This window comes from Antechinus flavipes, chromosome 2, assembly GCF_016432865.1.
Source record: "Antechinus flavipes isolate AdamAnt ecotype Samford, QLD, Australia chromosome 2, AdamAnt_v2, whole genome shotgun sequence".
NCBI lineage: Eukaryota > Metazoa > Chordata > Mammalia > Dasyuromorphia > Dasyuridae > Antechinus > Antechinus flavipes.
In genome coordinates this window covers 274068233-274121720 of record NC_067399.1, presented here as the reverse complement: position 1 = coordinate 274121720, position 53488 = coordinate 274068233, and the positions used below count along the sequence as shown (strand labels likewise).

Below are 53488 nucleotides of genomic sequence, written 5' to 3'. Positions count from 1 at the left end.
TTTTACCGTGTTTAACATATATTGAATTGCTTGCCATCTAGGGAGAAGGGGTAAGAGGAAAGGGAGAAAAATTGGGCACAAGGTTTTTTCAAGGGTCAATGTTGAAAAAATTATCCTTGTATATTGTGATGACCACGTTTAGCACCCAGGGTATTTTAAAATCAGCCAGAGTCAGGATAAGGGAAAATCCTTGATCTTTATTCTTTGTGGAGGTGAAGAGGAATGGTGACACGAAGTAAGAACAATTGCAACATGAATCGGGCCAGCTAGTGCCTCTGGCTCTCACACTCTATCCACCAAATCTTCTATTCAATCTTTTATAGAACACATCAAACTTGCACAGAGAGTGGGCGGGGCCATTCTTTCTCCAAGCATATATTAATAGAGTATTGTCCAATTGCTAACTAGCCTCAAGTGCTCGGACCTCAGTGCATTGGCTCAGCTTCAGCCCATTACATCTCCCTCTTGTTTTAGAACACAGGTGGTCATGCCATCCTTGACCTCTCAGGGGTGTATATCTACAGATGGAGAAGGAATCAGATGGGTGCCAGTGAGCTGCATTTGCCTTGTCCATTGGAGAGAGATGGAGAAAAGTTAAGTGAAGGTGAAAAGAAAGTGATCACGTCCCTCCCTCCTCTCACCCCCTCCTCCCTCCCCCTTCTCCCCCCTGGACTTCTCAGGAAGAGAAATGAAAGCACTAAAAAGGAGATAATCATGCCCTCCCTGACATCTCAGGAAGGGAGATGAAAAGCACCAAAGGGAAGTGGGGGTTGCTAGCGGGTTTCTAGGCTGAAGGGTCTTATTAGAAACAGGTATGCACAAACTCATCAGCATGGGAGGTAGTACACAAGCACATAGCAATAACGCAGAGGCTATTAGTAATGACTCTCCCCACAGTCAGTGCAGGCTCAGTGTGGTGTAACAAACATGAATTGTACATGCAAGTAGTGCTATAACAAACAATATGAATCAACATGGTGGTGTAAAAGATTTCCAGAAATCCTAGAAGGAGGGTATGTAAACAACAGTCACACATACACCTTCTTCAGCAACCAGAAGATAGTCCAAAACCAATCTATTGTCCATTGCTTCATGTGTCAGGGAATCCAATGATCCCTGCAAGTATTTGAAGCCCTGCAACAGTCTTTTTATGTGTTAGGGAATCCAATGATTCCAGCAGATTTTTGAAGTCCTGCAACTGTCTTATCATTTCTCAGAAAATTCAGTGATTGCTGAGGGCTTTCAAGTCCTACAAACAGTCTTATGTCTCAGAGAATCCAATGATTCCTCAGGGTTCTGAAGTCCAACAATTTTTGATGTCCATGAGTCAAATGCCATAATTGCTACACTCTTTCAGTGGTGGGGACAGTCAGCGATGGAACCACCCAATGTTTCTTGGGTCTTCTCCTTCGTTTCAAGGGTCTGCTCCATCTCTCTCCAATGAACAAGGCAAATGCGGCTCATTGGCATCCATCTGATTCCTTCTCCATCTGTAGAGATACAAGCAAACCCTCTCCCTGACACAGTTAACTTCTCTGGTCCCTTCCATTTACCACTTTCTGGATCTCTCCACATCACCTGGTGATTATCTAAAGATAGTGGAGCCGCTCCCACTGGACACTGCCCTTCCAGTGGGTTATAAAACCTGTCTGCCGGAGCCAGTGCATCTTTGTCAAAAATCAAGAAGTTAATAGTATAAAGTGCTAGATTTAGTAGTTCTCTAGGGTTACCTGTGGCTCCCCCTTTCTTTTGTTTTTTGGAGCAGCGTCTTAATGTCTCTGTTTCTCCTCTCTACTATTGCCTGTCCTTGAGGATTAAAGGATATGCCAGTGGTGTGTAAAATCTTATAGTATGCACAAAAGTGTGCAAAATGTTTGGAGGTGTATGCAGGACCATTGTCTGTTTTTATTGCTTGTGGCACACCCATAATGGCAAATGCTTGTGTGAGGAATTCAGTGACTACTCAGGCTGTCTCTCTTGCTGTTGGTATTGCAAAAGTGAATCCCGAAAAGATGTCTACCACAACATGGATAAAAGACAGACGACCAAAAGATTTATAATGGATCACATCCATTTGCCAGATTTCATTGGGTCTCAAATCACGAGGGTTCTTCCCTGGAGGCAGTGTAGGAGCCTGGAAAGGAAGGCAAGTCATACAGGCTTTTACTATGCTCCTAGCTTCCTCTCTTGTTATTCCAAATTGTAAACGTAAAGCTCGAGCAGCCTGATGATATTTATAATGAGATTCTTGGGCTTCTTGGAATAAAGGAGTATTGACCAACATAGTTAGAAGGCTATCTGTCTTTGAATTACCATCAAAAATGGGACCTGGAAGTCCACTATGAGAGTTGACATGCAAAATATAAATCTTACCTGGATGTTTTCTCACTTGCTCTTGAAGTTCCTTAAAGAGCTGATATATATTAGAAGATGCAAATTTTAATTGGGCTGTGGCAATTCTTTGTACCACATCTACTGAATAAGCCAAATCAGATACTATATTTATATCTCCTGGATAATAAGTAAGAGCTAGAATGATTGTATACAATTCATTCTGCTGAGTGGACTAAAAAGGAGTTCTGACTACTCTCTTTATAGCTAAGTCATGAGAGTATACAGCACAAATATGTTTGGATGCATCTGTAAATGGATGTAAAAGGATGGTCCTTTAAGAGGAACTTTAGAAACTTTTTCTTCAAGAATCCATTGCCAATTATGTAAAAGTCTGGTTATCTTTAATGGAGACCCATGTGTAAAATTTGGAGCCATGGCCAATAAAATTTGCCACTCTGGAATGGTCTCACAGCACACATTAATTTGGGTATTGGTGTAAAAGGTGTGTATCTTTGTCAGGTCTTGTCCCAGATAATTGTACTGCTCGCTTAATGGCCTTTAATAAAATTCTAGCCACAAGCACTGAGTAAGGAGTAAGGCTTTGTTCTGGTTGTGCCGGGAGGTTCACCCACTCTATCACACTGTCTCCTTGATGAAGGACTGCTGTGGGTGCCTCTTGTGTGGCAAAAACTGATATTTCCAAGGGTTTTTGAGTGACTCTTTCAACCACATTGGATAAAGCCAGTTCAACTTCTCTCAAAGCCTCTTGAGCTTCTTTTGTAAGCTGGCGTGGTGAGTTTAAAGCACTATCTCCCTTTAAAATGTCATATAATGGTTATAATTGATAGGTAGTCAAGCCCAACACTGATCTCATCCATTGGATATCTCCTATCAATTTCTGAAAGTCATTTAAGGTGTTTAGCTTCTCTGTTCTTAAGGACAGTTTTTGTATTGTAAACACCTTAGGGTACACTTCATATCCTAAATACTGAAAAGGAGCATATCTTTGAATTTTTTCTGGAGCTTTGTACAATTTGTAATTCCTTAGTGTTTCTATGGTCTTTTGTAGACATGCTTATAACATTTGTTCCTCAGGTGCACATCCCAATATATCATCCATATAATGTAATAACATTACTTTTGGAAATGCTTTTCTTACTGGAGTAAGAGCAGCAGCAACATACATTTGACACATAATAGGGCTGATTTTCATTCCCTGTGGCAAAACTGTCCATTCATATCTTTTATAGAGTTCAGCTAAGTTAACCCTGGGCACTGAAAAGGCAAATCTTTTCATATCCTCCTTATCTAGAGGGATAGAATAGAAACAATCCTTAATGTCTATAACCCAAAGAGGCCATTCTCTAGGCAATTGAATAGGAGATGGAAGTCCAGGCTGAAGAGTTCCCATAGTTTCCATCTGTTCATTTACCTTTCTTAAATTAGTCAATGTCCTCCATTTTCCAGATTTCTTTTTTACAACAAATACTGGGGAATTCCAAGGACTTAGAGAAGGTTGTAAGTGTCTTTGGTCAAGTTGCTGCTGTTTTATATATAATAAAACCTGAATTTTATCGTTACCTAAGGGCCACTGTTCTATCCACACTGGTGTATTAGTTTTCCATTGGATAGGAACAGGTGAAAGTGTTGGCAGGCCTTCAACAGCAGCCCTGCCTAAAAAACTAATCCTGATTGTTGTAAAACGTCTCTTCCCCACAAATTGATGAGGATTTTTTTCAACTATAAAAGGAATAAAAACTCCTGTTTTGCCTTCAAAAGTCCATCTCAAAGGGGCAGCACTAACTTCAGCTGCTATTGATCCTCCTATACCAGACATGTAGGTGTCTGCCTTAATCTTTGGCCGGTGACTGGGCCAGCTGGCACCTCTAATGACTGTGTGATCTGCACCTGTGTCTACCAATTCTTCTAATGGTAGGCCATTTATATAGATTGTGAGCATAGTTTGGTCAGCTATTACAGCTGCTGTCCAGTATATTCCTGGATTTTGTGGTCTGGAGTCAGAATCTGAGTGACTACCACCAGATTGCTTATTAGGAGTCTCTATCAGTAAACCTGATGCTACTACTTCTCCTGGGTGAGTCACACATTGTCTACCTGTATTAGTGACTGGGATATTATCTACACATTCCCCAGTTTCCTACATCAGTGTATGGATGGACACTGTTTTGTAAGTACTCTCAGGAGGTGAAATGGTCAAGCCTACTGTGCCAAGAGATCCATAGGCTGGAGAGGAACAGATTTCACCTCTCCAAGGGGTATCTCAATTGTCCCAGCTGCATACAACTCTATTCTCCCCAATTGTAATAATCCCTTTCTCCCATCAGATTGCTTCCTGGCTGATTGTTGTCTGGATATTGGACTTCTAGGCACTCTCTGGGTGTACCATTGGCTGCCATCATGCCCCAAGTGGGGGGCCTTGGACCTGGGCCCTCATCCCATTTCCCTGAATCAGTCTACATTCTGAGGCCCAATGGAAGTCTCTGTTGTATTTTGGACATGGGGTATTAGGTCTTGTTCTCCCACCCTGTTTTCTCACTCTATCTCTATGTCAACATTGAGCTTTCAGATGCCCTACTTTTCCACACTGAAAGCATTGACAAGTCTCTCTGAAAGTCCCTTGCCAAAAGGAACCCTGTCTTCCCATGTTGGGATTTTGGGAAGTCTGCATCATAGCCTGGCTGAGTGAGATGAGCAGAACCAGGAGATCATTGTACACTTCAACAACGATATTGTATGAGGACATATTTTGATGGAAGTGGATTTCTTTGACAAAGAGACCTGAGTTTCAATTGATAAATGACGGACGGAAGCAGCTGCACCCAGGGAAAGGGCACTGGGAGACGAGTGTGAACTATCTGCATTTTTGTTTTTCTTCCCGGGTTGTTTATACCTTCTGAGTCCAGTTCTCCCTGTGCGGCGGGAGAACTGTTCGGTTCTGCAAGCATGTGTTGTGTCTGGGATGTGCTGCAACGTATCCAACATGTAGGGGACTGCTTGTCATCTGGGGGTGGAGGGAGGGAGGGGAAAAAAATCGGAGCGGGGACGAGTGCAAGGGATAATGTTGTGAGGAAGATTGCCCTGGCATGGATTCTGTCAATGTAAAGTGATTATTGAATAAAAATTTAAAAAAAAAAAAAGGCATTTGTGCCCACTGTGGCACAGCATCTTATGATCTCCTCTAAAGGAGCATCCTTGCACACTCCTAGTATAATTCTTCTGCAAACCTCATTAGCATTTTCTTTATCAAGTTGCCTTATCAAAATGTCTGTTATTGCATTTTCACCATTAGTTCTTATGATAGCTGTCTGCAAACGTCCCACAAAGTCAGCAAAGGGTTCATTTGGCCCTTGTGTTATTTTTGTGAAGGCCCCACCCTTGTCCTCTTTATTGTGGAGGGAAGCCCACGCTTTGATAGCATTAGCAGCAATTTGCTCATATTCTGCTATAGAATAATTAATCTGTACTGCAATGTCTGCATAGGAACCTACACCTGTTAGTAGATCACAGGTGATTGCAGCATGAACTCCACTTTGACTATTTTGTTGGGCTTGTATCCTACAGAGCTCACTATATTCAGAAAGCTATGAGAAGTTTTGTCCAGGTTCTAAGCATGTCCTTGCTATAGATTTCCAGTCCCTAGGACTTAAGACTTCATAAGCCAAATTTGGTAATATATCTTGACATAAGCCGATGTAGCCCCATAAAGAGTGCAAGCCTTTTTCAGGTCTCTGAGGATTTCTATATCAAAAGGAGCATATTTTCTACTTTCTTGACCTGAAAAGTTAAATTGTTGAATCACTGGATAAATTTGTATTCTTAACTCATTTACATCTTTCCCTTCCTCAATGGCTTTCAGTAATACCTTTTGCAATCTACTCATAGGCAGGGTTGTTTGCTTGGGGGGAAGTGCTGGTAGTGTCATTGCCTCTCCCACTATTCCTCTTCCCTCCATCCCAGAAGGTGGAGTTGATGGAGGAGAGTCAATTATCTGCTCCTTAGGCTGGGTTGAAGTTTCCTGGTGGGATGGAAAGTCACCACACCCTTGAACCTCACTTAAATCTCCATGCCCTGTGGGGATATGGTTATTAATCTGTTCTTTATCTTTGTTCTCTTTGTCCTTACATTTTCTCATCTGGCTATTCTGAAAACTTTTCTTTTTTCTATAACTTGCAGTATTTTTTAAGGCCAATTGTATTATGTTGTGTGTGTGTGTGTGTGTGTGTATAAGGCCAATTGTATTATGTTGTGTGTGTGTGTGTGTGTGTGTGTGTGTGTGTGTGTGTGTGTATATATATATATACATATATATATAATTTCTTTTGAAATTGACTTGGAACCATTATCATTATAATATTCACATAATTGATCTCCTACAAGCTTCCAAGTATCTAAACATCTCTTCTTCATTGAAGAACCAAGGGGATGTATGTTCTAATGTATCGAGGAATTCATCAATCTGCTCCCAAGTCATAAATAAGCCCTGTCTCTTTATCAGTCTGAGTATACTTCCTGCAGATTTCCTTTGGGGTGGGGTTGGGGTTGGAGGAGAATCTTTTCCCAGTATCTGCCCCATTTCGCCAAGAAAAGGTTACTATTTTAGTCCTTAACAAAGTGAGTTCCTTGTTACATTATTACATACTTTCAGCATAATTTTATCTATTCATTTAATATTCCCTCCATTACATTCAAAACAATTTTTTTTGCATTTCTTTTTAAAATTTTTGAGTTGTAGATTCCGATCCTTATCCTCACCTACAATTAGGAAACCACATGTAAAATTATGCAAAATATTTCCAAAAAAGTCAAGTTGTGAAAGAAAACATAGAATTCCCACTCTAATGAAATTAAAAACATTCAAGAAAAATTAAGTTTAAAAAAGAGAGAGAGAGAGAATGCTTCAATCTGTATTCAGACACAATCAGTTCCTTCCCTGAGTATGGATAGGCATTTTCATCATAAGCCCTTCAGAGTAGACATGGATACTGTTGAGAATACCAAAGTCATTTACAACTCTTATTCCAGAACATTTCTATTACTTTGTATACACTACATTTCATTTTACTTAAGTTCATGGAAGACTTTCCAAGTTTTTTTTTTTTTGAGAGCATCCTGCTGATTACTTCCCATAGAACAATAATATTTCATCACAACCATATTTTATTGCATCATTCTCCATTTGATGGGCATCCCCTCAATTTCTAATTTTTTTTGTCCCAAGAAATTCTGTTTATATTTTTAAATCTTCTCGTGGCCTAGTAAGTCAGAGCATATGTATCATCCATTCTACTTTTAATCATTTCCCTTGATTTTGTTTTTTCCAAATGAATTTTGTTACTATTTTGATGCAGAGTAATTTTTCCTATCCCTTCAGTTTTATTTCATTTATGTCTTTTGTTTTTTTTTTAATGTTGTTTCTTGTTAGCAACAGATTGTAGGGTTTGTTTCAGCCTATCATTCATTTTTGTATTATTACATTTTCCTCCATCTATCTCTAATATTGGATTTTTTTTCCAAGTTAGGATTACCCAACCCCCCACTCCTTTTCCTCTAAGCAAGGTACTATATTCCTTCAGTTACTTTGCCTTAAGGTGTCTTGGTTCCTACTAGCTTTCTTCCTCTGATCATCTACCCTTATTTGTTACTCTTTTCCCTTTGGGATACCAAGTTTTATTATTATCAAAAGTATAAAACTGACCATAGCTGAGGAAAACTTGAATTTGCAGTTTTTATTTTATTTATAAAAATTTTACAAAGCAATAGAAAACATTGAGCAGATTAGCTTAAGAACAGTATTTTAATCTGACAGAGACTGTGCCAAATATAAAATTCTGAAAGTCAATAGATATGGCTATAATTCTATGCATCTGCAGTCTTTTATATCCTTTGAATAAGAGATTAGAGCACAGACACAACAATCTTGGAAAACTAACTTAAAGAAATAATATGAGAATTGGAGACTCTTGTAAGCATGATCCTTTTGCTTTAATCTTGAAAGCATTTAGGGCATAAATGTGAACTATGGCATCTACTAACAAATTACAACAAATATATATATTTATAGAGAACAGTTAACTAAGGAAAAATTTAAGAAAATATGGAAGCTTGACTTTTTTATATTGATGCTTACTCAGGTAGAGAACAATATTTTTAGTTAGTAAGCTAGAGGTTTATAGAGGAGTCTTCTATTCTACCTTCTCCTTTTCTCCCATTTTTTAAACTATGAAAAAGGTTATGTCTAGGGGGCTGGGGATCCAAGGACTGGAAGAGGAGACTGACAAAAAATTGGGTTTAAGAATTAAGAGGCTATACTTTATTAAACAAAAAGGAGCCAAAGAAAAGCCATTTTAGACAGTCTGCCAGAGTTTGTAAACGAGACCTTTGTGAGCTGATAGTATCAGTATCTCCATGATGGCGATGAGCAGCCTCTGTGAGGAGTAGGGAAAGGACAGCATAAGGACAGACTGGTGGAAGTGTACAAGGACAAAACAAATAGAGAAATATTTACAGAAGCATAAGGACTCGTGATCAAGGCTGTCTGCAGAGCACTGGGCAGATTCAGTCTCCAAGCATGGCGAGTCCCCTTCGCGTTCCAAGGACACCGTCTTTCTTCTCTTTCCTTTTCTGCTCAAGTTTCCTCCGTTGCTCTTCTCTGGGGATAAAGACAATCACTTATTTGAAATTAGAAAGCAACAAGGTATCTTGCAGTATTAATACCACCCCTTTTATATTAGAATAGTGTCTGTGCCCAAATGATGAATAAACCAAATAAGAATGAAATGACAACATTTCATCTAATGAAAGCATACAACTATTGAGATTTTCTTAATTTGGGCTCCACGGACAGATTTCCTATAGGGAAAGAGATGCTCTGTGAACTTTAATGGGAAAAAAATTACATCATCTTCATTTTTACTAGCCTCTAATTGAGTTAACATCTCCATCACTTAAAAACACTATTCTGAGAAGGGGCTCATGGGCTGCAAGAGAAGGCCAAAGGGGTCCAGATGGTTAAGAGTCCCTATGTCATCCCTAGGCAGTTAAAAAGCAATGCTTGAGTAAAATGTTTAATGCAGGAATACTATTGGGAATGTCTTCACAGAAAAGTTAAAAACTAAACAGTCATAATAGTTATATACTGACCTGATTTGGAGACGTGGCTGTTTGTAACTTTTCTTGTGGAAGTCAATTCTATTTGTCTCATTCAGAGCAATGTTTTCTTTAGATTGCCCCCATGGCTTTAGTCTCCCTACAAAAGAGAAAAAAGAGATTTAAAGCCTCTCGCATGTGGTCATCTTCATGTTGTTATTTGTGCCACCGAATTTTCAGTATATTTCTTAGGAGATTTTTGAAAGTCAAAGGTAGAAAAAAACTTAGGTCTTATGGTTTTCATGTTCACAATCACAAATTTTATAAAGAATTTCATTTTAAGTGCTCATTATTTTTGCAAAGTACAAAGAAGCCATTTTAACACCTCAGTTATAGCAACATAAAAATGCTAACAAGTACTTCTCTTTCCTAGTATGTAGATTTCCCATTGATATTATCTACAGGTATTTAAATGGTATTTTTCTTTCTATCTTTTCCTGCTAGGTTTTTTTGATTATATATAGAAATGCCTTTTATATCCTGCACTTTGCTAAGATGGTTAATTATTTCAACTAGTTTTATAATTAATCCTCTAGGGTTCTCTAAGTATCTAGAGTCAGTCTACAACCTTAAGAGCAAAATCCAAATTACTCTATTTTAGCAGATATTCTCTAAAAATATAGACTTGATAGTAGTACCTCTGAAGAGGGGACCTTGAAACTCTAAAAAATCCTAGGAGAAAATCTTCAACCCTGACTCAGTGAGAGACTGTCCCAGGGAATCAGATAGAGTGGTTTACCTAGGTGGGGCTGATTGAGTCTAGAGCTAGAGAATTTCAACCCTATTGAAATATAGATCTTCCATTCAATTCAACTTAAGCTGTCCTCAGCTCCATCAAGAGCAATCCCCAGCTCGGAGCCATCTTGAGCAGTCCCAGCCCTGACTAAGATGCTCAATATAAAAGAGCCAAAGTAAAATCCTCTCTTTGCAGAGGTTCCAAACATGTCAGCTCCATGCTTGGGATGCTAAAGGCCTCTGTCCACTGGAATATTCTTTTCCAGTGCCATCCTCTCTTTATCCTCACCTACTTCCCTAACCAGACTTTATGCCTCTCTGTCAGGATTTCTAACCTTACTTCCAATCCCCATAATAAACTCTTTTAGAAATCTAGGTTTTTGGGTCTGTAAATTCTTTTACAGAGAACCTCTGCACCACCAGAAGGGAGTCCCCAAAACTCCCTACCCTTGTGCCGAACCCTAAGGGGTTGCAGGGAAGCCAAACCTCTCCATTTGGTTCCCTGAACCCAAAACTTGCCACTAGACCTTATCATTTAACTTCCTGACCACCAGAAACCTAATCTCATTTTGGTTCCCTAAATCTAAACCTTATCACCTTTAACTACTTAAAATTGCAAGTAATGGCATTTCTGTCAGTTTGACAGAAAAGAAATTTGGATCTATATGTACAACCCTGTGAATTCTAAATAAGTGAAGTACAAACATACACAACTCTGAAAAGATGGGAGAAAAGAGAATAAAATTTATCTCAAAACTGTGGAGGATCAATTTTTTGATTTAACAAATAGAATTCAGGGGACGACATGAATATTGAAATTAAAAAAAAAAAAAGAAAACCCAAACCCCAAACCTTGAAAGCTATTTTAAAAACAAACAGATTAGAAAAAAATATTTATGGTCATATATCAATGACTTTTGGTTATAAATACTATCATAAATTAAGACTTCTAAAATATGTGTCAGTGACAACACTAAATAGTCAAAATAGTCAAAAAACAGGAAGAGAAATTTCAAAAGATGCAATACGTTGATTAATAACCACTTGGTTGTAAATCCAAAACAATTTTGAATTACCAACCTTACACCTACCAAATTGGTGATAATAATTAAAATGCAACGAAACTTAGTATTAGTATGGTTGTGGCAAAACAAGTATATTCATAATTCAAAATATTAAATTACTGGGAAGCAATGTGGTAGTAACAACAAAAAATATTCTTAACCTTTTGACCCAGTAATTCCTTTGATTATGAATATAATGGGCAGTAAGGTTTTTTTTTAAGTGTTAAAATAGCCTAAGGCCAAGCACAGATCTCCATTGCTCCTTGACCTCCTGGAGCCCAGACATTCAAACTCATCCTTCTGTTGTAGTTTTTCTGTAGTCCACAGCTTTTCCACAAGAATAGCATGAGATGCTTTGATAAACACTAGATAAAATAGAGGTAAACTATATCTACTTGTTCTGATCTACCAATTTAGCAACCATTAGCTTAAAAAAAAAAAAAGTAAATCAGTCCTATTCCTGTTCATTTTCTTTCCAGGCAATTCTTCAACAATTGGAAAAAATAGGTAGTAGTTTTAAATTTAAATTCTAAATTAAATTTAAATTAGACAAATATGTAGTGATGCTTCTTTTTTTTTTTTAATTATTAAAGCTTTTGAATTTTCAAAATATATGCATGGATAATTTTTTAACATTAACCCTTGCAAAACTTTGTGTTCCAATTCCCTCCCACCCCATAGCAAGTAATCCAATATATATTAAACATGGCAAAAATGTTAAATCCAATATATGTATACATACTTATATAATTATGCATAATTGCTACACAAGATTGCTGCACATTTGATGAGGTTTGTATCCCCTGGATTACCAGTAGTGATGAAGTTAGTGGCAATAAGAGAGTTGTTAATATTCCCCTCTGGTTAGCTGCAGGTTTAAAGTGAAAGAATTCACTTATCCCGAATTATTGAATGGCAAAATGATAGTTTATTGTTGGATAGAAACCATTTTGCTAAGAGACTGACTTCTATAGGGGCAGAGTCTTATTGGGGAAATGGATTCTTGTGCTGAGAAGAGAATGCCTTCTCAGTGGGCAGAATCCTGGCAAATTGCTTGGCCCTCTGCAAGGAGTTGAATCCAGTTGCCCCTTTTTAATGACTCAGGTTCCCAGGTTTAGATGCTTATCAGTTTCCAGCCCAGATCTTCTATTGGAATGAACATTTTAAAGGAATGCCTTTTGACCAGGATTTCTAATTGAATCAAAGGCTCTGGCATCCCCAAAAGATAACTTATCTGGGGGGGATATGCCTTCCCCACGAAGGACTGAGACTCTGAAAGGGATCACAGATCAAAAGGAAATACAGTTTCTTAAAGAGAATACAACTTCAGTAAAAAGAACAGTTTCCCTCTTCCTTCAAAATCAAAAAGGAAAAAAAAAATGAGGTGACATTTCTTAGGATAGCTGTAGTTAGTCAACCATTAATCAAATGACTACCAGACTAAACTGGCTGATAGCTTGCTCATTTTTAGATAAAATTTTTGAATCTTCAGGATGGTAGAACTGTTTAAGGGGTGTATTCTTTGGATGCCCTATACAAAAACATTACATACCTTTGTGTGGTTCATAGCGAAGTGGACGAGAAAGACTTGCTTTGAGATCAAATATTGGTTTCTTATTACTGACTGGAGTCTGTGTTGCTTCAGCTGTAAACTTGAATGGGGTAACAACTAAAAAGCACAATAATAGAAAATTGTTATAAATAGTACATAAATCACTCCAGAGCCTTACATGTTTCAAAGTAATAGTATCTTGTCTTGAGAAGGCATTTAAGTAGTCTAAACTTGATAAAAAAGTGGAATTAAGGAAAGGTTATGTGATAGAAAGTAATTAGCCAGTGGGCCATAATTTTTTGTTGTACCTCTTAAAACATTTTGTAATCTTCTTTGATAAGATTATTATTTGGTCAAAAATTTGTCTCTATCCATTGTTTTTATATGAACTTCCTTCTGTATGCCTATTTATTATGTAACTTTTAAAAAAAAATTTAATAGCTTTTTATTTACAAGTTATATGCATGGGTAATTTTACAGCATTGACAATTGCCAACCTTTTGTTCCAATTTTTCCCCTCCTTCCCCCCACCCCCTTCCCTAGATGGCAGGATCACCAATACATGTTAAATATATTAAAGTATAAATTAAATACACAATAAGTATACATGTCCAAACCGTTATTTTGCTGTACAAAAAGAATTAGACTCTGAAATATTGTACAATTAGCCTGTGAAGGAAATCAAAAAATGCAGGCAGGCAAAAATATAGGGATTGGGAATTCAATGTAATGGTTATGATGTAACTTTTTATATCTAAATAAAGTATACTTTTATAGTTTACTTTGTTATTTGATATGAGATATTAGTCTAAGCTTAATTTTTACCTAGCTATTTTCTAGTTTTCTTAAGTTTTTGCTGTGAAGTGAGTCCTTACTGCAATAGTTGTGGTCTTTGGGTTTATTGAATATGATGTAGCTATTTGTTTGCTCTAGTGTACCATATACTTATCCAGGTTTTCATGTTTTTTTTAATATATCATGCCAAATAGTTCTCATAATTATTATTTGTAGTATAATTAGAACTCTGGTACTGTTCAGCCCCCTTCCTTCCACTTTTTCCCTTCATTTCCCTTGAGGGTTTTTCAACTTTTGTTCCTCTGGATGAATTTTGTTATTTTTTCCCTAGTTCTATAAAGTAACCCTTTGGTAGTTTGGTATGGCGCCAAATAAATAAATTGAGTTAAGTGGTGATTTTTGTTATATTGTTCTCATCTGGCCTTAGGTCACTTTGCCCTGTCCATGCTTCCCTTTAAGCCTTCTCAGTTTGCTCTCTGTGAGTTAACATGCAGTATGCTGACAGTAGAATTTTTTTTTTAAATAACTTTTTATTGATAGAACTCATGCCAGCGTAATTTTTTACAGCATTATCCCTTGCATTCACTTCTGTTCCGTTTTTCCCCTTCCTCCCTCCACCCCCTCCCCGAGATGGCAAGCAATCCTTTACATGTTGAATAAGTTACAGTATATCCTGGATACAATATATGTGTGCAAAACTGAACAGTTTTCTTGTTGCACAGGGAGAATTGAATTCAGAAGGTATAAATAATCTGGGAGGAAAAACAAAAATGCAAGCAGTTTATATTCATTTCCCAGTGTTCTTTCTTTGGGTGTAGCTGCTTCTGCCCATCTTTGATCAATTAAAACTGCATTAGCTCTCTTTATCGAAGAGATCCACTTCCATCAGAATACATCCTCAAACAGTATCGTTGTTGAGGTATATAATGATCTCCTGGTTCTGCTCATTTCACTTAGCATCAGTTCATGTAAGTCTCGCCAGTCCTCTCTGTATTCATCCTGCTGGTCATTCCTTACAGAACAATAATATTCCATAACGTTCATATACCACAATTTACTCAACCATTCTCCAATTGATGGGCATGCATTCATTTTCCAGCTTCTAGCCACTATAAACAGGGCTGCCACAAACATTTTGGCACATACAGGTCCCTTTCCCTTCTTTAGTATCTCTTTGGGGTATAAGCCTAGTAGAGACACTGCTGCATCAAAGGGTATGCACAGTTTGATAACTTTTTGAGCATAGTTCCAAATTGCTCTCCAGAATGGCTGGATGTGTTCACAATTCCACCAACAATGTATCAGTGTCCCTGTTTTCCCACATCCCCTCCAACATTCCACATTAGCTTTCCCTGTCACTCTAGCCAATCTGACAGGTGTGTAGTGGTATCTCAGAGTTGTCTTGATTTGTATTTCTCTGATTAATAATGATTTGGAGCATATTTTCATATGTCTATAAATAATTTCAATTTCTTCGTCTGAGGATTGTCTGTTCATATCCTTTGACCATTTATCAATTGGAGAATGGTTTGATTTCTTATAAATTAGAGTCAATTCTCTATATATTTTGGAAATGAGGCCTTTATCAGAACCTTTGATTGTAAAAGTGTTTTCCCAGTTTATTGTTTCCCTTCTAATCTTGTCTTCATTTGTTTTGTTTGTACAAAAACTTTTCAATTTGATATAATCAAAATTTTCTACTTTGTGGTCAATAGTGATCTCTAGTTCTTCTTTGGTCATAAATTCCTCCCTAATGAATATTGATGCTAAAATCTTAAATAAGATATTAGCAAAAAGACTACAAAAAATCATCCCCAGAATAATACATCACAATCAAGTAGGATTTATACCAGGAATGCAGGGTTGGTTCAATATTAGGAAAACTATCAGTATAATTGGCCATATTAATAATCAAATTAACAAAAACCATATGATCATCTCAATAGATGCAGAAAAAGCATTTGATAAAATCCAACATCCATTCCTATTAAAAACTCTTGAGAGTATAGGAATAAATGGACTTTTCCTTAAAATAATCAGTAGCATCTATTTAAAACCAACAGTAAGCGTCATATGTAACGGGGACAAACTACAACCATTCCCAATAAGATCAGGAGTGAAGCAATCACTATCACCATTACTATTTAATATTGTATTAGAAATGCTAGCTTTGGCAATAAGAGTTGAGAAAGAGATTAAAGGAATAAGAATAGGCAATGAGGAAACCAAATTATCACTCTTTGCTGATGATATGATGGTATACTTAGAGAACCCCAGAGACTCTATTAAAAAGTTATTAGAAACAATCCACACCTTCAGCAAACTTGCAGGGTATAAAATAAACCCACATAAGTCATCAGCATTCTTATATATCACTAACAAAACCCAACAGTTAGAGTTACAAAAAGAAATTCCATTTAAAGTAACTACTGATTGTATAAAATATTTAGGAATCTATCTGCCAAGGGAAAATCAGAAACTTTATGAGCAAAACTACAAAAACTTTCCACACAAATTAAGTCTGATCTAACCAACTGGAAAAATATTAAATGCTCTTGGATTGGGCGAGCAAATATAATAAAGATGACAATACTACCTAAATTAATCTATTTATTTAGCACTATACCAATCAGACTTTCAAAAAACTACTTTGTTGAACCAGTAGAAATCATTCTTTCAATTTCCTTGATGGTCTTGAAGCTTGAGCACACCTGGCTTGTTTCTTTTTTGAGCCAGACTTGTGATTTCAGGTTTATGGGGAACCACTTGTGAGGAAACACTTTCAACTGGACAGCCACCTGCCATGGTCTTACAGACTCATACTGGGCATGAAAGGTTAAGGAACTTGCCTGTGTGTTACAAACTGGAGTCTTCCTGATTGGCCACACTACCTCAAACCAAGGCATTTTGGTCCATTAAAACAAAATATAATTTGTCTACTGGTCTAAGATAAGGAAAAGGGAAGATATTTATGAGACAGAAGTCTGAATTTATACTTTTAACACTTTGCACTCTTTTGAAATTGACACTGAACCACGTGTCATGACTATCTAGGCTCTCAAGGCCTGAGTTGTAAAGAAAGCCTCTGCTGAATTACCCTTTGTTCTATTGTTTTTTTCTGTGTGGAGACTTTGCAGCCAGAAGTTGTTATTAAAGAGGACCATAGTTACTGTCTTGCAGGAGGGGATTTTGGATGCAGTTAGCTCAAGCTAAACTCTACTTTGTACAGTCTACTTCTGAATACAAGGCCTAGATCTTATTCTATGAGCAGCTGCCATTATGGGATACTATGTACATCTTGCCATTCAAGAGCTGCCTATTTGGATCAGCAGTGGTATTTCTTCTAAGATGTGAATATGTATTATATAAACTCTTATCAAATTGCTTAACTTCTTAATGGGAGGAATGGAAGGAAAAAATTTAGAATTCAAAATTTGAAAAAACAAATGTTAAAACTTTTTTTTTTACATGTAATTGGGAGGAAAAAAAGAATGTGAATGTTTAATATAGCCCCAGGTGGGTGCTACTCAATATTTTGGCTATACTTCTAGAATCTAGAAAGCTAGGTTGATTCAATGACTGGGAGCATCTGGCATTTTCCCATTCTGGTTATTTTCCAAATAACCTGGGAATAGCTTAATTTTGGCGAAATATTTGCATTGTAAATGTAACTATTGATTATGCCTGCTGTGAGAAACTTTAGGGTCACAAATATATGTAAAAAATCCAGGAAACCAATTGGCTTAAAGATGAAGATTTGCAATATTTTGTTAGAGGAGAAAGACAAGATAACATGAAGCAAACATTACCTGGAGTATGTTCACCCTTAACTAGAGTGGCTTCCTTTTCCTTATTCTTCACTAGGACAGCTTCGCATTGTGGCTGGGTGTCAAGCATGGACATATATGGAGATTTTCTGGCAGGGGTCTTGGTCAGTGAGCGTTTATGCTCGTTATCTTTAGTAGTCTCTGAGAACCTTAACAGAATGATACAGTGGAATACAATATTATTGAGAGGCTCAGTTTCACCAAGCAGTGAGGGAGAGAAGACTATATTAGACTATTTCAAAAGAACTTTCTTATCCATTCAAACTCTACTCTCAATTCTCTAATTTTTCTTCTTTGGGGAGAAGGTGGAAAATTTGTTACAAGTCTGAAAACAGACATTTATTTTACTATAATCTCTTGAATTTTGGTAAAAATTGAAGTGGTATAAAAATACCAGGAGTGGTAATGAAGAAATAGATTTGGGAGAGCATAATTATAAAAGAATATTATGTAATAATAATATAGTAGAAATTCAGTTCCAATTCAGTAGACCTGAAGAAATCAAGTTAGACATCCATCACAGGTAATAGATTTTAGAGATTTTACTATTTTACTATGTGTATCAAACATGGGCTCAAGCAAATATAAGACTCATAAATGAGTGAACAATTTGCATTTGAGCAAACAGACATTTTATAGGTCAGGGGAGGCAGAGGAGTGAGGGAGCAAGATCTAGGGAGTAATAAGGATGTAAATGAGATGTAGGGACTGTCCCAAAAATAGTCTGCAAAAGCTAAGTTTCCATCAAGTTTGTCTTAAAGATTGTTGAGACTGTCTTTAAAGATGTTAACTTTACCCACATGTGCAAAAATGTTTGTAACAGCCCTTTTTGTAGTTTTCAAGAAAGGCTCAAGATGAATAAAAAAAAGATCTCCTTTAATAATGTGTTTATATATCATTAGTTTGGGAGGGAGAGGGAAAAACCCTACAAAACCTTAAATCAATAGGAGTCAATATAATTTATGAGTAATCAGATTGTATATGTGTTGTGTGTGTGTGTGTGTGTCGGGGGGGATATATATATATATATGTATAATCTATATCAGATTGCTTGCTGTCTTGGGGAAAGGGGAGATAAGGAAGAAAAAAAATGTGGACAAAATCTTACAAAAATGAAATGTTGAAAAACCAATGCAGTCAAGATTAGAAGGGAAACAGAAAACTGGAGAAAGATTTTTATTTCTATTATTTGATAAAGGCCTCATTTCTAAAATATAAAGAAAATTGACACAAATTTATAATAATACATGCCATTCCCCAATTGGTAAATAGTCAAAGGATATGAACAGACAATTTTCAGATGAATAAATTAAAGCCATTTCTAGTCATATGAAAAAATACTCTAAATTATTATTGATCATAGAAATTCAAATTAAGACAGCTCTGAGATATCACTTCACACCACTCAGATCGGTTAAGGATGACAAAAAAAGATAATAAATGTTGGAGGGGATGTGGGAAAATTGGGACACTAATACATTGTTGATAGAGTTATGGAATGATCCAACCATTCTGGAAATGAACTGATACTAAGTAAAGAGTAGAAACAATAGGACATTGTATACAGCAGCAACAAGATTATGTGATGATCAACTATGATGACTTTGGCTCTTTTCAACAATGAGGTGATTCAGACCAATCCCAATAGATTTGTGATGAAGAGAGCCATCTGCATCCAGAGAGAACTGTGGGGACTGAGTATGGATCACAACATAACATTTTCACCTTTTTTGTTGTTTGCTTGCTTTTTTTTCCTTTCTCATTTTTTTTCTTTTTGATCTAATTTTTCTTGTGCAGCATGATAATTGTGGAAACATATTTAGAAGAATTGTACATGTTTAACCTATATTGGATTACTTAATGTCTAGGGGAGAGAGATGGGGGAAGGGACAGAGAAAAATCTGGAACACAATGTTTTGGAAGGATGAATGTTAAAAATTATGTTTGCATCTAATTTTGAAAATAAAAAGCTATTATCAGTCAAAAAAAATAAAGATGTTAACAGGCTCAGAGAAGATGATCTGATGATTTTGATGGTAGCATCATTGAGACAATGGAAGCTGAATTAGAGCTGATAAAGAATTTCAGCCTCTCATCATTCTATGCAAACAGGATAGTCTGGGAAATTGACTTGATCAAAGTTAATAAAGGAGCAGGATGGACTTTTTTTTTTAAAGCAATTCCTGGAAATAAGTTAGTTTAGTGTTCACATCAAAATAGTAGAAGGTATTGGAGAAGATAATTCAATACAAATACACTAATAGAATTTGACAGTTGAAAATCATCTAGTTCAATCCTTTTATGTTATATGTATTTTTTCTTCTTAATACCTTCACATTTTTTTGGCCAGATAACACAATGCAAAAAAGTGCTGGATCTGGAATCAGAAAGATGTGAGTTCAAATATGGCCTTGGGCACTAGATGTGTGACCTTGGCCAAGTTACTTAAGTCTCTGCCTTCCTCAGTTTCCTTATCTGTTAAATGGGAATAACAGTAGCACCCCATTCCTTCCAAGATATTTGTAAAGTGTTTCACAAATTTTAAAGTACAATATAAATGCAACTTATAAGTATTATTGACTCCAGACTGGGTTTTAGAGAAAAGTAATTTAAAAATTTTTTATCTCTGCACAAACCAGATGTTTCTAGGACAGTTCAGATCCCTGAGGCTAGTTTAGTACAAGCCAGAGAATAATTGACCCTTCTGACCCAATTCTATGTAGTATTTGAGATTTACAAAAGACTTTTTCCTCAAGGGTCCTATGAGATAGAGAGTTCAAAGATTATTATTCCCATTTTACAAATGACAAAACTGAATTTCAGGAAAGTTGAGTGACTTGCCCAAATATACAAGGCTGGTAAGTGGCAGAGTAAGAATCTGAACTCAGAATTCTTGACTTTCTAATCTAATACAATGTGCTATAAGGGGAAGGAACCATTTAGGCTATCTAGCTAGCTGCCAATTCAGTCTATTCAAGGAGATTTTATAAAAATACGCAACAGGAGATGATTTAGAATTATTTCATTTTATAGAAGATGAAAATGAAGAAGAGAGAAATTAATTAATTTACTCAAAGTCCCATAGATATTAGGAATTCTCATGGTAAGGGAAGTGACCACTAATTAAGTATATTACTTGTTGATCAGATATCATTGTTCAAGTATCAGAATTTCCCAAGGAAATGGAGGAATCAAAGGATGCAGAGAATATAGTACAGTTTCTTAAAACAGGTGGTTGTGATGTTATGGCTACATTTTTAGCTCATAGACTGCTCACTATCATGGATCAAAGAAAATTACCCAAGTCTGATGATTAGGAGCTTTTGGTTTAAATGGAAAGAAAAATATCTCGGAAATTTTGTTTAGAGCATCCAAAGACTTCAGCACCAACTAAGTAATATAATTGTATTTTTGATTATTTGAACCTTTAACTAGAATTAAAAGAGCTTCTGAATATTGCCTACTGGTTCAATTCAGGGATTCTATTTTACCTGACATTCATTTTGTTAGTTGAGAGGGTGGAAGGCTTGAACGGTTTCTGGCACAAGATACTTCGATTTGCAGTCCCAAGAGATGTACGAAGTGAGCGTCGTGGATTGATGGGAGTGCAGGTAGTAGAGGGCCTGCCTCTCTGAGGAGCTGGGCTTATTATTCTCATGTTAGATGAACTTTTCTTAAAGAAGAAACAAAAAGAATTATCATATTTTTAACATAGTGCTTTCCAATGACTTAGGTACACTAAAAATCATGTTTTACTGGCAAAGTTTATTTCTTTAGTGTAAATAGAAAGCTTCTAAAATAATCTCATTAACATTCTGTCCCCACAAAAGATCAAAGGACTCTAGCATTTCAGGAACTGCATCAATAGGCATGTTGCTATAGTGATTTAGAACACAACACGAGTACAAATGGTAGCCACAGATTCTTTAATTACTGGTCAATATATAGGATACAAATGGAGTAGAAGAATCTTGAAGAGAATATTCCAAAGAGGAACACCTATGAGATCTCTTAGAGAAATGAATGTTAATCTATTTGAGAACTGCTACTAATGTGATAGAAAACAAACATAATTCAGATTAAAAAGTTTTCAAGCACCTGCTGTTTGTCAGATGTTGTGCCAGGCACTCAGTAGCTAAAGACAAGACTAGAATATATTGATAATGTGGAACGAAACTCCTACATATAAATTCCTAAATTCTTCAGAAAAATGTTCAAATGCTCACCTTGGAATTAATGTAGGGAGATCCAGTTAGGTTAGCATTTTTAGCTAATATCTGTCAAAAGAGAAAGAAAAATTTGAGTACTGAATTCTATTAGTCTCAACTACATCACAAAAGAAATTTAAGATTATTTGGTGGCACAGAGAAGACTGATGAACTTGGCAGTCTGTTGGAAAGGTGGCAAAATTCAGATTCAGATTTAAAAGAGAAAGTAGAGGATTGCATTGAAACAGTCTAATCTTATACAACAATGCCAAAATCTAAAGTAAAGTTATCCTTTACCACAGACTGAGCAGAATTAGACTTATGACACATCTATATTATAAAATGCGTCTATTACAGAATGCATTTTAAGAAATTCTTATTTCCACTTTCAAAAATTCACATTTTATTATTCTTAGTAAGATGATTTTTCCTCTCAATTCCAGTTATAGTTTAAGTTTGATTTGAACAGCTTTCTAATGGCCCTGCTTTTTAAAAGAGTATCAAATAGCTACTTGAATTCAATAACTTAACTCTTCTGATAAAATCTGAAGGAAGAACACTATTTATGGCTAAAGCTCCTATGATAACAACAAATAATTTAACTTATATTAATTAATATGTAATTCTGTCCCAGGGACTTATATGTCGCACAGGCAAAAGTCTACTATAAAAAAAAGGTGCTGGTGAAAGAAAGTAAATAGAATTCATTTCAAAGTAAAGAGCCATTTTGTAAGTTTCTATATGGATAAAAACATACATTCTATAATACTAACTATATAGATGTAAAGATGATCAAAGGAAGTCAAACTTTCAGAAACTGAAAAACCTCCCATGGAATAAACTAAAACATATCTCATAGGAGAAGGGTTGAGGACTACTAGGACATTATCATATCTTATAAAACATGGTTACTGTTTTATATGTTTTTTGCATAACATATGCAGGGGCATAGGGGCATATTTAGTTGGGGAATGAGGATTGAAATTACTGTGATAAAAAGACAAAAGATATCATAAAGTATTTTGAAAATTAAAAAGTCTACAACAAAAAGGTGGGAAGACTATAATGGTAATTTATATTTGATTCCAGAATACATTTTATAGTTTATATATGATGTTTTCTACAATTGGTTGGAACACAAAGTTCCAAATAATTCTAAGTTTCCAATTCCACAGGATCATGGGAGAAAAAAAAATTCATCCATGATGTTATAGTAATTATGAAGTTTGTTGGGTGATAATTGTCCTAAATGACATATTAGAAAGAAAAAAAGAATTCTATCGCTGACTTCAAAAGCCACAATGTTTTAACATCCTAGTAAATGGCAATGAAAGAAGGCTTGGCCCTAAAAAGAGGGGATACTACATGCTATTTCTATCCTCTTTGTTTTCAGTCAAGTCACACCTGCACCTTGGGACAGCTAAAACAATTAGAGACAAACATTCACATTACACAGTACACATATGAGGTCAATTTGTGGATGTTTTTATTTAGAAGAGTTGGTAAATAATAGTATATGCCACAGGAGTAATAATTTCCATTCTTTTGGAGTTTTTTTCTGTTTGTACATGTATATTTCATGTACACTAAAATGAAAGGAAAAAATATATTTAATAAGACAGAGAAAGAAAGAAAACCAAAGAATTTTGGTGAATGTGGGTAGGGAAGAAATGGATCCCTTGGGTCATGACAAGGGAACGGATTTAAAAAGGAACCACAAACAAGAAATAAAAAGTAATGGGCTCTTTCCAATCAGTCAATAAGCACTTATTAAAGTACCTACTATGTTCAGTACTGCCCTGTGATACAAAAAGGAGATAGTATCTGCTTTTAAGGAATTTACATTCTAATGGAGTATAGTGATAGAAGAATGAAATATATTCCCAGATAGATAGTATAAATAATAAATACAAAAGTGATTTGGGGTAGAGTAACATGGGAGTAATCAGAAAAAGTCTTTTGACAGAGGTAACATTTAAGCTGAGCTTCAAAGGGAACTAGGAGGTTCTGTAAGGTAGAAGTGAGAAAAAAGAACATTTCAGTTCTGGGGGACATATAGGAAAATGGAATGTTTTTTACAAAAATATGAAAGGCAAGTTTAGCTAGAGTCCTAGGAGGAAGTAATATGTATGCAGGACTCTTGGAGCTAGATAGGGAAGGGCTTTAAATGGCAAATGAGCAATTTGTATTTTATTCTATTGTCAATGAAGAGCTACAGGGGAGTGTCATAATCAGACACTGATTTCTTGAATAAAAAAGGTAATAGATTTCCCTACGAATACTCACCTTAAACATTTCTGTCAATTTGCAAGAGTCAGAGCCCTGCAAAAATTGCAGTTTGTAAATGACAAGAATTTTGGAGCAAAACATCAAGTAGAAAGGGTCAAACCGAATTTAGGAAAGCAGACCATTCCAGTCTTTTTTTGGGGTGACCTAGAGATAGCAGGGGCCAATGCAATTTGATAGTAAGGTTGACAAAGGGAATGAAAGACTCTCTAGCAACCTCAGGATACTTCACTCACTAGTGGGTTAAATGAATACAAGTGTTGGTAGAATTACTTTGGAGTTGGGATTTATTTGGGCTAGAGGTAAGCTAACTTTGCAAGGGGCTAGATTTGTCAACCACTCATTTGTAAATGGGATAAAAATCTTAGATGTTTTTGGGGGATCATATATCAGGTTACTGAGGTTCACATCACTGAAGACATCTATACCCTATGTTCCTTTATGCCATTGATAGGATTCTGAGTAGGTGATGATCTTTCAGAGGATGGAAATTCTTATATGTAAATTATTATTTAAAAGTCAGCCTAATAATGACATACATGGTATAGTTCCTTGACTTAATAGTAGCTGTGTAAAATTAAAGCTATCTTCAGTAAATCATTAACAATTAGCTTTTCCTATAACTTTATTTCATTGTCTAAAAATAAAAGGCCAAATCAATCAAGGATGCAGTTTAGATCTCATACCTTTAATTCCTTCACTGAATTGTTAAGGACTTCCATACGTTTCTTTTTTCGATCAATATATTTGTCAATAGATTCCATTTCCTTAAAATGAGCTTCATGAATCTTCTTAAAATCTAGAATATTAACCCAACAAAATATGAAAATTGAGTCATGAAGATCAAACTCATTCAGTTACAGTCTGCCTTTTTACTAATCCTTTCTTTTGTTAACTCTTGGAATCTCTGACTAATTTCAAGATTCTGCTCAAGTGACATCTTCTACTTCTCCCTCACTGCTCCTAGGGCTCTCCTTTCCCCAAACTATCTCATATTCATTTCATGTATTCTTATATAAGTACATGTCTTCCCTACTAGAATACAAGCTCTTTAATGGCAGAGACTGCTTCACTTGTCTTTAATTTCGGTCCCCTGCACTTAGCCCAATACCTGGCACATAAGAGGCACTTAATAATGCTTGTTGATGAACATTATCAGAGATTTGCAAATTTCAACATGGTCTTTGTGCAAGTTTTCCCAAGCATAGTAAGTTTTTGGTAATTCTAGGTAGGCTAAGATAGGAGAGGAATAGCCCTACTTTGTATATTTTCCTATATTTTACTATCTCTTCTTTACCCTTTTCACTGCTCACCAAAATATCTTGGTTTGGATAGAATGCATTTTTATGCATCACAATTTGACTTTTAAAATTAGTTTAGAGAGCCTTGTGCTATACTAATTCATTATTTCTGTAAGCATTTTAGTGCCTAGGTACATAATAGCATACTAGGCAATATATAAATATCAAAGCAGGAAGCATTCAAGCAGTTCCTTATGCACTTTCTTTGCATCTGACTTAGGGCTGTCTCTTAATTATTTAAAAACTTACTTGGAGTTGTAAATATTGTTTTCCTTTTCTTAGGTTTGGACAAACCATCTTGTGTATCACCTAATTCAGAGAGAAATATTAGTTAAAAAGGTTTAATGAAGCTTATTCTCAGATCATAAAACAAATTTCCATTTCATGCAATTTCTCAATCTGATGTGTTTAGCCACACAGATTCCTGGGAGGAGGGAGATGCTTATTTTCCTAGTTCCTATACTTTTAAGCCTGCCTCCAAAGAAAAGAAAGCAGGAGAATAGGTACTCTACTTTACTTAAACTTTGTGGAGCTCCAACTGATGGTTATTATTGTTGGATTTTTTTTTTTTTTTGGTTTTCTATTCTTTAGCTACTTTACATACCTTCCATTTCATTTTCTTCAGAGTAAATTGTCCTCTTGTTCTTTTGGTTTCCTTTGGATGGCTTTGTGGCCTCTGTAATGGCTAAGAGATTTTCCTTTTGGTATTTTTTCTCTCTGGAAGACCCAGTATGATCATTTTCTGTCATCTCTGAATGATCCTGCTACAAATTCAAAGACTCCATTAAGCCATAAAAGGGTTACCAAAGTGAGGGAAACAAAAAATTAAGTAGAGATGGAAGGAAAGAATTTTCACTTGAGTCTATTTGTAAAGACAGCAGGGAGAAAGACAGAATAATGCTAACTCTTTAGTGGAAATGTCAATAGTGTCATAAAGTAATGTGCAATTGAGAGATACTTTTTTGCCTACTATTAAGGAAAATTTGAATACAGGATTCCTTTGGAGTACCTGTAAGATTGGGGACCTGATCTAGGCAAGTAGAGCCTGAGCACATCTAGATTAAATGTATATTAAGTTAAGGACAGTAAATCTTGGGGAAATGATATCTTTAAAAAAAAAAAAAAAAAGATAAAATGAAGGAATTCTTTATCAAGCTACTTGAGAATATGAGGGGAAGACTCCAGAGAACAATGGCACACTGCCCACAAAGATTAAAGAAGTCAGATGGAGAATCCTTCAGAATCAAATTGTGTAAAAAAAAAAAAAAAAAAAAAAAAGTTTTAGGTTTAAACTTCTATTTCTTCACATTATATATCTATACTATCATGAAAAAAGAGTTTCCTTTCTAAAACATATCTCAGTCATAAAAGTCTGAATATACCCCATGTAGAATGACCTGTTCTCAACACATGCATTGTATGGGCCATGCTTAAAATGATGTTTCTGTACTTCCCAGGTATCACTTTTACTTAGGGTAATCTGATGAACCCTGGAACAAGTAGAAAACTCCCAGCATTTAACCCAGCAGTTATTTCTAGTTTGTCTTATATTCTCCTTAGATAGTTGCACTAATATTAGGTCCTAAATTAATACCCTCAGAATGTAGCAACACATTTAATCATTCACCCCCATCCCCCCTTTTCTTTTTCTTTTCTGAGGCAATTGGGATTAAGTGACTTGCTCAGGGTCACACAGCTAGGAAGTCCTAAGTATCTGAGGTCAGATTTGAACTCAGGTCCTCCTGACTTCAGGGCTGGTGCTCTATCCATGCACCACTTAGCTGCCCCTCACATTGCTCCTTTTCACAGGGTTCATCTACCCTGGGTTACCACACTCTCACCTTGGAGCCGCTGTTTTCTGGAGTTGCTCTGCCTCTTCCCAGGGGTAAAGTGACAGAGACAATGGCAGTTTCCTGATCAGATTTTTCTTCATTGTCATTAAGCATTTCAATGTCCTCATGAGAGGAAGGAGAGATGTTACTTTTGCCATTCTGTAAAAAAGAGGAACAAATTTATCACATATAGGAAAATATTTGGTGAGAAACTATATATGAAAGACTAGATTCCAAATGAAATACGAAACATACTTAACATGTGTAAAGGCAATATTTGAAAAACCTGTTAAATGAAGACTATGTCTAAGGAAAGAAAATTAGGGCATTTTTATTCTACTCTAATGCCTTGTCATGGATGACCTTGGGTTTTTGAAGGTTATCCTAGCATAGTTCAAATTCTTGTAAGTCTTAGACTGGAAAGACTTCAAGATTAAGGCATGTGGGTCCAGAGAGGAACTACTGTCAGAGAACTAGTTTATCTGACTTTAGAACTAAAATCACTAGCCTGGCTGTAGTGATTTTTTCAGGGAGGGTAAAAGTGGGTATGGCAGCAGACAGCAATTCTTAAATGCCGTCTTCTAAATTATAGAAATTTTTTCCATCAGTAAGGGCAGTACTCCATACTGTTAAAATAACAGGTCTTTGAAATAAAGCAGATACTTTCTTTTTTCAGTATCATAGATGACATACTTTTCCAAAGTACCCTAGATCTGGATTAAGAGGACCTAGGTTTGGCTAAGAGCTTCTTTCCTCATCTCTAAAATGAGAGGGGTTGCAATAGGTGTCTTTTCAGGTTCAGTTGGATCTGAATATTAAGAAGTGATGATCTCAGGCTAAGAAGATAGGTAGAGCAGAAAGAGCAGCAGAAGTCCTCAGTTCAAATCCCTGCTGTGCCAGCCCTTACTACCTGTGTGATCTTGGGCAAGTTCTAGGCTTTTGTTAACTTGGGATCATAATACTTTCAACTGCCACTTGACAGGGTGGTTGGGATCATCTAATGAGAAAAAATGCTATGTTAATCATAAAGAGCTACAGAAATGTAAATACATTATTTCATCTAGATCAAGTCCAGGGGATGACTAGAAAGGTAGGATCCTGATTCTGACTCTGCCACATCTTTGCCTGGGTGACCTTGACAGCTTAGTGCCCCAGACAGTCTTGTGATAGTATGTGTTAGGTATCATAGGTCTTGTCTGACTTTCCTCTTCAAATATTGCATTTAACTATTATTCAAACTTTTTATTCAATAATAGTGGGGGTAGTTTAAACTGGCATAAGTGATATAATGAATGGATAAGATGAAAATATAATGCATTACTTTTATCAATTGCTTATACATAACAGCAAGCAATTAAATTATTATTTTTGTAACTTTTTATTTTTCAAAATACATGCAAAGATAATTTTCATCATTCACTTCAACAAAACTTTGTGTTCCAAATGTTTCTCCCTTCCTCCCCCCACTCCCTTAGAGAGCAAATAATCCAATGTAGTTGTAAAGCACATTCATGAATTATTATTTTTATCACATTAATCCTAGTTGGGTGTTTGTTGCTGTATTCAGCTCAATTATTGCCAACAATTTTGCAACTGCATTCAAGTCTCCTAATTTTCATCTTTCCCATTCATTTTCCATAGAGCTGTCACAATAATCTTAAAACCCAAGAAATGCACATGTTTAACATATATTAGATTTTTTGTTGTCATTCTTAGTTCCCTGATGCTCTCTTTCCACTCAAATAAGCATATTCTTAAGTATTTATACATTGTAGCCTACCCCAACCCACCCCAACAGAAGGTAAATTCCTTGAGGGTGAGAATTTTCGCTAGCACCCTCTACAATGTCTTACACATCACTGGTTACTAGGAGCAGCTACATGACACAGTAGATAGAATACCTGCCCCAGACTCAGGAAGAATCAAATTCGGACTCAGATACTTAATACTTCCTAGCTGTATGACCTTGGGCAGGCCATAATCCCAAATGCTTTGAAAACAAAAAAACAAACAAAAATAAATGCTTACTGGTTTGGAATAACTAATGAAGGATTCATCAACAGGAAACCAGACTTTTAAAAAGTCAGGGACAGAGACATAGATCTACTTAAGACAATGAAGGGAATAGAAAAGCTTGTGGAGAATAATAATACTGAATTTTCAGATAATATTTATGTATAATCACTATTACAATGTCTTAAGTACTTTCAATTTCCTTCCTTTTGATTATATTTCCTCATACTTCATTGAGGCATTCAGTGATCCATCTGATATCATCTAGATCTCTGATTGTTGAAAACTCTGATCTTTGGACAATGGAATAGAGTCTGGCGGTCAGCAATTTCATTAAATTTTCTACTTTGTCCTCTAAGGCACTATATTCAACACTCAGACAGTAGCTAGAAAGCAACATTACTAATCCAAATAAGTCATTTTTTAAGTTAATTATACCTAGAAATTAATTCTGCTTCTAACAGTGGTCTCCACAATATGCATCAGAAGATTTTAAGTCAACTTCAATTATGAACAATTACTGAAGTCAGTTTTTTTGCTAATGATAAACTGTGCTTACTTACCTGATTTTCATTTTCTTTCTTGAGTTCATGTTGAAAGTGTTCTTTCAATGATTTTAAAAGTTTGTCTCCCTATAAAGGGGTTAAAGAATTCATAATTACAGCCGAAATCAAATGAAGAAATATAATTCTTGGTTATTTTTACCTTCTGAATCCAATTCTTCCTGTGCAACAAGAGAACTATTAGGTTCTGCACACATATATTGGATCTAGGATATACTATAACATATTTAACATGTATAAGACTGCTTGCCATCTAGGGGAGAGGGTAGAGGGAGGGAAGGGAAAAGTTGGAACAGAAGTGAATTCAAGGGATAATGTTGTAAAAAATTACCCATGCATATGGGTAAAATAAAGTTATTTTAAAAAAAGAAGAAATATAATTCTTGCAAACCTCACTGTACTTACCTCTTTCCTTGACCCTAACTCTCACCATAAAGTGCAGACTTTCCAAGTGAGAGAAAGCCTAGATAATTATCAAAAAACTAAACTTTATATGACTTGAGTACCAATTCAGAGACTCACTTCATCAAAATACAATGCTGTATAGGTAAAAAAACAAAACAAACAAACAAAAAAAAACCACTTATTTTGCAGTCAGGATGCAAAAATTATGGAATTTACTATCTGTGTGATTTTGGCAAGATTCGCTGAGCCTAGTTTTTTCATTTGTAAAATGAAAGTGTTCTTGAACTAAGTGATCCTCAAGGTCCCTTCTGGCTTCACATCCTATGGATCTTTATGATAGAAATACTAATGTACTAATAAGCATGTTTGATTTCCTTAACTAGAATGGAAATTAAGAACAGTAACTTCACACATACTTTTGCAATTGAAATTCTGAAAGAAACGATTCATTCATCAGATTGGCAAAGTTGACAAAGCTGGAGGAGCTATGTGCAAATAGGTATTGTTAATTCCCCTTAACTGTGAATTGGCAGAATCATTCTAAAAAGCAATTTAGGACTATGCCTAAAAGTTACAAAACCATTCATATCATTTGACCTATTGATACCACCACTAGGCCTATACTCCAAAGAGATCACTGAGAGAGGAAAAATAAAAGAAAAAGGAAAAAAAAAAAGTTGCTGTTTTTGTGGTGGCAAAGAGCAGAAAACTAAGGTAATGTTCATCAGTTATAGAATGGCTGAACAAATTATGATATGTAACTATATATATGATGGAGACCATTTAGAGAAATCTGGAAAACTTGTATTAAGAAATGAGCAGAGGAGAAAAATTTATATAATAACAATAATATTGTAAAGACAAAAACTTTGAAACTTAAGAACTCTGTTCAATCCAAGGGCCAATTATGATTGAATAGGATTCATGACAAAATATATGTCACCTCCTGACAGAGGTGATGGACTTAGGGTATAGAATGAATCAAAATTTTTGAACACAGCCAATGTGAAAATCTCCTTTGCTTGATTGTGTATAATTCTTATAAGAGGTTTTCTCTCCCAATGAGAAGAGAAAAATTATTCATCAGTTTATACTATTATAGGAAGCTGAGGAAATTAAGTGATCACTAACATGCCATCTGAAAAAAAAATTAGGCAATTAATTTTCTACTTAAGATATACACCAAGGAACAAATGGAAGGTTGTCTGAAATAAACACACCTTATGTGTAGCAGCTATTTGTTTGAAATTGAACAAGATGAAGTGAGATCTTTCAAGACAGTTGTGAAAATCGAGTAAGGCTTCATCTACTTCAGAGTTTAAGTAGGTCTGAAGGACTTTAAGCATTGAGTCAAGGACATACTTAAATCCCCTTCCTGCTATCCTCCCATGACATCAGCGGCTCCCTATTTCAGTCAAATATGGGCAACTATGTACTTATTGATCAAGTTCAATTTCTTGGGTAGTTCCCGCCTTTAGAATATAAGATCCTCAGCCAAAAAGGATGAGGGTCAGTGGTGGGAGGGGGTATTTGCGTTAGGGATTAAAAGTGTTGCTCCTGCCCCCAACAGGGCTTTCTCCCTTCGATTGTCTGCTCGATGGGTGGGATGACTTTCTCTCGAGAATGTATAATAAACTTTGCTTTGCTTCTAGAGATTTCTCCAAGCTTTTTTATTAAATGGTGACCCCTCGCCATTTCTGAACCACACAGTTTTGGGGGCTCATCCGGGATCACACTACTTGTGGTGAGTAGTATGCTCACTACTTGGGGTGCTAGCGGGGTGGCGCCCTGCCCTGATTTAGGCAGCCCACCAGCATCCAGGGCTTCTCCTTACTCCCCAAGGTAAAGTGGGCCCGAAGCAGAGAAACTCAGAGCAAAGCAAAGGGAGAAACTCCGCGGTAAAATCCCAACAGGTCGGTGGAGAACAGATCAGTCAAGTAATTTGTTGTGCAGCAACCCAGAGGTAAGTCCTCTGTGAGGCTCTTGAGTCATAAACTCTGGAGAGGTCTCTGGACAGGACCCTGTAAGGCCTGGAGTCTTAAACTCTGGGTCTCTGGACAGGATAGGCTTGGTTAGGCCTTCTAAGGTGACTGAAGTCAATTGGTGACAATTGGCGTGTTTGGGCATTTTGGAATTTAGATTCCGTCGAAATTCAATGGGTGTGGCCCAGTCCCAGCCAGCCCTCTCAGGGAGAAATGAGAAAAAATGATTAGAAAATACTGGTAGATAGTCCCTTGGGAGATAAATTAAGTAATTGGAACAAACTGCCAAAATATATAAGGAAAAAAGAAAAAGATGATAAGGTATTGTTGTTTTGTCTGGGGTGACAAAGATATTGGGGAAGGCACTATTAAAGACTGGGTGTGCCCAAGACTGAATTTGTACCTGAAAGAGAAGGAAAGATTTAATTCCATCAGCCCCTCCAGAGGAAAGGGGACTAATTAGAGGTGCAGCTATGAAGGAATGGGACAGGAGAAACCCTCCAGCTGCAGGAGTAGTTTCAGCTGATCAGAAATACCATTTGGGATCACAATAGTCCTATATTTTGGAGAAGTATGTGGGATCCAGAGAGTGAAGATGGTGGCTTCTTTCCTTTCCCTCCCATGTGTCCTGACTGCAGCAGGGCCATGTGGGACCAAGGGAAAGAAACTGCTATTTAGTGAAATTCATTATTTTAAATATGATAGCAAAAGTGGTTTTATATTATTGGGAATTTAAAGCCATGTTTGGGATTTTAAGTTAAAATATAGATTATTAAAACAAAATGCTGGTAGTTTACCTTAGGGGAGGTTGGGGTTGTATCTCCCTACTTAGATGGTATGTTGTTTTCTAGAGGTATTGGGTAATTTGTAACTGAGTTATGCTTTAAAAATTTGTCATCCTCTGTTGGGCATGTATAAGTTTTATGAAATTTGATTCAGTTATTTGCGAACCTTGAAGTTTAAAGTTAAAAAAAATTTTTTTTCTTGACTTAAAGACAAGGGACAAGAAAGATGAATTTGCAAAAGCAATTAATAGTTTAAATAGAGCATCAAGTATTGGTTTGGGAATGTTTAACATATGTCGGAGAAGGTTTAAGCAAATAAGCTTTGGAAGGAGAGAGATGATGTGAGAGAAAAGAGAGTAAAAGAGGAAAATAGCTCTCCAGAAATGGGGGAAAAAAGGGCACAATTCCCTAGTAAATTTGCCATTTGCCATGGGGAAAGGAGATATATACCATGAGACTGGGGCCTGTCTTGAACTGGCAGATTGGATCCTGGGGAAATGGCACCCTAAAAAAGTTAGCTGTGATAAGTTAGGGTCGGGAAGCATGGTGGAGTGGGGGAAGGGTAGCCATGTGGAGAGGGACCTTGTCAGGTGATCTAATCCCCCTTCCCCATTAAGTATGTTTGCTTTTTAACAACTGCAAGACCTTGCTGGTTTGGATATCAATTGCTTCTACTGTTTAAAGGAACAGCCTACATTTATATGGTGTTAATAACTGAATGTTTTATTTTTATTTTTCAAGTCTACAGCTGCTCTAAGAAGTTTGGTGGAACTGTAAGTTATCTGAAAGCGATTTATTTCTACTAAGATCCCATCTATCTAAAGCAAATTATTTAATGTTTATTTACATGCATGATAGTCTCCTTGTTTAAGGAAGATGATAAAAAATCTAGAGCAGGATTTTAATCTGATTTGATAATTTGATAGGGCTATTTCCAAAAATTTAATTCTTTTTTTAGAATGAAGAGAATATTAATATTAATCTGAAAGATCTGAAAGTTTCTTTCATGTGGAAAAGGGATGGACAACATGCGATTTATAATTTTTTCTTTATATTTGAGTATTTTAAAGGCAAAATGATCTGTGTAATGTTAAACTTAGAACTATCTACTTAGATAAGAAAGATAAGCTGAATAAGCTGTGAATTTTCTAGGATGAACCCTTTACTGTGATTCTTGAACTAGATTCATCTGAAGCCTTGATTAATGATAATTGCTGTAAGAGATAAAATCTTTTGGAAATGCAGCTAATATTTACTGGGAGTTTTGAATTCAGGTATGACTGCATAGGTCATAAGGGGGAATGGTTAATAGTTAAGGATAGTTAAGGACAGTTACCTGAAGTAAAACTGCCTTAAATAGATATTTTAATTTGGGGCCCAGACTTTAGTTGCTGCTATTAGTCTTTTAACCTTTTTACTTTCTGGGGCTAGAGTTTCTTTATCTAAAGGCTTACTTCGCCCAAGTACTTGGGGCCACTCTCACTTTGCCCCTTGTTCTTTGAGAGAAAACTGGGAATCTCATCACACCCTTATTTAGGTCTAGAGCCTTTTACACTGTATGTTGATGGAAGGCAGGACTATCTCTGAAACCCCAATCCTAGGCCCTAGACTTACTTATCAAAGATCTATATTGTCTTTAGATGCGTTTTTCATGTTTTACATGATCATGGGGGGTATATAGTGTCCCATACTAAGTAAGAACAATATTAAATCAGAGGGCTGGGAGATAGCTCACAGATTCCAGAATGTTGATAATCTTAATCCTGCCTCCTTTTTGTCCCCTGGAACAGAACTACCCCTGCAGAGGAATATTGTTGTTTAGAGTTAATTGATTTTCAAACGAAAATAAGAGGATTTATAAGAATCCCCAATCCCTGGGGGAGTAAATTGGTTTATGGATGGATCTTACAGAGTGGTAGATGAGAAATTCTTTTGAGGCAAGGGGAAATAGATTAGCAGATGAGGAGGCCAAGGGAGCTGGAGACTAGGAGATTTCTCATATAATGGCCTTGATATCTGTACTTCCCCCTAGTCTACCCTCTCCCAGTTTTACCAGAAGGAAAAGAGAAGGCCTCAACTCTCGGAGCAGTTGGGAACTCGGAAGAATGATGGCTCTTATCTGATGGCAGGGAAGTACTGATCAAAGCAAGTATGAGGCAGGTCCTTCAACAATTGCACCAGGGCAGTCACTGGGTTGTCCAAAACCTGTGTGATGCTGTGCTGACAAGGTATGTTATCCTTGGCCAATATAGCATGGCCCGACAACTGGTGGACGGCTCTCATTTGTCGAAGGACTAACAAGGCTACTCAACACCAGATCCCAAAAGGGATCTCTGAGAATCAGACTATTCCAGAGCATCGAGGTGGACTTCACTGAGCTGTCACCAGTGGGTCACCTCAAATACTTGCTGGGTCATAGTGGACCATCTGACCTCATGGGTGGGGGCATTCCCCTCAGCCCGAGGAGCAACTGCCTTGACAGTAAGTAAGGTCTTATTAGAACAGATTATTCCTAGATATGGAATGGTGGAGAGGGAGGGTAGACTCGGATCAGGGAAAACATTTTTCTGCCCAAGTATTGTAGAATCTGATTGGGGCCTTAGAAATCACTTGGGATCTCCACACCCCTTGGTATCCTCCCTCTTCTGGGAAAGCAGAAAGGATGAATCAAGAAATAAAACAGCAACTGACTAAATTATCTTTAGAGACCCAACTACCTTGGACTAAATGTCTTCCTCTTGCTGTGATCAGAATCAGAACCAATCCACGTGGAGATATAGGGATTTGAAACCTTATGAATTATTGTACAGTCATCCTCTCCAAGCTTGTCCTATGGGAAACTGGGACCCTATCTTAGAGACAAAGGATTTCTTTCTTAAGAGATATGTTAAGTCATTGCTAAGACATTTACAAGAACTTCAACAAAAAGGGTTAATATCTCAGACTTCTCTAGGTTTCCCTGTACATAGAATTCAGCTTGGAGATTGTTGATCTGTTCCTGGAAGGATGAGAAGCTGACTCTGTGCTGGGACGGACCCTACCAGATGATACTGACCTTGGACGCTGCAATTTGCACCCAGGAACGAGGCTGGACACATCACACCAGAACAAAAGGACCTGTGGCGCCATCTTTATCCGAGCGGACAGCTGAAGATGGGGAGCCCTCAAATTACATTTGAGGAGAGGACCTCCACTGAATGGGAATGCAAATTCTGAGCCCAATGCATTGTAACTGTATGACTTTTCTTAAATTAATTATTTTGGGAAAACCTCATGGGGGTTTCCCTGAGCTTTGGGTTTGTCTATTTCCTCATGATAGCCATAGAAACCTTTACCTTCCAGAGATGAGAACCAGCTCCTCCTGCTCATGCAGAATATAGGGAGCACTTTTGACTTATCAAATTCTGTGGTGGATTCCAACAATTGAGCCAATGGCCATGGGTACCTATCCCCGTAAGCCCAGCCTGGATCTCTAACCTAATAGATCAATGGTCAGTTGCCAATTGTAGTTGGAGGAAGGAGCAGGGTTTATGGAAATGTCAGTATGTTACCTTTGTAGAAGGAGGTCCCCTAGGGACAAGAGACCAGCAATATTACCCTTTTACAAGGAATAGTTCAGACATATTTTCGAGGGAACAATCTGCTCTAAAGGGACATTATTGGATCTGTGGCTTAACTGCTTATATTCACCTACCTCTTAATTGGACAGGGATTTGTTATATTGGACTAATGAGGCCAAAATTTTTCTTTCTTCCTGAACAGGCAAACCAATATTTAGGGATTCAGTTGTACGATGATTTGGGAAGAGGGAAATGGGGTTTAGATATTTCCATTACTCAGATTGGAGATGCAAATGGTTGGGGTGATACCTGGCCTCCAGAAAGAATAAAGACTATGGGCCAGCTACTTGGGCTCAAGATGGAAGTTGGGAATATAGAACCCCAATATATATGTTGAACAGGATAATTAAGCTTCAAGCAGTTGTAGAGAGTATCACCAATCAGACGGCTGAGGCACTAGATCTTTTGGCTGACCAAGCTACTCAAACCAGAGAGGTTGTTTTACAATAGCCTTGTGCTGGATTATTTGTTAGCTGAGTAAGGGGGAGTTTGTGTGAAACTAAATTTGTATATTTGTTGTATGAAGATTGATGACAATGGAAATCTAGTAAAAGAAGTCACTAAGAACATTAGGAAACTTGCTCATGTTCCTGTACAGACTTAGACCTCACCGTTTACTACTTCCTGCTGGTCCTGGCTTGGGAAAAGCTGGTGGAAGCAGCTCCTTTGGTTTGGCCTTATAGCTCTCAGTAGTGTTATATTACTCTCTATCTGCATACCTTGTTTGATCTGATTGATAACCAGAATAGTTCAAAACTCATTATCTAGAATGATTAGGTTAGAAGAGAAAGCTGAAGGGTCTGTTAGATTGATGGTGTTAAAAGGACAAGGGTGAGAGCTGGTGGTGGTCCAAGAGGACCAATAGGAGCCAGAAGGGGATGAGAAAGAAATTCGATAGGGAATGTGAAGTTATGACACAAGAATTTTAAGAGATCTCAGTGTACAAATAAGAGGGGGACTGAACGAGATAAGGTGAGATCTTTCAAGATAGTTGTGAAAATTGAGTAAGGTTTCATCTACTTCAGAGTTTGAGTAGGTCTGAAGGACTTTAAGCATTAAGTCAAGGGCATACTTAAGTCCCCTTCCTGCTATCCTCCCATCTTTCAGTCAAATATGGGCAACTATGTACTTATTGGTCAAGTTCAATTTCTTGGGTAGTTTCCGAGTTTAGAATGTAAGATCCTCAGCCAAAAAGGATGAGGGTCAGTGGTGGGAGGGGGTATTTGCGTTAGAGATGAAAAGTGTCTGGGGCCCCAGACGGGCCTTCCTCCCTTTGATTATCTGCTGGATGGGGGGGATGCCCTTCTCTCGAGAAGGTATAATAAACTTTGCTTTGCTTCTAGAGATCTCTCCAGCTTTTTTATTAAATGGTGACCCCTCACCATTTCTGAACCACACAAAATGACTCAGATATGGCCCTGTACCTATTTTTTCCTTTTTCTCTCCATCAATTACATGTTAAAAAAATATTTTGTTCCAGTTTCTCTGCCATTTTTCCTCCCTTCCCTTTCCTTATGAAGGCAAGCAATTTGATATAGATTATATATCTGAAGTCCTGCAAAACATATTTCCATATTAGCCACATTGGAAAAGAAAACAGATCCTGGACCCTCCCTGCCCCCAATAAAAATAAAGTTAAAAAGTATGTTTTGATCTGCACTCAGACTCTTGAGAATGTATAATAAACTTTGCTTTGCTTCTAGAGATCTCTCCAGCTTTTTTATTAAATGGTGACCCCTCACCATTTCTGAACCACACAAAATGAACTCAGATATGGCCCTGCACCTATTTTTTCATTTTTCTCTCCATCAATTACATGTTAAAAAAAAAAAATTGTTCCAATTTCTCTGCCATTTTCCCTCCCCTCCCTTTCCTTATGAAGGCAAGCAATTTGATTTAGATTATATATCTGAAGTCCTGCAAAACATATTTCCAAATTAACCACATTGAAAAAGAAAACAGATCCTAGACCCTCCCTGCCCCCAATAAAAATAAAGTTAAAAAGTATATTTTGATCTGCACTCAGACTCCATCAGTTCTCTCTCTAGAATGGATAGCATTTTTAATCATAAGTCCTTTAGAATTGTCTTGAATCATTGTGTTGCTCTGAATAGCTAACTCATTCATAGTTGTTCATCTTACAATATTATTATTGTGTATAATGTTCCAGTTCTGTTCACTTCACTTTAAAGCTGCTCATATAAGTCTTCCCAGGTTTTTCTGAAATCACCCACTTGTCATTTTTTTTACAGCACAACAGCATTTCATCACCATCATATCACGACTTCTTGTAATCCCCTTAATTTAGCCTCTACCCAAAAAGCCTTCTTTCACAGCCAATCCCTTTCTCAGCCTCCTATTGCTGGACAAGGCTAGAGGGCTTCAGGAGCTCCCAAGATTGTAAGCACTGTATAATAGAAGAATATGGGTTCAATGCCATCTTACTGCCTGCGTGGCCTTGCATACTCACTTCATCTGAGGACCTCTGTTCTTACCCTCCATAAAACAAAGGTCCAGGGCAGGACTAGGTCAGCAACTCCCCTCCTAGCTTTGATGCCAGGATAGGATTTCCCTGGCCAAGCAAGGAAGGGATGCTTGAGAACCCTGTGAGTGAGAGCAACTACCATGAAACTCCACAACCCAGATGTGCATGTCTATAAACATAAAGTACCCATTGAATGCCAGGCTCTGGGGCTACCCAGAGCAAAAAAGGCTCATATACACAAGCAGACAAAAGCAGGAACACCTCCCAACTCAGACAGACCTCTCCGAGGACAGATTACGGTAATCTCGAGCACAAAGCTCAAGGTCTAAACGTTTAACCATCTCTCAAAAAAAAAAAAAAAAATTGATACATCCATGGAAAAGTTTTAAGCTTAATTAGCATCTTTAACATTTTTTTCTCCACTACTTCCTAAAGTCTGGACAATCCATTCATCAATACATCAGACCCAGATTTGTAGGGTTTACCTGATTTCCATCGCTTAGCACAGTGCGCGGCACAGAGTAGTGACATTTAATAAATGTTTACTGATTGAATGAATATGAAAGTCGTATTGTAAATACTCACAAGACATATTTCACAAGCAGCTCCCCCCAGCTAATTGAAACTGGAAGGATCAGTTTCAGAGATCATTCGAGTATCACCTGTCTTTACCTGCCCTCTACCCACCGACCCTTCTTGCTGAGCCCCGCAGCGGCCCGGCCCCTCGTACCCGCAGGTTGGCCCGGAGGCCCAAGCTCTTGGCCAAGCTCTGCAGCTCGCAGTACTTGAAAGAGTCCAACTCCACAGCCAAAGGGAAGGCCATACCGCTCTCACCCGCCGGGACGCGTCTCTCCCGCTGTCAGGATCCCCAAAGTCTAACAGCCGAGACAGCTACAGTTCAAAACTCCCGCGCCGCCCCCGGAAACGTTATTTGCTGATTTATGTCGGATAGTTTAAATTGAGGGATGCCGCCTTCTCATTGGCTGAAAGTGGTGAAGGGAGCAGAGACCCCGTGTTCGGCCAGTAGCAGCGCCGACCTCGATTTCGCCCCGCCCCCCGCGAACGCGATTGGTTCGGCTTGCCTGAGGCATGTTTCTTCGGGCTCGTGCTCCTTTCTTCTAACCTTTTAGGTCACTGACTCCCCTCTCCCCTCCGAGTTCCCGCCGGTCGTCCGGAGTTCTCGTACGGCTCGCGCCGAGTCCGGCCATGAGGAGATCTTCGCGTCGGAAGCGGGGTCCGCGCGCCGAGGTCAAGACAGAAGGCAAGGCGGAAGAAGAGGAGGAGGAAGAAGAAAAAGGGAGGACTGTGGCCGTAGCTTCTAGGAGGCCCGGGAGGAAGTCACTCAGTTTGATTTTCGAGGAATTGGAGGCGCAGGCCGCTAGAGAGTGCCGACAGGTCGGCCGGCAGTCGGTGGGCAAGGAGACCTCCTTCGCCTCCATGGAGTGGGAGACCAAGGCGGCCAAGAGGTCTTGCCCTCTGGGTTCCCGCGGACTCCGCGGAGACGAGGCCGTGCCGGGGCCCTCGAGCCTTCCGCCGGATTCCTCGGCCCCGCGGGCGCCCGGGGACTCGGGGTTTTTGGAGAACATGGTGGTGTTCCAGTGTCTGGGCTGCTTCGCAGTGCTCGGAGACTCGGTGCATCTGTGCCGGGAGGAGACGCGTCTCCTGAGTATCCTGGTCTTCAGCAGTGAGTGCGGCGCGGCCCCCTCCCCCAGCCCTTGCGAACGAGGAATGAATGAAGGAACGAAAGAACAAATGAATGAATGAGGAGCGAGACCTCCTAGGCGCCGGCCGCTGCGGATACCACGCAGGGATATAGGAGGGGGTTTAGCACAGTGGCTGGCACATAGTAGGCGCTTAGTGCAGTACTTACTGACTTGAAGACAACTACTTGTAAGAGGAAGCCCTGGCCGGGGAAGAGAGTTTTGGTTTGGGGAGTCACGGGCCGAGCGATTTACGGGTAGATTAATATTAGGGGTGTGAGCTCTGGAGTTAACTCCATATAATAGTGGGTTAAACCTAAAATAAATAATTAGCATTTATTTAGCGCTTCAAAGTATGCAAAGCAATTTACATATATTATCTCGTTTGCTTCTCTTTACAATTCAGTGAAATCAGTGCTGATTAAGTTTGTCAACTTAAGCCTGAGAGGTTTTAGGGTCTCTAGAAATCCCTGTGTTTCAAGTGGAACATTAACTCCCATTGAGGCAGGGCTACACATGGCACAGTAGAAAGAATGCTGGCTTAGTCTGAGGCTCCTATTTCAGATTCTCCACCTCTGTCATTTTCTTCTCATGTGTCTTTGGGCACCTCACTTTTGGGGCTTCACTTGCTTCATTTGTAAAATGGAAGGTTTGAATTTCTTTCCAGTCTTGTATACAGTTGTTTACATGGGAGACTTCAAGCAGACTTCCCCAACCTCTCTGGGTTGTGGGTTATGGATTTCTAGTTGTTCAACTCTCAAAATGATCTTGCTCCACTATACAAATAAGTGGGAGTTGGCAGCCACTCAACAAGTATTTATTAAATCCTTGTTATGTGCTAATCACTGTACTATTTCATGGGTAATACAAAGAAAAAGCAAAAATAAATCTAGGATGTTTTCAGAATCTGACATTCAAATCCAGTGGTGTGGAGAGAGAGAAAGAGGGAGGGGAGAGAGAGGAGAGACAGAAGAGAAAAAGGGGGAGAGACAAAGAAAGGAAAAGAGAGACAAATGGGAGGAGAAAGAGGGAAGAGAAAAAGATGTGGGGGAGAGAGAGGTCTCTACTGATTTCTAGGGTATTGTTCTTTCCTCCTTTTCTTTAACCTATCAGACTATTCCTCATTCCATTTCAAGATCCATCTCTGGCCTGCCTTATATGGGCATTCTCCATGGTTGTGTTTTGTGCCCTGTTCTCTTATGTTATGTTCTTTGATGATCCTTTCTACTTGTCTGTACATCCCAGAGGCCCATTTCTACTCCTGCTCCCTGAAGTCATAGCCAGCTGCCTGCTGCATATTGCCTAGATGTCATCTGGTATCTCAAATCTAATATGTTCAAAATGGAACTTCTCACTCTTTTCCAGTCCTCTCAAAATTGGAGAAGTAGTATGACCTAGAATTTGTCCTTGATTCTGTTTCTCTCTCACTGTTCCCTGCTGCCCCATCTAATGAGCCAAGCCATTCTACAGCCTGTTTGTCTCTCTGCTTTCGTTTCCCAAAGTCGACATCCTAGTTCAAACCTTTTCCCACACACTCCTCTTTACAAAAGTTTCCTAATAGTTTCTATCTAAACTCTCCCAACTCAATGTGTTCTTCAGATACAGGTCTGACTCCCTTGCTCTATATTGCCTCTAGGATAAAATACAAAGTCTTCAGCTTTTTCATTTCCCTTTCTACAACCTGGTTCCAACCTATCTTTCCAGACTTATTTCTTTACATTCCAACCAAAGTGAAGATTCCTTACATATTTAACTTTCCATTTCTGCACCTTCACATGGGACTTTCTTCCTGCCTGTAATATCCTCACCCCTTAGCTTGGTCTGTCCAGAGCCTTTAACTTCCAAGTTCAGTTTAGAACCCATCTTCTCTGAATCTTTCCTTGATAAACAGTGTTGCCACTTTTCTCAGATTATCTTGTTTTTAACTTCTTATGTATGTGTTGTGTTCCATTAGAATATATGCCCCCTGAACCTTTTTTTTTTCTTTGAATCTCTAGGCCTAATATGTCATACCTTGCATCTTATTGGAGCTTTATAATTATTGTTTTATTGAGAAAGGTGAACCAGGCTAGAAGATACTAGATGAAGAAATCTAATTACTACTACTAGAGAGTCAGATTCTTATTAGTGTTTCTCTTTCTAGGACTTACAAATAATGTCATTTTGGATAAGTCCTTACTGGTTGGCATTGAAGGTGGTCTCCTTGGCAGGTAGGTACTAATTATTTGAAATGTGTCTGTGGTTTCTGATTTGATAAAACTGTAATGAAAGATATTTAGAGATATTAGAACAAAAGAATTTATTTTCCCCCATTTTTTTTCACATTTTATATAATCTTTGTGCCATTTTATACTCTTCTCTTTCTACCCTTTTTTCTCTTCCATCCCCCCCTTTGTTTTTTAAACTTTGTCTGTGAGGAGCTGGTAAGGGATACTCTATGCCCATCAGCAATTTACCTGGAACTTGTAGTAGTTAAATTTGTCAATGCCACAAAGCTTAGAATGATTACTGTTGCATTGGATGACAGATTCAGGATCTATACATTCGATTGAAGGCCAAGATAAATAAGATGAACTGAGATTGAGGTAAATGTAATATTTTACAGTTGAGAAACAAAAATTAGCCTCAGAGAATGTATGACTAGAAATCTTTTTGTTGTCTTAAGAGAAAGCCTTGTATCTAGAGCACAGGTAGTCAAACTACCTTTGAGAGACTGTGTCCAGTCTTTATATTTTTAGGAAAGACATAAATAAGTTCGGAGTATATCCTGAGGTGGCTGAAAAGGACAGAGATCATGGCGTAAGCTATTAACCTAAAGAACAAAAGACTTTGGGTTTTATGAAGACAGTTGTTAGGACTTGTACAGCTGTTGAATGGAAGAATCATACTTTTGTTGGAGAAGTAGAAACGGTAGGTAGAAATTCAGAGGCAGATTTAAGTTTAGAGATGATTCCCTACAATTGAAGCTGTCCACATTTGCCTCAGAACCTGGTGGTTTTCCCTTTCTTGGAAATCTTCAAATCAGAAGACTGGACAGGAATCATTTATCATCTGCTGGACATAGCAGGATTCTAAATTTGAGCAGAGAAACTGCTTGATTTTTGTCTTCTCTCTAGCACATAGTAAATGTTCCGTAAATGCTTGTTGAATCAACTTGGTTTCTGAGATCCCATCCAATTCTGAGACTGCGTATTAAGTCCACTTAGGCTGGATGTATAAAGGGAAGTAGAGTGGAATGTTACTTGAAAAATGAATTAAAGCCAAATTACAGTGTCTTGAATGCCAAATAAAGCTGATTTTCATTATAATTATCCAAGTTCTGCTAGAAAGAGACTGTTGGCAACATCAGGAGACAATTTGGTTTCCTTTTTTCTCCTTCAATTAGAAATTCACATGATGATACCAAGTTTATTATGTAATATTTGTGATCTTAAATTTTTTATGTGTTTGATGTTACTGTATAATTTCTTACATTTTCAATGATTATTTAATTTTTTTTCATATAATAGCATTTTATTTTCCCCCAGATACTCTAAAAGGAAATTTTTAGCATCCATTTTTTACAATATTTTGAGTTTCAGATTTTTCTCCCTTCTTTCTTCCCTTTCCAAAGAAGGTAAGCAGTTTGATCTGGTTTATATATGTGCTATCATGTAAAACATCAAAGATGATTTTTAAAAATTTAAAACATACTTGTAATTGATGTTTGCAATCAGTATTCACAGTGGTTTTTTTTTTTTTGTTTTGTTTTGTTTTACCATTTAGTTAGATTACTTATGTTTAGTTGTTATTTTTATTTTGCTGGTTTTTAAACTTACTTATTTAGTCACATCCTTTCTTTGGACCTTCAGTTTAGTATCTTTACAGGTAGCCATCTTGAAATGGATGTCCAGTAGCCATCTTAAACTCAACATATTTAAAATTGAATTCATCTTTTCCCTTAAATCCTCCCCATCCTTGAACTTCCCTATTAATATTGAGGGTACCACTATCCTCTTAGTCACTCAGGCTCCCAAACAAGTCTTCCAACCAGGCTTCTCACTTCTTCTCACTCTCCCACCCCCCAGTTTGTTGCCAAATCTAATTGAATTTATGATACTTCCTGCTATGAGCTTTGGATCACCTTATGCCAGAACTATTGTTGCCTCGTCTCTTCCCCAGTCCAAACTATCCTATCAAATTGGTCTTCCTAACCATGTTACTACCATATTTATTACCTACTCAACTCCAGTGTCTCCTTATCACCCCAGCATCAACTGATTTTTACCAGTTTGCCATTCACAGCATTTAATAACCCAATTGTCTCCTAACTTTTCAGCCTTCTTTTACCTTATTGCCCTCTCCCCAGATGATATGGCTTCCTTGCTGTTCCTCACAAAAGATGCTCTATCTTTGAACTATTTGTCCCACTTATTTGGAATTATTTCTGTTCTGCTCTCTACCTCTCTACCTCCTGACTTCCCTGACTTTCTTTAAGCTCCAGCTAAAATCCCACTTTTTACTGGAAGCCTTTCCTGAACCCTCTTAATGCCAATGACTTTCTTCTGTTGATTACTTCTAATTCATCCTCTGGTTTGTTTTACAAGATAAATTGTTTGCATGTATCTCCCTCATTAGAATTATGAGCTCTTAGGGTAATGTCTTTTCCTTTCTTTGTATCCTTAACACAATGCCTGGCACAAAGTTGTGCTTAATTTATTAGTGCTTAGTGACTGTCTGGTTTTTAATGGTGATGAATGAATGAAAAAGCACCTATTCCTTGTTCATGTGCTAAGCATAATAGCAAAGATAGTCCCTGCTTTCTGAAACTTGTATTTGAATGAGTAAGAGAACACATATTAAGGAATGATGGCCAAAGGAGAGAAATTTTGCTTTGGAAACTTTAAGGACTCTTTTAAGTAGACTCTTATGGAAGTTCAGGAGCAGTGACCAAAGTGATTTGAATATTGTTCTACAAGAATATGGTAGAAGGGAACAATGGAAACTGGGTAACTTCTGGAGACTGATTAACTTTTGTGCTACAATTTGTCTAATCTTTCTTGTTGTTTTTCAGTACCTACAACCCTTTATTTTGTCATTCTTGTGGGCTTTCTATAGGCTTCAGACTTTATTCTACATATGCTACTCTTTCTGACTTGAAAGGTCTCTTCTGCCTTTTTAAGGACAGCATTGTATGGTAAGTAAACTTTAATCATTAAATATATGAAAATATTCAGGGGACCAGGGTGATTTGTTGTAGGAATAATATTAAAGAATTGAATTAAGAACAGGGACTAAGTGTTAGTATGACAAATAGTACTGAATACAACTATTCAGGGAATCTTGGTCATTTAAACAATCAGAATAATTTTTAAATTCCTTCCTTAGCAAATATTTTCAGAAGAGATTAAGTTATTTTTAATAGTGCAAAGAAGTGAGATAACACGTGTAGTGCTTTGTAAATCTTAAAATACTACGTAAATATTACCTATCATTATTATTAAATAAGCCATTGCATTTTTTTCCCCACAGTTAATTTCTATTTGAACGTACTAGCTAGAATCTAAAGTACTGAATCAGAAGAAAATTCTAGGGTTTTTTTTTTTGTTTGTTTTTTTTTTTTTTGCTCTGTCCATTCTTTAGTGCCATCATATTTTGTATCCATTAAAAAACATGGGATTTCTATTTTTCCATTAAGGGGCTCAAGATAATAAAATATGGTGGTATTACAGTCTGGAAACTTGGTTATCAGTTTCTAGTTTCTGCCACTATGAAATTTCTATTTAGAATTAAATGAAGCATTTAATGAGTTCTGAATTGAGAGTCAGAAGAACTAGATTTTAGTCTGGGTTCTTCTACTAGGGCTGTGGCCCTTTGCAAGTCCTTTTGTGGGTCTCTTGAGTTTCTTTATAAATTGGCAGGGTTGGGTCAGATGGGCTTTTTAAAAAAGTCTTTTGCTTCTCTAAAATTTGCATGTTTCCTGTCTAGAAAAATCATTGCCAAATATGGCCTAATAGTATTAGAATTGATTTTCTGTTTTAGTAAAATAAGAAATACTGAAGTTTGTAAAGTACTTTTTTCAGAACAAATTTTAGAGGTACATAGTACAAGTATTATTGTGATCATTTTATAGATGAAGAAACTGAGACTGAACACTTAGATGATTTGCCCCAGCAATAAAATTGGTTTGAGGCAGAATTTAAATCCACATCTCTTAATTCCAAGGCGAGAACTTTATTCAACTGGACCATGTTGTCTCATAGAATGTAAGCAATACCAATAACTGGACTCATTTTTATAGAACTGAGTAGCTCCACAGGTCATTGTACAAGCTATCAAAATGCCAAACATAAGCAGTGTATGATAGGACATACCTATAATCCCTGCTAGAGGTTGGGGTTCTGAGGCTGGTCCTCAGGGAGGGCTAACAGTGACTGGATGTCCAACATCAATAAAAGGCCTCTGGAAGTAGGGATGAACAAATGCTGGTCAGAAACAGAGCAAGTCAAAACTTCAACCCCACTCTGAGTGAGATGGAGAGACTTGGCAAAATAAGTAAAATACAGGCAGTAGCAGTATGAGGAGGGAAAAAATTAAAAACCACATTTCTTCATTAGTATCATTTAAAGTTAATTATAATTTCTCATAAAACCTCTAATTGAGTAGGTATGTTGTCATTAACACACTGCTTCAGTTACAGTTTATAACCATTTATAATTTTTAGAGACAAACAAAAACTAAATTGAAAAACGAGAATTAGGCAAGTTTCATTGTAAAGTGAAAGGGTTATTTTAAATGTTGTAAGATTCTTTCTAGCTTTAAACCTGACAGCTTCTGAACTTGAACTTTTATGGTTTACAAAACATCTTCCTCTTAAAAATTCCATAGAAAATATTGTAGTAGATACTGTTCTTTTCAAGAAACTGAATTTCAGAGAGGTCATATAGCAAGCAAATTGGTGTCAAGTCTATGATAGAACCCAGGGCTTTTCTACAAGACACTGCTTCTCACTAAAGGAAGATGCTTTGTAATTTTTGTTTAAGAACATAACCCTTAGGTCAATTTATACATAAGTTTCTATCTTAGTGAACTATTTGAAACTACAAAGACATTTTTCCATAGTGTTACAGTGAAGAGGTTTCCACCTCACCCTATTTAGGCCATAATATGTTTGAATCATTATGGTACTGAATTTATTGTATTATACAACCTAACCACCAGTATTTCTATTGGAAATAGCTTTCAGAGATGCTAGAAATAGATCTCCCCAGTAACCATACTAGGGATTTGGGAACAAGGATACCCAAATCAGTCTTCACTTACCTGGTATTAGTAGACACTACAAATTTTAGGATTTGAAATACCTTCATTGAGGGAAAACTGTAAAGACCAAGAATGAGGGGAGGGATGGTATCCTGGGAGTGGTAAGCAACGAGACTGACCACTTAACTGGTGCCACAAATTGGGTCTGGGTTTCTTTTCTTCAGAAGTTCCCAGGGATTATCCATATCTGATTGCCTTTCCACTTCTGCCACCCACTATTTTCCATCTGGATTTCACTATTCTAACATAACATAAATTTATCTTTATCTTCATGTGATCTCAAGTTTCTCTATTCCTCCTCTCTTCTCTTTTTTATAGTCAGTAATAATGTAGGATTTGCTCCAGAGAAATTGTTTTTGTAGGTAGTGTTATTGTAATATATCTACTCTGTTAAGTAATGGAAAGTAATACTAATGACATGTCTGTGTTCTTACAGCTATCTTTTAAAAACTAAATCTGTAGTAAATGCATCTGAGATGGAATTTCCCACTAAGCATCTAAGTGAACAAATTTCAAAGGTAAACTTTCATTGTTTTGTGTGTTTTTCTTTTAAATAGAATCCCCTTGATGATTTGCACTAATAGAAATGGATTTCAGGTGGATAAAATTGAATTTTTAAAACATTTAAGTTAAGTTAAGAGCAGGGCATGCAAAATCAAAAATAAAACTATCAATAATCTACATATTTTATCTAGGTGATTAGCTTGGCCAGATCAGAGAATATATGGGGGGAGGGAGTACAATGAAATGTTTGAAGTTAGGGCAAGCCTAGTTTTGGAGGAAGGTGAGCTTCATGTTCTTGGGTGAGGACCTTATATTTTGTTCTTGAAGACACTGAAGTTTTTTTTTTTTTTTTTTTTTTTAATAAGGGAAGAACATGGGCAAGACCTTTGTTTTAAGAATATTGATTTGGCAACCTTGTGAAGGATGAATTGGAGAGGGGGAAGATTATTAGCAGGGACACCATTTATGTCATTTTATCGGAAGGAACAAGGAACTTGTTCATAGGCTGTGTGAGTAGGAAAAAAGTGATAGATGCAAGAGAGAATGTGGTTGTAGAAGAAGCACATGGCAGATAATTGGCTGTGGAGGAGGGGTAAAGAAGAAAGGATGGCTGGTAGAGGGTGGTGATACCTTTAATTTAAACAGGGAAATTTGGAGGAAGAGGGATACATTGAGGGGAAAAATAAGCTCTATTTTGGACATGTTGAGTTTTAGATGCTGATGGGAAATCCAAATGGAGTTTTTTAGTAAGCAGTTGATGCTTTGGGACTAGTGAGAAATTAATTCAGGGCTTCAAACAGAACTATGGAAGACACTCTCACTCAGTAGACAGGAGATAGATTATAATTCATCAAAGGAGTCTGTGATGGAGAAGTCAGATGCTTAGAAAATCAAAGAGAGAAGCATCACAAAATACAAGGTAGGAAAGAGTATTCAGTAAGAGATGTGGTAACAAAGCATCAAACACTGGAGAGGTATCAAGAGGAATGAGATTGGGAAGAGGCTGTTAAGATTTGTAGTTATCAAGTAATCGGTATATTTTTGAAGTCAATCAAGAATATGTTTTGGGGGAAAAATTAAGACTTTAGCAGGAACTTGTAGAGCAGGGGAAGGATAACTTGAAGTCACGGTGAGGATAAAAAAGAGGAGTGGGTTAGATTAAAGGGATAAGAAGTTATGGTCAGAGAGAAGAAAGGCAGAATTCAAGATTTTGGAGATAATTCTAGTAATAGGTGATAATGAAATCCCTGTGGGTGACATGGGAGTGGGGGTGAAATAGGGAGCCCAGGGCATTTTAGGAGACACAAGCATGCTTACTGAAGCCCTCTGAGTATCCCATTAGGATGAAAAGGAAGTTGGTGAGCCAGGTATAGATTTCCTTGAGAAAGAAAGAGAAATGATGTGGAGACCAGGATTTGGACTGTGTGAACCAAATGAAGACAGTGAACCACAGAGCAGTTTCTGCGTGATGGTGCAGAGGTATAGTCCACAAGTGGCTGTGAGAAGCAGATCCTGGATAATTGAAAAAAATGAAATTTAAAAAATAAAAGGAGTTATGAGAAATCCAGAAGTATGCCCAGGGTGATAAGGAGCATGAAAAAATAAGCCGCCAGCTCTGGAAAGGACAACTATTAAGTGGGGAAGCAAGCTTTCCCTGAACACCGTTAAAAAAAAAAAAAAAAAAAAAAGATGGGGAGAGGAAGAGATCCGAGATGTAGTGAGGTGAGCAGTAGGGAGATAACTTGTGGAAGGCCCAATAAATAAAGATGGGATGCTTGGGTTCTTTGGGTTGAACCATGATCTTTTTTAAGTACAGAATGAGACAGTACATTTCGAACAGAGCCAACACTTAGATTGTAGTCTTTGAATTCCAAGAACTGTAAGTCTCAGCATTTCTGGTACACCTTGAAACATTTCTGATAGATGGGAGTTCCACCGGGCACAAGCTCTCTATTACCATTAGCCAGATTTCTTACAATTCTAAGAGCTCTATAGTTATGATGACCGATGTTTGTAATCCTAGGAACCACAGTGAATACTTGTTTCCTGCTCTATAGCCTCTTCCAAGATAAGGAGCTGAATATGGATTAGGTATTTAGCTCCCAGTCTTAAAGTACTCCAAAACCTCCAGCTTCCTGAGGCCCCAAATCTTTGATGGATATATCTCCATTGATAACCCACAGTCTTTTATATTTAGCTTTGATGTATATTTTTGAACTTTTATTGGAATTTGGGTTTATCTGACAAACCTAGAAGTTTTTGTTTCAGTAAACCGTCCAATAAAACTCCATTGTATCCCCTTCTTTTTTTTAAAGCTCAGCAAAAGTCTCTTTATTTCTGAAATCGAAGAACCATGAGTTTATAAATTTTAAGCCCTCTGTTCTGAATTAGCCAAGACTCTGCTTATCTATATTATACATGTCTAAAATATATATATATGTTACCGATCTGGATTATTACTGCCTAAGTTTGGAAATATTTTAGGACTTTGAAAAAATTATATTGGTTACTATGGATTTAATTTGATATTTCCTCTGATAAATATATTAAACAATGAAGCAACTTTTGTGAGACATTAAAGTTTTGATGATTTTGAAAAATAGTAGTAAGTAGGGGTGTCTAGGTGGCACAGTAGATAGAGCCTCAGCCTTGAAGTCAAGAGGACCTGAATTCAAATGTGACCTCAGACACTCAACATTTCCTGGCTGTGTGATCCTGGGCAAGTCACTTAACCCCAATTGCCTCAGCCAAAAAAAAAAAAAAAATCTAATCGAAAAATAGTAGTAACTAGCTCCTACTAAAGAAAGGGGAAGAAAAATTCTTATGTCCAGTTATTGGAAAATGGTTAAGTAAATTGATATATCCATGAAATGAAATATCATTGCACTGTAAATAATGATAGAAGTGTACAATAAATAGGTTAAGATGAAATGATAAAGAGAAAAGATTCATTTGGAAGGATAAGATGAAAATAAGATTGTATCATTATATTGCTGTCTCTGTTCCTAAATTATTCCAGAATTAGTCTGTTTACTTTTTTTTTCCTCTTGAGTGTTTCTTGGTTTTCTGGTGGTTTTCAGATTTATAGTTTTAAAAAAGAAAAAGCCCAATAGTGTAAAACTTGATGTGGTTTCCATGGTTCCAGAAATGGATCTAATATGTAATTTAAGTCTTGAAAGAGTGAAAGCTCACTTGCTAATGATCTAGTTTAAATGTAAAGATGCTCTTTTGTCACTTAATGTATTTTGTAGCTTAATACATGCTGAATTTTTTGGATTTCTGTGTACTCCCTAGCTCAAAGAGAAGATTATGATGATGGACTCTCACTTAACAAAAATAATTCGGGAGCTGAAGAGGATGATCCATGGACCATTGGATGTAGAGCTGGAATAACATTTGAATCAGAAACAAACTTTTAAGAGTAGGCTCATCCTATACTGTGATCACAGGAAGTATTTAATGTCTGTGTATCCTGTCTTCATTTGGTTGATTTCTAGGACATAAAAAAGCACATTCTCCAAATAAAATCTTTTTTTCTTTTCTGGTTAACCAGATGTATTGATAAGTTATAACTGAAAAGTAAAGATGGAAGTTGCTTTAAAAACCAGGAATATATATCTCAAGATTCAAGTTTCATAAAGTAATTTGTCTTTAAGAACATTTCTTACCAAGTAAGCTTATTGAGACTTCCACTTCAATGTTGTCCATTTTGCGGTGCTTCAGAATTCAGTTGTGTTAAAAAATTTTTTTCATCTTACATAAATGTCAGTAGTCTTTTTTAAAAAGTGTTTTTAGTAGTCTTTAAAAAAATTTTTTTTAGTATAGTCTTTTTTTAAAAAAATATTTAATGATTGTAAGTTCAAAGGTAACTAGTAATTATAATGTGCCCCAAACTTAAGATATATGATTGTCTTCCAAATGTGTCTTTTGTTTTGAAATATTGAAAGTAAACAGAATATTATTTTAATTTTGAACCTGTACAAAGTATTTGTTTATATAAATATTGCTGAGATCTTGACAGTCTGTATTATTACAGCTTTTCTTTTTTATTTTTTCTTACTTATGAATCTCGTATTTTAAAAAATAGTAAGTTATTAAAAAGAACTTGGAGAAAATTGTGATGTTCTGTGTATTTATTCTTACAAAGGAATTTCTGGTTATAATATTTTTACCAGTCAACAAACATTTATTAAATACTGCATGTGTGCCAGGTACTGTGTGAAAAGAATGGCAAAAGTTCCTGTTCTCAAGGAGCTCAATAAGGTGGGAGACAGCTTTGGAGAGAAATTTGGAACTATGTCTAAAGGCTATAAAACAGTGTATACTCCTTTTGATCCAGCAATGTCTCTAAGTCTCTCTACTAGGTCTGTAACACAAAGAATTCATAAAAAAGTGAAAAGGACCCACATACGCAAAAATATTTATAGCAGATCTTTTTGTAATGGCAAGACACTGGAAACTGAGTAGATACCCATCATTTGGGAAATGGCTCAATAAATTATGATACTTGAATATAATGTGTTATTATTGTTCTGTAAGAAATGAGCAGGTGATTTTATTTTATTTTATTTTTAATAACTTTTTATTGACAGAATCCATGCCAGGGTAATTTTTTACATTATCCCTTGCACTCACTTCTGTTCCGATTTTTCCCTCCCTCCCTCTCTCCACCCCCTCCCCCAAATGGCAAGCAATCCTTTACATGTTGAACAGGTTACAGTATATCCTAGATACAATACATGTATGCAGAACCGAACAGTTTTCTTGTTGCACAGGGAGAATTGGATTCAGAAGGTATAAATAATCCAGGAAGAAAAACAAAAATGCAAGCACAGTTTATATTCATCTCCCAGTGTTCTTTCTTTGGGTGTAGCTGCTTCTGCCCATCTTTGATCAATTGAAACTGAATTAGCTCTCTTTCTCGAAGAGATCCACTTCCATCAGAATACATCCTCAAACAGTATCATTGTTGAGGTATATAATGATCTCCTGGTTCTGCTCATTTCACTTAGCATCAGTTCATGTAAG

The 53488-nt window shown here is 37.0% G+C and overlaps 2 protein-coding genes across 4 annotated transcripts; one reads left to right on the top strand and one right to left on the bottom strand.

Moving 5' to 3' along the window:
- Positions 1-8066: 8066 nt before the first annotated feature.
- On the bottom strand, positions 8067-39831 carry NUSAP1 (nucleolar and spindle associated protein 1). 3 transcript variants are annotated; one of them, XM_051977111.1, is made up of 13 exons: positions 39685-39831; positions 29678-29746; positions 27111-27260; positions 25874-26033; positions 25519-25578; positions 24655-24767; positions 23969-24004; positions 21701-21751; positions 20966-21147; positions 17457-17623; positions 12853-12969; positions 9496-9601; positions 8067-9004 (listed from the first exon to the last, which is right to left on the bottom strand). In XM_051977111.1, the coding sequence occupies exons 1-13, from the start codon at positions 39775-39777 to the stop codon at positions 8911-8913; spliced, it is 1398 nt and encodes a 465-aa protein (XP_051833071.1). In that variant the 5' UTR covers positions 39778-39831; the 3' UTR covers positions 8067-8910. The 3 variants fall into 3 exon arrangements, with proteins under 3 accessions (XP_051833071.1, XP_051833072.1, XP_051833073.1); XM_051977112.1 differs by having other exon boundaries at positions 25874-26030; XM_051977113.1 differs by lacking the exon at positions 23969-24004 and having other exon boundaries at positions 39685-39827.
- Positions 39832-39893: 62 nt separating this feature from the next.
- OIP5 (Opa interacting protein 5) lies at positions 39894-52575 on the top strand. Its single transcript, XM_051977116.1, has 5 exons — positions 39894-40638; positions 42798-42864; positions 45708-45830; positions 48393-48474; positions 51755-52575. The coding sequence occupies exons 1-5, from the start codon at positions 40161-40163 to the stop codon at positions 51851-51853; spliced, it is 849 nt and encodes a 282-aa protein (XP_051833076.1). The 5' UTR covers positions 39894-40160; the 3' UTR covers positions 51854-52575.
- Positions 52576-53488: the final 913 nt, after the last annotated feature.

Excerpts from the sequence above, each read along its gene's own strand:
- OIP5 (XM_051977116.1), top strand. The coding sequence starts at position 40,161 with ATGAGGAGATCTTCGCGTCGGAAGCGGGGTCCGCGCGCCGAGGTCAAG. Across the intron at positions 42,865-45,707 it reads GAAGGTGGTCTCCTTGGCAG|TACCTACAACCCTTTATTTT; the intron begins GTAGGTACTAAT and ends GTTGTTTTTCAG. Across the intron at positions 48,475-51,754 it reads TAAGTGAACAAATTTCAAAG|CTCAAAGAGAAGATTATGAT; the intron begins GTAAACTTTCAT and ends TGTACTCCCTAG.
- NUSAP1 (XM_051977111.1), bottom strand. The coding sequence starts at position 39,777 with ATGGCCTTCCCTTTGGCTGTGGAGTTGGACTCTTTCAAGTACTGCGAG. Across the intron at positions 21,148-21,700 it reads CTCCCTACATTAATTCCAAG|AAAAGTTCATCTAACATGAG; the intron begins GTGAGCATTTGA and ends TTCTTCTTTAAG. Across the intron at positions 12,970-17,456 it reads TAAGGGTGAACATACTCCAG|TTGTTACCCCATTCAAGTTT; the intron begins GTAATGTTTGCT and ends TGTGCTTTTTAG.